Raw genomic sequence first — 72089 nt, 5'->3', positions numbered from 1 at the left:
TGTTCCTGTTTCCAGGCATTTGTTTATCAGATATCATCAGGAATTTCCTCCACTGCCTCTCTATAGGCTGCAGGGGCTGCCACAGGAATAGGGGTGGAGGCATTCAGAGCATCTTCATATTCTACAGGACTTAGTAGCACCTGTATTTCTAGAGACAGTGGGCTGGCAGACAGGGTGCTCTTCTGCTGCATATAGGCATGTCACTTAGTCAAAGTGGGAATTTGAGCCATGACAGAAGTGGGTTGATGAAACATATTCTCCATCCACCCTTTGATAGGAAGGGAAGTTCTTACCATGATATGCTGTTCTTTAGTGAGAGAATCTACCCTGAGGAGCACTGTATACACTGTCAGGAGCTGTTGCTGTATGTGTGTGTTGGGGGTCGGGTGGGTATATTGGGTTTCTGCCCCCTTCCAAGACTGGGACCAAAATCCTAGGGATACTTTCTCATTCTGTTGCCCCGGCCCCAGCACCCAACCCAAAGCTTCCAGAGTCACAGATACATCTAACTCAAATGGTAGCCCTGCATGAGAGATGCCCAGAGCTTTAATCTGCTTCACTAATATTTTTGTCTTTTCAGAGGTAGCTTGTTGCTCTCATTGCCAGTCCCACATGTGCCCTTTCTTCAGCAGGCAGGTAAAGGATGGAGGCACCGTGCTACGTAGGGAATAAAACAAAAACCCCCAAATTCCTACAAAAGCTTGGACCTCTTTCATGTTCTTAGGGCTTGGATAGGATTGCACCTTTTCAATCACAGCTACTAGGATAATGCACATCTTACCCAACCAAATAACTCCCCCGAACTCTATGGCCGTGCCTGGGCCTTGAATTTTCTATGGGTTCACCACCCATCCTCTCCCTCACAGATGTTCCAGCAAAGTCTGCAGAGTGTCCTATAGCAGAGGCAAGTCTTCACATGTTAATATCAGTGTAATGGGCCCATTTTACTGTAGTGAGGAAGGAGAACAGGGACAGATATTGGACTACCATCCCATAAGTTACTGTGGGGCTGTGCAGGTAGCCTTAAGGAGATATTTGAAAGGTCTATTGTTGTCCCTCCCACATGAAAGCAAATTGATCTTAATTATCAGAAACCTGTACTGTCAGAGTCTTTTCCTTAAAATACCTTGAAGATGAAGCACTTTTGCAGGAACATTTATATTAATAACATATATTTATACAAAATAACCTAAAGAAAGTTTAACATCACTTCTTATTTGACAGTGCTTCCCATGTAATTTAATATATCAAATAAGCCTAATTAATTTAATTCTCTTTTATAAGGAGAGATTACATATCTCTGAGATGTTCCGGGGGCCCTCTAGAAAATCCCAGTTAGTTCAAGGTCAACAGGACTTTGTTAAGAATTTGATTTGGGGTAAGTTTGTCAAAAATATCAAAAGGTTTAAAACACTTGATTGAATAGGACCATAGGTCACCGTGAAACAGTACCTAGTTATCCAGTTAACCAAAGTGATAATTAGAGACTTCAAAGGCAAATACATAAACTTACGTAGTTATAAAAACAAAAACACAACGTACCTCTTTTAATAGAGAAGACTCAGTTTTCTTAAGTAATCGAAGCCTGATAAAGACAACATGAAGCACAGAAAATTATTTTGATAAAACACAGAATCTCTGTTTTCTAGGCAGATTACTTAAAAGGTGAAGAAAAACCTTTCACAGTCCCACTAAGAACAGACCAACAGTCCAAAACAACTTTGTCCTTTTAGCAGACAAAAAAAAATCGTTTCATTTTTACATAAGTACACTATTGATATTAAAGCTTATTTTTCTTTAAGCCAATTAAATAGAGCTCATTTACAGATTAATTTTGACAACACCCTCCAGAGGTAGAAAAATGTCACATATATGTAACATATATTCATAGACATACATCAACATACAGACAGACACAGAGACCCCATAGTTTTCATTCTAAAACTTTAACCAAGAATCAAGTAGAACAATATAAAACTCACTAATTTATAAGCCAGTTGAATCCAAATGTGTTTCTGGTAGATGGAACAAGTTAAGTTTACTCACTCACATGGCTAAAGCTTTTTACTAATATTTGTGGAGAAGACTTTTAAAATTAAAATTTGTATTTGCCCTTTACTGGTAATCTTATGGAGCTGTGGATTAGATTTTGAGCAAGGGAGCTTCTGTAGTCATCTGTATTTTAAATAGTCTCTTTCCCTCCTTTTTTCTATTCAGTCTCAGGCAATCATGGGCTGTTTTAGTTATCTTCTTAGGTATTTACATTTCAGATAAAATTTACAACTTGAAGGGACAGAAGATGAATGCAAGTTTTCTCCTGGGAGTTTTGGGGTGTATTTCTCTATTATCAAAGTCTAGGGTAATTACTATTTAAAATTTTTCTTTGTATTAAAGGTCGGATGGCATGGGCCTACTCTGCCTATTTCATTGTCAATCACTACAATATCCTCCTCTTTGCTCTCCTCACTTTCCCAAAGATTCTACCTCTTACTGTCCTAATCAGGCTTTATCACAAGCATATGGACTTTAATCAATGGCAGCTTGTGATCTCCTAGCTTTCCAAAATAGCATTCTAAGGTCTCTAACTTATTATTCTGGTCTTCCAAAATTGTCTGCCGCTCCTGAAACTAGCAGAGTAGTGGATAACTGCATGTCCTTTTCTAACTTCAGCTCTTTTTCCAACTTTCTAACTCGAGTTAGTCTCTAGTTGGGCATCGATGGTCAGCCAAACTGCCCACAGTACAGGCCAGCCCACTGTGGCAGCCATTTGTTTCCCTTCTTTACTTAAGTTCTCTCTTAAGTGTAGTTTCTCAAACAAGCTCATTAAAACAGCCATGTTTTGGGGGTGTCCTCATACTCATGGGGTGGTCCACATGCATCTGACATATGGGCCACCTCTCCTCACATAGAGATCAATGGCCAACTCAGGATTTCCCCCACAGATTACTCTTTCTCAAGGCCAATTTATTCCATCTCCTGGCTGGCTCACCAGTTGTTGGTTTGCAAACTGGCCCCCTGAACACAGACAGCAAGGAGAGAACAAAGAAAGAGGCAGACTACTCCAGATTGATAGCTGGCAGGTTTAATAATCAAGGGAACTTGCTTACAAGACTTGTCTTTGGTGACTGCAATTTGAGTAGGTCTCCGAACCAACCCACCAAATCTTAAAAGTTTATAATAGAGGCCTTAACTGGGTTTGGTCACATATACAGTCCAGATGGTCTCAACAACACCTCACTCTCTTAAGGCTTTATCCTTGAAGATGACCCCCACTGTTGGAATGGTAAGCAAAGTGTACATTCCACGGACAGAGGAGGGGGTGAGGAGCTTCCAGTTGCCTGGGTCCAGCTCTTGGGTCAACTGGCGGTCATGTCCTCTTGATGACCTCCTGCAACAAGTTTCATTACATAGATTAATTTGGGATAAATTGCATCTTTACAATGTTGAATGCTCCCATTCAGGTACATAGACTGGCTCTCATTTATTCAAACACTCTTTTATGTCCTTCAATAAAATTTTTTACTTTCCTCATGTAGGAAAAACAGACATGAGAATTGAAAAAGCATCATGGCTTGAGGTTATTATTATAAAGGTCTGAAGTCCTATACAACTCTGTGGATTTTGAAGGCATCATTGTATTACAGCATGGTACAATAATTAACATTTACTATTGTTTAAAATGAATGAGGAAGTTTTTCCGTTGAGTCCCCCTGAGTTGGTAGATACAGATAATTGGAACAGGAAGAGGAGCAGAAAATGAGGTTAGAGCTTGAGGAATTGTCTAGGGCAGGGTCTTGATAATTGGCCTTTCCTATCTGCCCCCTACTCCTGTGAAAGCACCCAGACTGAAGCCTAAGAAATAGTCTTTAATGAAATTGAGTGGTTAGCCTGGGAAGGTATAGGTCTTTCAAAGTGGAGAATTTATGCTTACTCAGGGCTTAGAAATTATGCTAGTGCATTCAAAAATCAGTAAGGAGCCTGAGGGATTTAGTGATATGGTAAAGAAGACATATGGTTCTTCTCTATACAGGGGGAAAAAGTACACTTAGAAACTCTGGGGAAAACAAAATCTGTATAAGAAATCAAGGATCAAATGTGAAACAAATGAAAATATGGCCTGATTATAATCAATTGGTGGAGACTAAACAAAGAAAATTTAATTGATTTTGATGCTTGGAAATTTTTTACTTTTAGATTTTTTTTTGATGTGGACCATTTTTTTAAAATAAATTTTGTGACACTTTGGTTTTATTTTATTTTTTAATATTTAGTTATTTATTATTTATTTGGTTGCACTGGGTCTTAGCTGCGGCAGGCAGGCTCCTTAGTTGTGACATGTGAACCCTTAGCTGTGGCACACGAACTCTTAGTTGTGGCATGCATGTGGGATCTAGTTCCCTGACCAGGAGTTGAACCCACACCCCCTGCAATGGAAGGTGAAGTCTTAACCACTGGACCACCAGGGAAGTCCCAATGCTTGGAAATTTGTTGCAAGTAAATTTCAAATGGCATGTGTAGTGACACGAAATTTCATCATCTCTACTTTTCTGCTTTCTTTAAAAAGACCTTAAGGCTGCAGGCAATATAAACCCAACTCAGGCTATCTTGAATAAAAAGAGAATCTCTTGACTTACAGAACTGACTAGCTGACTCTTCTATATCTTGCTTATGCGTTCATCTGTGTTGTCTTCATTATAGGGCAGATTTTTCCATGTGGTGAGAAAGATAGTTATCACCTGCTCCATCTTTACAAGGTTTTTGGAGTTCACCAGCTCAGAGAGACAATTTTCTTCTGTTATTCTACATGTACCAGTTAAGGAAAGACTGGCCTCAGAGGTGGAGTGCTGTGATTGGCCAGGCCATTCCCTACCTAGTCACATGTCCATTTCTGAGATCAGAGCCCTGTGGGAGCTAGACAGTAGTGTTACTGATTACTGTTATGAAAGAGGAGTTATGTTGTCTGAGAAGGGAGTCTTGGATGTTCTGAGACTTTAGCTCTTTATAACTGATCGAATCTTTCTTGCGAGCTTCTACCCTGCTGGATACCAGGGGCAGTCAGGGCGACAACTTTAAACTTCTGATAGATACTGCCAGTTTAAAAGTCTCTTTTAGATAACAGTCTGCTTCAGAGGTATGCTAAATCTTTTAGATTTCCTTTGCCTTCCTCTCTAAAATGGCATTTTAATGTATGGGGAGTGGAGTAAAAGTGACTTCATTGTGGGGTAGATGGGGCTTCAGATACATTTGGTTTTCTTTGGATCCTTTCTGGTCTCTGCTTTGGAATGGATGGTTTTACAGTATGGATTGGCCCCATATGGCTTTTTGGAGTGTTGGACAGCCACCTGTTGCTAGAATCTGGGTTTCTAGACATTTACCTTTATGAGTGAAACACCATACACCTTGTCCTCTGCCTGTACATTTATAAGCAGTCTCTTCAGTAAAGTCTTATCACTTGAATCATCTGGGGCGATTTTTGTTTCCTGCTGGAACCCTGACTGGTACAGAGTTGCTGACTGACTTTGAATTAAAGGTCACTGAAGTCACTGATTTAATATCCCCAAACTATCATCCCATCACATATGTGTATCTCTATGATAGTAGTCATAACTATCAATATCTGTCTTCACTGTCAAATAGTGAGGTTTTTGAGAGCAAAGACTTTGTTCATCTTTATAAAACCAGTGTTTGTTAAGTAGTACACCCAGTGCCATATACTTCAGAGAAAAGGAATATCTATAATAGTCAGGGAAGGCTTTCTTGGGAATTGAACTCTGAAGAATGGGTAGATTTTGATTGGATCAAGGAAAGAAACTTTCCAGTTGGGAGGAACATTGAGCACAAAGCCATGGAGGCTTAAATAAACATAATAATGTCTTCATGGATCAGTGAGGGAACAGCTTAAAATAGAGAGATTTTGTTGAGAAATAAAGTTGAGGTCAAATTATAGAAGATCTTAAAATAGTGCAGAGGCATTCCAATTTGAAGCAGAGGAAAATATAATCATTAATTTCTTTGAATTATATGAGAATCATGATGAAATGCATGTAAGAAAAACCAGTATTTTTATAGGATGGAATAGGAAGAATATAGAATAGATCAAAGGGGAAGGGTTGTCCCCAGCCTGTTACAGTAACCCAGATGTGAAATGATGTAACCACTTTTTGAGCATTTACCATTCATTCATTTATTCCTTAAGGTATCTGTTGAGTTTCTATCATGTATTAGGCACTCTGCTAGGTGCTGGGGATAAATGGTGAGCAAAAAAAGAATAAAATTAAAGAATTATGTGACATAAAGGATAGTATAATGAAGAGTAAATTAAAATTTAAAATCCCACTTAATAGGATTTTAGAAGTAAGTAGACATATTTGAGGGAAATAGCCTTGCACCAAGAATAAAATCAAAGGTACATGAACAGTAAAGCAATGAATGAGTCAGATTAATGTTTAATGGCATCTACAAGAACAAAAACGGCTGTTTTTTTTTTTATTTGCCTAATATGGTTTGCACACACTTGGAAACCTACTAGTGTTAGAATTACTGTCAAGAAAGGTCAGCAGAGTTGTCAGACAACTACCTATATTTTATTGACTTGGTAATTCAAGGAGGTGATGAAGGTATAGACCTAATTTGACCGGGAAAGTCAACTAATTTCAACACAGGGGATCAACTGAGAAAACAAAGGAGAGGTTTTTGTTTTAATATTAAAATGTAAATTTAACCATACATATTTGGAAATCCTGGCACACTTTAATCCTGTTGTTTTTCCCACCGACCTGATTTATATTCATGTAAATAAATTTGTGTTAGCAGATTCACATTTCTTCACTTCCTATTTTATGACTATTTTCCCTATAAGGACTGTTCTTAGAATGAAGTGGCATTTATTCCCTTGGAATTGCTTGTGAATTGAATTAGGACTATAGCCATTATAACAAAACACTGCTGTAACCTATTCTTGTGGCTGCCAAGATATTTGTATGTGTTGGGGGAGGGGAAAAAGGGGGGCCTGTTTTCATGGAGCCTACAGTATGGTAGATGATATAGATATTTATACAATACCTGCACAAATAATTTAAATTATAACCATGTGAAAGGCTATGAAGGATAAGTACAAGAACTTTGAGAGTTGATAATGGGCATTGCTGAGGCTGTGATACTTTAGTTGAGATTTGAAAAATGAGTAGGAGGTTATTAAATGAGGAAGGATAGAGCATTCCAGCCTGAGGAGCCAGCAAGTGCATTGTCCCTGTGATGGAAAGAAGCATGTTAATGCTGGATTTCAGGAGGGAGATAAAGTTGGTATAATATGAAGAAGCAGAGATAGATGGGGACAGGATCATAAACGGCCTTGTAAGCCATGATAAGAATTTTGTCCCCTATTCTTAGAAGAATAGGAAGCCATTGATGTGTCTTAAGTTGTGTGTGTATGTGTGTGTGTATGTGAGAGAGAGAGAGAGAGAGAGAAAGAAAGAAGGAGAGAGACAGAGACAGAGAGAGAGTCAGAGAGAGTACAAAATTTGCAATTAAGAATTGCTCTGTTGAAGGATGGATGATTAATGGACAAGAGGGCCAGAGTAGATATGCATTAAAACCATTTTGGAAGCTATTACAATAATCTAAATGAGAGACTGGTAGTAACTTGGCCTAAGATGGTGGCAATTGAGATGGAGAGAAATGGGTGGATTTGAAAGATATTTAAAAGGTAAATTTGGTAGGATTTGTGATGGATTAGATATGGGGGATGATAGGAGAGGAAGGCTGTCAAGGATGATGCCTAGGTTTCTGGTATGTACAGCTGGATACTGATCCCATTCATGAAAAGAGAGATGATAAAAAATGTCCAGGATTAGTGGGGGGAACACACGAGTTGTGTTTTGACTTATCATGTAGGCAGTTAGATATGTGGGTTTAGAATTCAGAGGTTAAATATCATGGAAAGTCCCTGTTATTTTTGACTTCCCAGCATTTAAATCCACTTCTTGTGTTTGGAGTTCATACCTTAACAGTCTGAAAGGACAAAGAAGTGGAGTATGGGCCTAGGCTTCTCTAATCAAATGTATCCATCCAAAATTTTGGATTGGGAATAAATGACACAAAGAAGTATGCCCTAGGAAGAACCCCCTCTGGCAGTGGAGGCAGTTGAAATAAGATCAAGTTTTTAGGGTGGTTGTGGTACTGAAGCATCTTGTGCCGGTAGTAGTGGTGTGAGCTGCAGCCTGTAGCTCTTGGTTGTGACTGGGTATCTTGACCACCAGTTCTGTAGTATGAGTTTGGGCACTGATCCTTGCTCTGCTGCTTCCTTGCTAGAGCTTGGGTCTCAAGCTATTCTGGGGATTGTGCGTTACACAATATCCTCTTTAACAAATTTGATATTAGCTTAAATCAGCCAGAATCAACTTCTGTTATTTGCCACTAAGGACTTGAATCGATACTAGAGGTCTGTGCTAGAGATACACATTTGTGAGTCATATGTATAGCGGTAAGCTATAGACAGTGATGAGATTACTTAAACATAGAGAACAGAATGAAAGAAAAGGGCTAGGACTGAGCCTATGAAATTTATGACAGTTAATGATTGAGTAGAAGAGGATGAATCTGAAAGAGGAGATAGAAAAATTATTAGAGATAGAAGAAAAATCAAGTAAATACTGTGTCTTAGAAGCCAAGATGTAGAATTATTAATTCTCACTTTACATTTGAGGAAACTGAAGTTTAGGTTAGAAACTTGCCCAAAGTTTTGACTTAACAAATAACAGAACCAGAAGTTGAATCCATATCTAACTACAAAGACTATTTACAGAGTTGATTGGATGTATACAAGGGATATATCAAAGAAAAAATCAACAAGATTTTGTGAATAATTATTTATAAGAGAGAGTAATGAGTCATGTAAGATACCAACTCTTCATGTATTGATTTTTTGGAGAATTACTCTGCCACTGAGACAGGTATGTCAGAGGGAGAGGAAGAGATGACTTTGGATTTGGATCAGATTGAACCCAGACTGATGGAAAGGCATGTAAATGTAAATATTGGGTAACTCTCAGATAATAGGATACAACTGGGAATATAGATTTGGGAGTTTTAAGCACATTTTGAATGAATAATCCAAACAATGTATAGAAGGGGGTATAGTTAAAGAAAAAGCTTAGATAAGAGTCTATAGTTGTGTAGTGATGGTGAGAGGGAAAGAAGTAGAAGCCAAAATCAGAAGGGCAGGTAAGAGAAGTGGGAGAACTTTAAGAAAGTAGTGTCTTGGAAGCCAGGGTTAGGGTTGCAGAGAATTTTAATGGGACCAAGTATGGAAGAGAGTTAGGAAAAAAAGAGGGAAGGATAAGACTGAGAAAAGACCATTATATTTGGAATAAAAGTATTTTATTGATTATCTGAGAAAGCAGTTAAATGTGATGGGGTACAGTGGTTGAGTTGAAAAAGTCAATGAAGAAAGGAGTGGAAAGGAATTGTAGGTAGGAGACGTGCTTTCTATTGATAAATTTAGCGGTAAATGTAACAGTGATACAGTGCAATTAGAATGGGCAGCAGTTTTAAACTAAGAATTTCTTTAGATTCTGATTTACATGTGTGGAGCAAGAGGGGAAGTTGCTAAAAATAGGTAGGGAGAGATTTTAATGAGTTGTTAGGATAAATGCTTACCTGAGTCAACATTCTACAATTTTTCAAGCAGAACATTATATTTCATTGAGGGGATTTAGACGAGAGAATAAAATTTATTATTTAAAACTCTCCAGTAGATGGAACATCTTCATCTTTATTGCTTTTCCAGAAGGAATTTTCACAATGGAATAAGGGGTAGTGGAGTTGGTAGAACTCAGGTATATTTTTATGAGAGTAATTAAGATATGCATAAATGTGAATGTAAATGCAAATAAATTGATTTTCAGGTCTCAGTAAGGTGGTGTTTCTAGGTTTCCACAATTTTACCTAAGAGAATCTACTATTAAGTTGAAGTGGATCAGCTCTTTTGACCTGTCACATTTTCTTGACAGTCATAGCAAAGCAGTGCTAGCAAGACTAATGATAATTGAGCCTTCATATCCATTCTCTCATACCTTCCTAAAAAGGGATAGCTAATAAATATAAACAAGAATAAAGCTTCTAAATCTCTTATGTCATCAAATTTACGTTAAATTAGCCTTGATGACTATCATTAATACTAATGAGCAGCATTACATCACATTATAATAAAATTGGTTATGCATATATGATCTGAAGTACTTAAGCAAATCTCTGAAAGTATCTTTTTCATTTTAATAATCTGTGAAACCGGGTGTTGGGAATTGAGGCAACTATTTACATCATTTAGTATTAAAAATATTTTCACCAGAAATACACCAATAATGAAGGCAGTTTGGGGGACTATTTGTTTAATTATTGTGAACAAGTTATAAACCATAAATAATTTATAAATTATAAATAAAGTGAACTCTTTATTTCACCTTGTATATGCAAAGTCTAAGAGCATAAATTACTCAAAGACAGCATTTTGGACAGAAAATATTAATGTGCATTTTATTTGAAACTAAATAAATGAGTCACTCTCAAAACATTTTGTTGAAAGAAAACGTATTTGAATTCTTATACTTGCTTTTCAAGAAGTTTTGAATGCTGAATGCGAAATTGAATTTTGACGATTGGAGTGGTTTTTGTTGTCACGTTAAAAGTTAATATCAATTTTAGTGCTGTTCTCCACAATATATTTTAAACTGTTATTTCACAAGCGGAATGGATAGCCTTAAAAAAAAAAACAACCAGCCCCTAACACGTTCCCTAGCCTGGTTTTAGGGCTTCTGACCCCAGCACACCTTTCTGGTTCTCGCTTCGCCGCGGGAGGGAGGAGGGGGCGCCGCCGCACAGATCTCGCGTGGAGTTGCGTCTTTCTCTTCAGCGTGATCTGCAGCTCCCGCCGTGGGCTTTGTTGGACTGGTTGGGACTGAGCGGGGCCGAGCGGGGTAAAGGTTGGGCTCGGGTCGTTCTGTGTCGCGACCTGCTGTAGTGTCCTCGGCGCTCGCGACCCTGACTAGAGTCTGGGATCCGGGAAGGAAGGGTGGGCGTTCGGGTCCCAGAGGGGCCGCTGAGGTGGGTGGGAAAGAACTGCGTGTGGCGGTTATTCCTTAGGCAGGCGGCCCTGAGGGGTTTGTGGGGTTGGCGGGCCCTGTCCCCGATGTACGACCGGAGGTCGCGTTCTGGGGGCTTCCCAGCGCGTGGCCTCGCCCTTGGCCACACTGCCGCCCGAGGCTTCGGCGGCCGCCGTGTGGCCGGAGTTTCGGGGGCGGACTCCGGTGAGGAGAAGCGAATAGGCTGTGAAGGAAGAGCGAACTCCCCACTTCAAAACGCGCGGGAAGAGTAGCTCCTCGACTCTGCGGGTAGCGAGTGATCCAAACCCCGCCATACGCGTATTTTTTTTTTTTTTTAATGCGGCTTGGTAGTCCAGTGAATACCTCCGCTTTTGGATTCTCGGTGGTAAATTCGCAAGTGTCAAATTGCACGGTTCCTGTAGGTTTTACTTCGCTGTTGGTGACTGACTTTCTCTAAGAGTTTTTCAGCGTGTAGTAGTACACACGCCGAGAAACGACATATTCAGAGATATTATTTATTTTAAAGGCATATCCTTTTAAGAAATCTGGATGTCCGTGGACTCCAGAATATCCAATAACTTATGGCACGACCATGTATAAACAATTATGAAGTTTCAGTCATGCAACGACATTCAATTTATTTTATTATAGATAACTGTATACATTTATTTTAATATATATAACGACACTCATTTATTAAATACCTGCTAGAGCTCTGCCCAGTACCAGGATGAAGGTGTCTCTTCCCTCCCCACTTCTTGCTCCACCCACATTTTTATGTAATAATGCTATGTCAAAAGGTTGTTTTTAGAAAACCCTTCCTTATTATTATTTTTTTTTAGCAAAGTATCCAAGATGAATGACAGCCTATTTGTCAGTTTGGACAGACTTTTGCTAGAATTTGGTAGGTATAAAATGGAAATAAAAAGTAGATAACTATTTGTATTATCATTGGACATTTTAACAATGAAATGAAGTCACAAAAGAGTAATTTATTTTAGTTTTCCAGTATGAGCAAGATATAAGTACTAAAGAAGATATGATTCAACGAATTAATAGTAAGTAGTTTTGCATGACAAAGATTTATTTTTTATGGAATATAAGGTATTATGCTGTTGCCTTGTTTAGGGTAATTTATAGTTGGCATTAGAACTTTTCCCCTGGTTCTATCTAGTGACTAATAATGAGCTATTTACCCTATTTTTTCAATAATTTTCTGTATTCAGTGTTTAATTATTTTGTGTTTAAAAATTTTGTTTTGGGCTTCCCTGGTGGCGCAGTGGTTGAGAGTCCGCCTGCCGATGCAGTGGACACGGGTTCGTGCCCCAGTCCGGGAAGATCCCACGTGCCGCAGAGCGGCTGGGCCCGTGAGCCATGGCTGCTGGGCCTGCGCGTCCGGAGCCTGTGCTCCTCAACGGGAGAGGCCACAGCAGTGAGAGGCCCGCCTACCGCAAAAAAAAAAAAAAAAAAAAATTTTGTTTTAAGTAGATATCACCCTTAATGAAATACAATTGAAAATGTTATTTTTCTCAAGTAACACAGGTTATTTTAAACATTTGAGTGAAAATTTTAAAATATTTTTAGAAATCATCAAAAGTCAGTGGCCAGGATTAATGGAAGCCACATTTTCAGGAATGCTAATTATGAAAATTAATATTATGAGTGGAATGACAAAGCAGATTACATAAATATAGTATTTTAAGATCCTACATAAAAACTATCAAAAGAAACTACACTCAATAATTTCTTAATAGTTCTGAAAGGTATTATAGAATTTGGTTGTCTTTTCTGCAGCAAAAAAGGATATTGGATATTAAGAATTTATTTTAATCTTTTTAAGAAATTACATTTTATTTTTAGCTTGTGTTTACTCACTATAACAAAGAAATAAGTGAGTTGAAGGTGCATTAAATAATGACATGGAATTGATGAATAGAAATTACACATTTGTCAAAAACAAAACTCTTATGTTAGTATCATATGAGTAAATGTTTACATGAACTCATAGCATCATAGGATGCCATTGATCTTAGATATTACTTAATCTAGCCCTCTTACATTAAAGATGTGGGACAGGGGACGTTTATTTCTCTTCAATCTAAAACACAAATTCTTAGCTTCTGGGTCTAGGAGCAAGCCTGACTCTGGTCCTGTGCTTTTTAGTATAGGGCCCTTCCCATCTCAAGCTTCACTTCCTCTCCATTCTCTGGTTCTCCATTTCTAGGTCAGTTGCCATACCTTTTTTTCTACTGTATTTATTTTGAATTTATGATTTCCAGAATGCTTTGAAGATATTAAAGAAAACAAAGCGACCATTTGTAAGATACATGAAACTATAAATACAACTGATGAGGAAATCGGTCATTACTGTAAACATAGTAAGGAGATCAAAGACAACTGTAGTAAGTGAGTATTTTAAAGAAATTTTCAATAGTTGTCATTAGATTCTCTTATTCGAGGTTTTTGAGTTTATAGTTGAAGACACTGTTGCTTTAAAGTAGTATTTTATATTAGGAAAATGATGAAGCAAGTCTTAAATTTCCTTGTTACATGCCACTGTAAAAGGGATCACAGAAGTTTCAAAAGAAAAATAGAAGAGCTGTAAGATCTAATTCAGATCCAGTTAGTCTAAATACAGTATGTTGAATAATCTAGGCTCAGTATAGAAAATTCCGATTAGATAAATAAATTTGAAGTAATTTCCATCTTTGAATTTTCAAGATCTTATTTTTGTCTAAGGGAACCTAGCCTAAAATTAGTAGCTTTTCAAAATAAAACTATTTAGTAAGTTAAGAATTCTTTCAATATAGCTTCAGGTTCTGGATTCTAGTAGTTACATCTATTATAAGATAAACATTTTGAAACAAAGACTTGTTAATGGAACTTAATTGTGTGGACAGGTACTTACAAAAATAAAATGTTTAGTTTTCTGTATTTAATTTTATGTGGATCACTGTCTTTGTAATAAGTACTATATTAAGAATCATATTTGTTTAAAAATATTTTGTTATTTAAAAATTTCATAAACTTTTTGGTTTTCCCTCATTACTTTTTTTATATTGGTTTTAAAATTTTATAAAAGTAACACATGCCTAGTATAAAAATTCAAAGACTATACAAATGTATGGAGTAAAAAGGTTTTCCCTGCCTGTAGTCCCCATCCCCACCCTGTCCTCTTCCTTACAGGTGATCACTCTTAACAGTGAGTACCCTTCCAGACCTTTTAAAATATATATTCAACATCACTATTACATATGCTTATATATACATCCACCTGTATATCTGCCTTTCCTTTTTTAAAAAATGCGATCATACCATACTTATTTTTCAACTTTTTTTAAAATTTAACAATATGTAATGTAAATGGTACTACACATGTAATGATTATGTATGGATTTCATTCTTTTTTTTTTAACAGCTCCATAGTATTTTATAGTATTGATGTATCCTAAGTTATTTAACCATTCTTCTATTAATAGACATTTAGGTTATTTCCAGTTATTTCCTATTATAAACAACATGTACAGGTATCCTTCCATATTTCTAGACCAGTTGCTATAGAATGACCTCCTGGAAGTGAAATTGCCAGGTTGAAGAGTATGCATGTTTAAATATTTGATAAGTAATGCCAAACTGCTCTCCCAAAAAAATTATACTAATTTATACTTTCACCAACAATATATGAGAGTTTCTATTCCTCACACCCTTGCTAACACTGAAATTATCAATGTTTAAATTTTTTGGCAATCTGATCGACGAAAAAACTACATATTGTTGAACTTTTTCTTTTAGTTTGATTTAGGTTTATGGTAGTTAAGTTTTACCAGTGGTTTCCCTCAAGTAGCTGCAAAGGGTGCTGGGAAAGTACTGGTAGTTTCCCCGCAGAACCTACTGTGTCCAAGATGTACTTTACTTTAAACAAGATTATTCTCTGCTGGGTTCTGAGGGCAGTTAGTAGGATCTGTTGATTTTAGGATCTGTTGATTTTAATGCATGAATACCTCTAGTTCATGATTTCAGCATGCTGGTTAAGAGGTTTAAATGTGAAATATGAATTTATGAAAGTATTAGAAGAAAATATAGGTGACTATAATCTTTGAGAGAGGAAGGCCTTTCTAAGTATGTCATCAAAGGTAGAAACCACATAGGAAACAATGGATAAATATGACATATGCAAATTAAAAAGAAAAACGCCTCAAAATGATACAAAAAGCAAAAGGATAAGGTAAAAAAATGTTAAAGAAGGGTTAATTTTTAAAATATAAAGTGCTTGTAGAAATTAATAAGAAAGAGCCAAAGTCCCATTAGAAAAATAAGCAAAGAAGGTAAACAGGTAAATACCAAAATGAAGAAATGTGTGTCTAATAAATGTGAACAAATGCTCAATCTTACTAATAATCAAAGACATCCAAATTAAAGCAATAATAAAATACTATATATTCTTTTGCCTTTAAGTTTTGCAGAAATTTAAAGAAGGATAATACCCAATGTTGACCAGGAAATAAGAAAATCACCCCTCTCATACACTGTAGGAATGTACACTGGTATATACTTTTTGAATGACATATAAGTATACTTCAAAGGCTTTAAAAATAAGCATGACTTTTGATTAAACAGTTCCATTTCTGATAATTTTTCATAAGGAAATAATTAGGCATTTTCTCAAAGATGTAATGTACAAGGTATTCAACTTTTTTACGATAGGAAAACATTGCAAGCAACTCAAATGTTCAACATTAGGTGATTGTTTAGATGAATTTTGGTATATCCATATGAATGAACAGTAGGCAGCCCATTAGTTTATGATATAAGTGAATATTGACATGGAAAGGTGTTAACAGTATATTACAAATTGAACAAAACATTAAAACAACATTCATAGAATAAACTCAATTTAGTAATTGTGTATTTATGTATAATTTAAAAAGTCTAGAAATATGTACATCAAAATGGTTACAGTGAATATCTTTTTAGTGAACATGTATTTCTTATGGAATTTAAAAAATATTCAGAATGTATGTATATATAACCTTTGACCTTATAATTCTATTTTGGGGAATATTGCCTAAGGAAATGGTTGCAAACTCAGACAAGTGTTTAAGTACAAGTTCTTAAGAGAAACTTTGACTAACCAAAATGGCCAACAATATTGGAATGGTTAGATAAATTGTGTAATATGTTGTATTTATTAAAACTTTTACAATGAATTCTTAGTGACAAAGAAAATGTATATATTGATAGTTTAAAAGTAAGTGATAAAGGATGATATGTTGTATATGTGAATATGATCTCAAAGATGTTAAACTATATACTTATAGTAAAATCTGGAAATAATTTATTAAAATAATATCAATATTAGTAGTTATTATTCAGTGTTGAGAATATAGATGATAATTATTTTCTTATGTATACTTTTCTGTTCTTCCAAAATGGGTATGCATACTTTTTGAATCTGAAAAAATAAAAAAGATTAGAAAAAAGAGCTAGAGGAAATATTTGAACAATACTTAGAATGTAAGCTGCCATGGTGTATACTTAATTTTAGATTCTTCACACTGGCAACATTTTTTGAGTCATGTAATAAAACAAATGTATAAGTTGAATATTCATTTTATTCTAACTATCTGATTTCATAATTCATTATGGTCTAGTTTCTTTCTTTCAAGTTCAGGAGGGTATAAAACCTGACTTTCTAAATTTCAAAGGAGAAAAAAGCCTCTCTTTATCCCTTATCCTAGCTCTTTAAATGTTTACTCCAAAAGAATTTCTTAGCTAAGATCTTAGAAGTATGATGAGAAACAAAGCCTGATGTTGGAGTGTTGCAGAGTATATTCCAGAAATGCCATAGTAATACACAGTCCATCCATGTCACATTTGTTCCTTCCCTAGTCATGGTTCCAAAACAGGCTTTATGTAAAAATTAATCGATATTGATATTTGAGCATATGTATGATTGCATGAATGGTAATAGTGGTGGTGATCGGAGATGGGAATGTTTTTCTTGATGTAAGCTTGTTTTTTCCAGGAAAGGAAAGATTTGTTTATCTTTAAATGGTTACATTCATTTTTATTATTTCTTAAATTAGTTTATCATTCTGAGATGCTAATTACAGTATTTTTTTTCCATAGCTGGAGGCCAACATGTGATATATTTCATAAACATGAAGACTATATGAAGGAACAGTTTACTATTTATCAAGAAACTGTTGAAAAAGACAGGTACAGTACATATATTAATTTAAGCTTATCAATTCTATAACTTAGTATTAATAAAATATTCTTTGCAAAAATATTAATTGAAACATTTTTTTAGTTTATTTATTTTTAAAGCAAATTCAGTGTTTTGGACTCTGGTTGTCACTGTTGGCCTACCTATTTGTTATAAAGCTCTATCCAACCTTTGATATGTTTAAATATGTCCTTAGAAACTATTTATCAGTAGCAGTTACAAGGCAGAGTGCTTCAATTAATATTTTTTATGACTGAATTGCTATAGTCAAACATCTGGGGGAGTAGTTAGCTGTATAATTAGCTTATGAAAAATTTGGAGTGTTGACTTTTGAAGGGTATATTTATATTGAACTTGTTCTTCAGAGTGCTGATTTAGTGGGGTGTTATATTCTGACAGAGAAATACTATTGGGTTGGCCAGAAATTAAGATGTTACGGAGAAATCCGAATGAACTTTTTGGCCAACCCAATAATATTTGTGTGGGCTTATTTTATTATGTGTTAAATCACCTGGTTTGGGGGAGTAAATGTAATTAATGAATATAATGAAACAAGGCGAGGAACTTTGAACACGTTATATAGCATTATAATTTTGCTTAATTTAAAAAATTGCAATGTTTTTATTTTTAACATAATTGGACAAGAGTAGTGTTGATTTAATTTTTATTTATTTATCTTACTACTTTCCCCCTAGCTTTATTGAGGTATAATTGACACATAGCAGTAAGTCTGAGGTGTAAAACATGATTTAATACATGTGTGTATTGTGAAATGATTACCACAATAAGGTTAGGTAACACATCTATCACTCTATTATATTTTTTGTGGTGAGAATATTTAAGATTTACTCTTTTAACAACTTTCAAGTATATAATACAGTATTATTATATTCACCATGCTTTATATTAGATCCCCAGAACTTATTCAGCTTTTAACTGGAAGCTTGTACTCTCTGACCAACATCTTTTCATTTCCTCTACCCGTCAGCCCCTGGAAACCACCATTATACTCTCTGCTTCTATGAATTCAGCTTTTTAAAAAGATTTTACATATAAGTGAGATCATAACAGTATTTGTCTTTGTCTGACTTATTCAGTTAGCATAACACTTTCAAGGTCCATCTGTGTTGTCACAAATGGCAGGATTTCCTTCTTTTTTAGTGGCTAAATAACATTCCATTTTTACATATATCACATTCAAAAAATCTATTCATCTGTCAGTGGACACTTAGGTTGTTTCCATGTCTTGGCCATTGTGAATAATGCTTCAATGAACATGGTGCAGATATCTCTTTGGGATAGTGATTTTATTTCCTTTGAATATGTAACTAGAAGTGGGATTACTGGATCATATGGCTTTTCTATTTTTAATTTTTTTTTTTTTTTTTTTTTTTTTTTTTTTTTTTGCGGTATGCGGGCCTCTCACAGTTGTGGCCTCTCCCGTTGCGGAGCACTGGCTCCGGACACGCAGGCTCAGCGGCCATGGCTCACGGGCCCAGCCGCTCCACGGCATGTGGGATCTTCCCAGACTGGGGCATGAACCTGTGTCCCCTGCATCGGCAGGCGGACTCTCAACCACAGCGCCACCAGGGAAGCCCTATTTTTAATTTTTTGAGGTGCCTCCATACTGTTTTCCATGGTGGCTGTATCAATTTACATTCCCACCACCAGTATACAAGGGTTCCCTTTTCTCTACATCCTTGCCAACACCTATCTTTTGTCTTTCGGTAATAGCCATTCTACACAAATGAGGTACTATCTCATTGTGGTTTTGATTTGCATTTCTCTGATAATTGGTGGTGTTGAGCATCTTTTCATGTACCTGTTGACTATTTGTCTTCTTTGGAAAAATGTGTCTCAGCCCTTTGCCCATATTTAACTTGGATTATTAGTCTTTTTGCTATTCAGTTGTATGAGTTCCTTATGTATTTTGGATATTAACCCCTTATTGGATATATGGTTTGCAAACATTTTCTCCCATTCTATAGTCTGCCTCTTCATTTTGTTGATTGATTCTTTTGCTGTGCAGAAGCTTTTATAGTTTGATGTAGTCCCACTTGTTTATTTTTGCTTTTGTTGCTTGTGCTTTTGGTATCATATCCCCAAAAATCATTGCCAAAACCAACATCAAGGAGATTTTTTCCCTAGGAGTTTTATGATTTCAGGTCTTACATTTAATTTAAGTCTTTAATCCATTTTGAGTTCATCTTTATGAGTGGTATAAGATAGGGGTCCAATTCCATTCTTTTGCATATGGCTATCCAGTTTTCCCAGCATTGTTTATTGCAGACTATCCTTTCCCCATTGAGTATTCTTGGCTTCCTTTCCAAATATTGATTGACTGTATATGCATGGATTTATTTCTGGACTCTTGATTCTGTTCCATTGGTTTATCTGTCTGTTTTTATGCCAATACTATGCTGTTCTTTTTGTTTGTTTGTTTGTTTTGGCGGTACACGGGCCTCTCACTGCTGTGGCCTCTCCCGTTGCGGAGCACAGGCTCCGGACGAGCAGGCTCAGTGGCCATGGCTCACGGGCCCAGCTGCTCCGTGGCATGTGGGATCTTTGCAGACCGGGGCACGAACCCATGTCCCCTGCATCAGCAGGCGGACTCTCAACCACTGCGCCACCAGGGAAGCCCGATGCTAATTTGATTACTATATCTTTGTAGCATAGTTTGAAATGAGGAAGTGTGATGCTTCCACCTTTGTTTTTTTTTTGAGATTTCCAGAAATTGACTATTTGGGGTCTTTTGTGGTTCCATACAAATTTTGGGATTTTGTTTTCTATTTCTGTGAGAAATGCCATTGTAATTCTGATGGGATTGCATTGAATTTTTAGATAGCTTTGGGTAGTATGGATATTATAACAGTATTAATTCTTATGATCTGTGAGCACAGAATATCTTTCCATATTTATGTCTTCTTCAGTTTCTTTCATAGTGTCTTATAGTTTTCAGTGTACAAATCTTTCACCTTCTTGGTTAAATTTATTCCTAAGTTTTTAAATGTGTTTGATGCTACTGTAAATGGGATTGTTTTCTTTATTTTTTTTTCAGGTAGTTCATTGTTTGTGTATAGAAGTGCAACTGATTTTTGTATGTTGATTTTGTATCCTGAAACTTTATTGAATTTGTTGATTAGTTCTAATAGGTTTTTGGTGGAGTCTTAGAATTTTCTATATATTGATATAAGGATATACTGTTTACAAACAGACCATTTCACTTTTTCCTTTCCTATTTGGATGCCTTTTATTTCTTTTTCTTGTCTAATTACTTTAGCTAGCTCTTCCAGTATTATATTGAATAAGAGTGGTGAGAATGGCACCTTTGTCTTGTTTCTGATTTTGGAGGAAAAGCTTTTAGCTATTTACCATTGATTATGATATTAGTTATGGACTTGTCATATATAGCCTTTATTATGTTGAGGTATACCCAATTTATTGAAAGTTTTTATCATGAAAGGGTGTCAGATTTTGCCAAATACTTTTCTGCATCTACTGAGATCATATAATTTTTATCCTTCACTCTATTAATGTGGTATTTCATGTTTAATTATTTGTGTATATTGAACCATCCTTGCATCCAAGGATAAATCCCATTTCGTATTCGTGTATGATTCTTTTAAAGTGCTGTTGAATTTGTTTGCTAGTATTTTTTTTTTTTGAGAATTTTTTTATCCATATTCATCAGGAATATTGGCTTCTAGTTTTCTTTTCTTGTAGTGTCCTTATTTGGCTTTTTATCAGGGTAATGCTGGCCTCATAAAATGAATTGGAGAGTGTCTTCTCCTCTTCCATTTTTTGGGAAGAGTTTGAGAAGGATTGATGTTAATTCTTCTTTAAATGTTTGGTACAGTTTACCAGTGAAACCATCTGGTCCTGGGCTTTTCTTTGTTGGGAGGGTTTTGATTATTGCTTCTATCTCCTTACTAGGAGTTGACCTGTTCAGATTTTTAATTTTTTTTCATAATTCAATCTTGGTAGGTTGTATGTTTCTAGAAATTTATCCATTTCTTTTAGGTTATCTAATTTGTTGTCCTATAATTGTTAATAGTAGCCTCTTAAGAGCTTTTGTATTTCTTTGGTGTCAGGTATAGTAACTCCTCTTTCATTTATAACTTTGTTTGAGTCCTCTCTCTTTCCCTTGGTTAGTCTAGCTAAAGGTTTGTAAATTTTGTTTATCTTTTCAAAAAAGCAACTTTTTGTTTCATTGATGTTTTCCTGTTGTCTTTCATGTCTCTAGTCCATTTATTTCTGCTCTAACCTTTGTTATTTCCTTCTTTCTGCTATCTTTATGGTTAGATTGTTCTTTTTCTAATTCCTTGGGAAGTGACCTTCTTTGTCTCTTGTGACTGATTTTGACTGAAAGTCTATCTTATCTAAGTATAAGCACTTCTGATTTCCTTTGGTTACATTTGTATGGAATATCTTTTTCTATCCCTTCACTTTCAGCTCATGTGTTTCATTAAAGCTAAAGTAAAGCTAAAGTATGCAGGCAGCATATTGTTGGGTCTTGTTTTTTTTAATCCACTCAGCCACTCTTTGTCTTTTGAATTTAGTCTATTTACATTTAAAGTAATTATTGATAGGTATGGACTTACTATTGCCATTTAATTAATCGTTTTCTGAGTGTATTTTTAGTCCCTTTGTTCCTTTCTTCCTCTCTTGCTGTCTTCCTTTGTGATTTTTTTTTGTAGTGGTATGATTTAATTCCTTTCTCTTTCTTTTTTGTGTATCTACTATAAATTTTTTCTCTGTGGTTACCATGACGCTTACATAAAACATCTTATAGATATAACAGACTTATTGATAACAAGTAACCTTCAATTGCATACAAAAACTGCACTTTTACTTCTCCTCCCCCCACATTTAATGCTATCGATGTCATACTTTATATTGTGCATCCATTAACAAATTATTGTAGCTATAATTTTAATAATATTTTAAACTTTCATACTAGAGATTAAAGTGATTTGCATACTATCATTACAGTATTATGGTATTCTGAATTTGAGTATATATTCACCTTTACCATTAAGTTTTATTCTTTTATATGTTTTCATGTTGTTACTTAGCATCCTTTTATTTCAGCTTGAAAAACTCCCCTTAATATTTTCTAAAAGGCAGTAGTAATGAACTCCTTTAGTGGTAATGAACTCCCTTAGCTTTTGTCTGTCTGGGAATGTCCTTATTTTTCCTTCATTTCTAAAGGACAGTTTTGCTGGGTGTAGTATTTTTGGTTGGCAGTTTTTTCTTTCAGTACTTTGAATATGTGATCCCATTCTCTTCTGGCCTGGAAGGTTTGTGCAGAGAAATCTCCTGATGACATTACAGGGGTTCCCTAGTGATGAGTTATTTTTCTCTTGATGCTTTCAAAATTCTTTTTGTCTTTGCATTTTAACATTTTGATTATAATGTGTCTTGGAGTAATCTTCTTTGGGTTGATCTTGCTTGGGGTCTTTTGGGCTTCCTGTACCCAGATGTCTATCTCTTTCCTAATATTTGGGAAGTTTTCAGCTATTATTTCTTTTCTTTTTTAAAACTTTTTGTTGGGGTATAATCAATTTACAATGTTGTGTTAGTTTCAGGTATACAGCAAAGTGAATCTGTTATACAAATACAGATATCCACTCTTTTTTAGATTCTTTTCCCATATAGGCCATTACAGAGTATTGAGTAGAGTTCCTTGTGCTATACAGTAGGTCCTTATTAGTTATCTGTTTTTTTTTTAAAGAAATTTATTTATTTATATGTTTATCTTTGGCTGCGTTGGGTCTTCGTTGCTGCGCACAGGCTTTCTCTAGTTGCAGCAGGCAGGGGCTACTCTTGGTTGTGGTGTGCGGGCTTCTTATTGTGGTGGCTTCTCTTGTTGTGGAGCATAAACTCTAGGCGTGTGGGCTTCAGTAATTGTGGCACATGGGCTCAGCAGTTGTGGCTTGCGGGCTCTAGAGTGCGCTCTCAGTAGTTGTGGTGCATGGGCTTAGTTGCTCTGTGGCATGTGAGATCTTCCTGGACCAGGGCTCGAACCCATGTCCCCATGCAGGTGGATTCTTAACCACCGTGCCCCCAGGGAAGCCCTAGTTATCTGTTTTATATATAGTAGTGTGTATGTGTCAATTCCAATCTTCCACTTTATCTCTCCTCCCCCAACCTCTGGTAACATAAGTTTATTTTCTACATCTGTAGCTCTATTTCTGTTTTGTAGATAAGTTCATTTGTAGCCTTTTTTAAGATTCCACATATAAGTGATATCATATGATATTTGTCTTTCTCTGTATGACTTACTTGACTCAGTATGAGAATCTCTAGGTCCATCCATGTTGCTGCAAATGGCATTAGTTTGTTCTTTTTTATAGCTGAGTAATCAGCTATTATTTCTTTAAATAAGCTTTCTGCCTTTTTCTGTCTCTCTTTTCTCCTTCTGGGACTTCCGTGATGCAAATATTTGTTTGCCTTGCAGTGTTCCATAATTTATGTAGATTTTCTTCACTGTTTTTCATTCTTTTTCTTTTTGTTCCTCTAAGTAGCTAATTTCAAATGAATAGTCTTTGAGTTTGCCGATTCTTTCTTTTATATGATCAAGTCTATTACTGATGCTCTCTATTGAATATTTCAGTCCTGCTGTTGTGTTCTTTAGCTCCACAGTTTCTGTTTGGTTCTATTTTATGGTTTCTATTTCTTTATTAAACTTCTCATTTTGTACATGCATTGTTTTCCTGATTTCGTTTAGTTGTCTGTGTTCTCTTGTATTTTATTGAGTTTCTTTAAGATGATTACTTTGAATTCTTTTCAAGGCAAACTGTAGATCTCCATTTCTTTGGGGTCAGTTACTGAAGATTTATTACTTTTCTTTTGATGGTGTCATGTTTGCCTAATTCTTTGTGATATGCTTAGCCTTGCATTGGTGTCTGTGCACTTGAACGAACAAACACTTCTTCCAGTCTTTACAGTCTGGTTTTGAGAGGTAAAGACCTTCTCTTGTTGGTTTCCTGGGCTGATGGGGTTACCTATAGAACTGCAGTTGTGCTGAGTTGGAGCTAATTTTGAAGCTGTCATTGAGTTTGTAGTGGGATCCATGGTTGGTGTGCTTGTTACCAGGGGCTCAGGCAGGTATGGATCCTGTCTGGTCCCTGGGTGGGTGAGACTTCCTCCAGTACTTTGTTCAGTAGAATAGTACTGGGACAAAGGTCTGATTCAGGTTCCACAGTTGGGTCCTTAGTCAGCAGGCATATTACCAAGTGTGTAGACAAGTTTGTCTCCCAGCAAGTCCCTGGGAGAGTTCATGCCTAGTCACTGAATGGATTCATGGGTGGTCAGGACTGGCCCTGGACTGGCTGAGAGGGGCTAGAACTGAGTCTCAGGGCTGTTTCAGATTCTGCAAACAAAATTGAGGTCTACAGTCCTGGTTCTCAAGGCACAGATAGGCATGTCTCCAACCAGCTCCCTCCGTGGGCTGGACTGCTCCCTGATTGTGGCTGGAGGGGCTGGAGCCAAGTATAGGGCCCTTTCAAGATCTCCAGGGGAGCATATAGCAGTATCTCTTTGGGTCCCTGGGCCAGAAGTTCTGTTAGTGCTAGACTGCTTGAGATCTAGAATCAAGTATGGGTCCTTTCATGATCTAGGGGGTGCAGACAGGAGTATCTCTTGCTTGAACCCTGGACCCTCAGTACTGTGGACAAACTGTGCTGTGAGAGGGCTGGAACCAACTATAGGGTGCTTTAGGATCTTTAGGGGCATAGACAGAAGTGTCTCCTGCTGGGTCTGTGTGCCAGCAGGATTCTTCAGTGACTGTGGCTGGGACAGGTTGGAATCCAGTTACAGGGCCCTTTCAGAATCTACAGTCTCACTGAGCTTGGCAGGTTTATCTCCTGGTATTCCCAGACTGTGGCCATGAAGGGCTGGAACTGGTTCACCTGCCACTTCTGAGACCACAGCCAGGACCAGGGTCTGTATGCCTATTGCCTGACACACAGGTAGGTGTGACTTCTCCCAGGTCCCTTGGTTTATGGGGCTGGTTACAGACCCAAAGCTAGATAGGCCTGTAGCTGAGTTCTCAGGGGTACAGAGATGTTTTCTGGGTCTGTAGCCAGGACCACAGTCAGCAAGTTAAACCACCAAGATGTGAGTCCGTTTTCTCAAAATGGCTCTCCTCAGTCTTGGACTGCACCAGGATTTCACAGTCTCCTACCTGGATTCCAAAGCTTCCACAAAGGCACTTTTGTCCATGGTTGGATGGCAAACTTTTATTGCTGAGGGGGGTGATATGCGCAAGGGGCATTTTATTCTGCCATCTTGCCGATGTCACTCCTATTCTAATATTCTAATTAAAAACACCCACATAAAATCTAGAATGCAGTATATTTCATATTAAAAACTGGGTCTTAAGGTAGGGACTGAGGTATAGATTTGGACTTCATTGGCATTTGAAATCATAAAAATAGATGAGATTGCCCAGGGAAAGTATAAAGCAAAAAGAAGAGAAAGCTGAAGTACATAATCATCCAAGAAATAGGCAGAGGGTAGAATTAACAAAGGAGACTTACTTTGTTATTTATAGGCCCCACTTCAATTCAAAAAGAATTTGAAATGATTTATATAAATAATACCATAGTGTTAAAATAAAGTTAGACATACAAATTGAGGCTATAGGGAAGTAAGGGTAATATAGGAAGATGAAGCCTTTGATCTGGATAGAAATTCATACTATATGGTCTTACAGATTTGTTAGATATAGGCAAAATTAGGCTTTGAAATTCCTAATAGTAGTCAAAGCATTGTGGAAGTGTGATCAATTTGGAATTCAGAATATTCGTTTAAAAAACAGTTCAGGGCTTCCCTGGTGGCGCAGTGGTTGAGAGTCCGCCTGCTGATGCAGGGGACGCGGGTTCGTGCCCCGGTCCGGGAAGATCCCACATGCCACGGAGCGGCTGGGCCTGTGAGCCATGGCCGCTGAGCCTGCGCGTCTGGAGCCTGTGCTCCGCAGCGGGAGAGGCCACAACAGTGAGAGGCCTGCGTACCGCAAAAACAAACAAACAGACAAACAAAAAAACAGTTCAGTTGCTTAGGATAAGCAGAGATTTTTTCCCTAGTACTCAGACTTGAGAGAAATTTGTTCCCTGGATTCTCATAAAGGGGAAATTGTGCGATATGGTAGTCAGTATCTTCAGTGGCCTCTCCCAAATAAACACAATATGTATTACTGCTTTTTATAACATCTCTCAGTGCAAGCTATAGCTATAAAATATTATTTAAAATGATTCTATGAGGGGCTAAAGCAAACCAGTCCAATAAGTACCTCTCTGATAGTGTTTGTTGTGGATGACTTCTCTTAGCTAGCCAGAGGTATGGAAGTGAAAACATCTATCTCTTTCTTTCTTAAACAGCCACATAGGTTGATTGACTTGATGACTCAATACTATGTATTTATAAGAGGAAAAGAGTCCATTTGTTGGTATCATGGGTAATGAAGGAAGTAGAGGCACCAGCTACTTATTTCTCCTAATCTCCCATCCCTCTCCCAGGCATTCACGAAGACTAGCATTGCTGGCAAGAGATGAGATAGTAATGGCTCTTCTTGAATCATGGCTTGGGCTAGCAAGGTTCTTGTATGGAGTATATTAGAAGAGTTGCCGTGAATATGCAGTCTGAACAGGGTAGATGGGGTGTGCTAATCTCATCTGAAACTGGTGTCCCAGACTCAGTTTTCTTATAGGTATTTCCCTCCTTTTGGACTATTTTCCCAAAAAGTGAAGGCTTAATTAGCAAATATGCATTTAGAAGAATAGGAAGAAACTTGTTTTAGGCTAAACTACTTTATCTTGCATAAGGGGACAGAGTTTAGTAATATTAAGAAATTAAAACATTCTTAAGATTCAGACCTGCTGACCAGTAGAAGGCTGTTATCCTTTTCTTCTTACTATACAAGCAGTTTATGAATACTTCTTTTCTCATCTGCTAAGGCAAGATAATCATTGAAGTATCTTTTAAGAAATTCCCCCATATAGTATGGCTTGATTTAGAAAATTTATAAACTTTTGAGGAATATAAGGACTATATATTTTTAGAAAATTTTCTATGAATGTTATTTTTTGAAAGTATGTATTTGTTAATAACTGGGTAAAAAAAGGATCCAAAAATATATTTCCTGTTTTTAAATTGAAGTATGGTTTATTTACAATATTTACAATATTGTGTTAGTTTCAGTGTACAGCAAAGTGATCAGTTTTATATATATATTTATATATACATATACACATTTTCCGATTGTTTTCCATTATAGGTTATTATAAGATATTGAATACAGTTCTCTGTGCTATACAGTAAAGCCTTGTTGTTTATCTGTTTTATATATGGTAGTGCATATCTGTTAATCCCATACTTCTTATTTATTCCTCCCCCTCTTTGGTAACCATAAGTTTGCTTTCTATGTCTATGAGTTTGTTTCTGTTTTGTAAATAAATTCATTTGTACTATTTTTTTTTTTAGATTCCACATATAAGTGATATCATATGGTATTTGTCTTTCTCTGTCTGACTTACTTCATTTAGCATGATAATCTCTAGGTCCGTCCCTATTGCTGCAAAAGGCATTATTTCATTTTTTTTATGTCGGAATAATATTCTATTATATATATATATGCCACGTCTTCTTTATCCATTCATCTGTTGATGGACACTTAGATTGCTTCTATATCTTGCCTATTGTAAACAGTGCTGCTGTGATCATTGGGGTGCATGTATCTTTTCAAATTAGAGTTTTCATCTTTTACAGATATACGCCCAGTAGTGGTAACTCCATTTTTAGTTTTTTAAGGAACCTCCATATTGTTTTCCATAGTGGCTGCACTAATTTACATTCCCACCAACAGTGTAGGAGGGTACCCTTTTCTCCATACCCTATCCAGCATTTATTATTTGTAGACTGTGAGGTGATACCTCATTGTAGTTTTGCTTTGCATTTCTCTAATAATTAGCAGTGTTGAGCATCTTTTCATGTGTCTGTTGGCCATCTGTATGTCTTCTTTCGAGAAATGTCTATTTAGTCTTCTGTCCGTTTTTTGATTGGGTTGTTTGTTTCTCTGATATTGAGTTGTATGAACTCTTTGTATGTTTTGGAAATTAAGCGCCTGTCAGCTGCATTCTTTGCAAATATCTTCTCCCAGTCCGTGGGTTGTCTTTTTGTTTTGTTTATGATTTCCTTTACTGTGTGAAAGCTGTTAAATTTGATTAGGTCCCATTTGTTTATTTTTGCTTTTATTTATTTTGCCTTGAGAGACTGACCCAAGAAAACATTGGTACGATTTATGTCAGAGAATGTTTTACCTATGTTCTCTTCTAGGAGTTTTATGGTGTCATGTTTTATATTTAAGTCTTTAAGCCATTTTGAATTTATTTTTGTGTGTGGTATGAGGGAGTGTTCTGACTTCATTGATTTACATGAGTCTATCCAGCTTTCCCAACACCACTTGCTGAAGAAGAGACTATCTTTTCTCTATTGTATATTCTTGCCTCCTTGGTCGAAGATTAATTGGCCATAGGTGTGGGGGTTTATTTCTGGGTCCTCTATTCTGTTCCATCTCTATATGTCTGTTTTTGTGCCAGTACCACCCTGTTTTGATTACTGTAGCTTTGTAATATTGCCTGAAGTCTAGAAGGGTTATGCCCCAGCTTTGTTCTTTTCCCTCAGGATTGCTTTGGCAATTCTGGGTCTTTTGTGGTTCCATATAAATTTTAGAATTATTTGTTCTAGTTCTGTGAAAAATGTCATGGGTAATTTGATAGGGATTGCATTAAATCTGTAGATTTATTTGGGTAGTATGGCAATTTTCACTATATTAATTCTTCCAACCCAAGACCATGGGATATCTTTTCATTTCTTTGAATCATCTTCAGTTTCCTTCATCAGTGTTTTATAGTTCTCAGCATATAAATCTTTCACCTCTGGTTAGGTTTATTCCTAGTTTTTTTTTTTTTTTTTGGATGCAATGTGATTTTAAATAGGATTGCTTTTTTACTTTCTCTTTCTGATACTTCATTGTTAGTGTAAATAAGTGCAACAGATTTCTGTATATTAATCTTGTATCCTGATACCTTGCTGAATTCGTTTATCAGTTCTGGTAGTTTCTGTTTGGAGTCTTAAGGGTTTTCTGTAGAGTATCATGTTATCTGCATATAATGACAATTTTACCTCTTCCCTTCTCATTTGGATGCCTTTTATTTCTTTTTCTTGCCTGATTGCTGTGCCTAAGACTTCCAATAGTATGTTGAATAGAAGTGGTGAGAGTGGGCATCCTTGTCTTATTCCAGCACTTAGCAGGAAGACGTTCAGCTTTCCACCATTTAGTATCATGTAAGCTGTGGATTTGTCATAAATGGCTTTTATTATGTTATGTTCCCTTTATACCCACTTTGGTGGGAGTTTTTATCATGAATAAATGTTGAATTTTATCAAATGCTTTTTCTGCCTCTATTGAGATGATCATGTGGTTTTTGTATTTTCTTTTGTTGTTGTGGTGTATCACATTGATTGATTTGTGTTTGTTGAACCATCCTTGTGACTCTGGGATGAATCCAATTTGATTATGGTGTATGGCCCTTTTTATGTGTTGTTGGACTTGGTTTGCTAATATTTTGTTGAGGATTTTTGCATCTACATTCATCAAAGATATTGGCCTGTAATTTTCTTTTTTGGTAGTGTCTTTTTCTGGTTTTGGTATCAGGGTGATGGTGACTTCATAGAATGACTTTGGGAGTGTTCTCTCCTCTTCAGTCTTTTGGAAGAGTTTGAGAAGGATAGATATAAGTTCTTCTTTGTATGTTTGGTAGAATAACCCAGTGAAGCCATCCAGTCCTGGATTTTTGTTTGCAGGGAGCCTTTTTTATTACAGATTTTATTTCACTTCTAGTGATCAGTCTGTTCAACTTATCTGTTTCTTCTTGATTCAGTTTTGGCAGGCTGTATGTTTCTAGCAACTTGTCCATTTCTTCTAGGTTGTCAAATTTGTTGGCATATAACTGTTCACAATATTAGTAATTTTTTGTATTTCTATGGTATTGTTACTGAGTCCAAGCTCACTCTGCTTGCCACATGGCAGGCCAGTAAATCGGGAGAAGAGGTGTTGAGGCAAGGAATAGTGACTTTATTCGGAAAGCCAGCAGACCAAGAAGATGGCAGACTAGTGTCTTAGAAGAACCATCTCATTGGGGTCTGGATGCCAGTTTCTTCTATAGAACAGAGAGGGGGCAGAGGTGAGGAAGTAAAGTAAAAAGGCCATAAGTCTTGCAGATATCTCCTGGAATAGCCAGCCTTGGGAAGGGGATGTGTTAATTTCTTCTTTCTTGCAGCCATTCATAGGTGGACAGGGTCAGGATGTTTCCCCAAACAAAGGCACTTTGGTTTAACATTCAGGCAGAGGGGCAGGTTCCCTGAAGCAGACCATTATGTATAGACAGTAACCTTTTAGTGAACAAAAGCAGCAGGAAGCAAAGGTTAAAGTAAGAGAAACAGATCCAACATGTAGTCAGATTTGTTCTTCCCTGTAACAATATTGTTTGTTATTTCTCCTCTTCCATTTCTTATTTATTTGTATCCTGTCTCTTTTCTTCTTGGTGAGCTTGGCTAGAGGCTTGTCAATTTCATTTATCCTTTCAACTATCTCTTGGTTTTATTAATTTTTTTCTATTTTTAAAATCTCCATTTATTCATTTCCTCTCTGGTCTTTATTATTTCCTTCCTTCTGCTGAATTTAGGTTTTATTTGTTTTTTTTTTCTAATTCTTTTAGGTGGTAGATTAGGTTGTTTATTTAAGATTTTTCTTGTTTTTGGAAGAAGGCCTGTATTGCTATGAACTTCTCTCTTAGAACTGCTTTTTCTGCATCCCATAGATTTTGTATGGTTGTGTTTTCATTGTCGTTTGTTTTGAGGTATTTTTAAATTTCCTCTTTGATTTCATCACTGACCCATTGGTTTTTTAGTGGCATGTTGTTTAGTCTCCATGTAATCATTTTTTTCTCATTTCTCTTTCTGTGGTTGATATCTAGTTTCATACCGTTGCACTCAGAAAAGTTGCTTGAAATAATTTCTGTCCTCTTAAATTTGTTGAGGCTTGTTTTGTGTTCTGGTATGTGGTCTATCCTAGGGAATGTTCCATGTGCTCTTGAAAAGAATGTGTATTTTTTTTTTTTTTGGATGTAATGTCCTGTAGATATCAATTAAGTCTGTTCTATTGTGTCACTTAGGATCTCTGTTGCCTTATTGATTTTCTGTCTGGAAGATCTGCCAATTGATGTCAGTAGGGTGTTAAACTCTCCTACTATTGTTGTATTCCCATCAGTTTCTCCCTTTTTGTCTCTTGATATTTGCTTTATGTATTTTGGTCCTCCTATATTGGGTGCATATGTGTTAATGAGTGTGATATCCTCTTCTTGTATTGATCATCTTATTATATGTTGACCTTCATTGTCTTTCTTTGTGGCCTTCATTTTAAAGTCTATTTTGTCTGATGTGAGTATTGCTACCCCCACTTTCTTGTCATTTCCTTTTGCATGAAATATCTTTTTCCATCCCCTCACTTTCAATCTATATGTGTCTTTCACCCAGAAGTGGGTCTCTTGTAGGCAGCATATTGTAGATTCTTGTTTTATTATCTAACCTGCCACTCTATGTATTTGATTGGTGCATATAGTCCATTTACATATAAAGTAATTATTGATAGTATGTATTTATTGCCATTTTAAACCTTGTTTTCTGGTTCATTTTGCACATCTTTGTTCCTTTCTCCCCTTTTTGTTTTTCCGTTTGTGGTTTGTATTATGCTTGAGTTCCTTTATTTTTGGTTTTTGTGAATTTATTTTATGTTTTTGATTTGTGATTACCCTGGTTTTCAAGTATGTTATCTCATAACTGTATCTACTTCCTTTAGATTCATAGTCATATAAGCTCAAACACATTCTAAAAGATTTGCATTTTCTTACTCCCCTCCCCCACATTTTGTGATTTTAATGTCCTGTTTTACATCTTCATGTTTATCTTTTTGCTGTTCATTGTATTTATAATTGCTTTCACAGAATTTTTTTGATTGTTTTTTAATCCATGTACTTGGTTTATTTAAGTGATATTCAATCCTTTTATATATTTGTCTTTCCTATTGTGAGTTTACCTTTTTTATTGATTCCTGCTTCTTTTCTATTTAGAGAAGATCTCTCAATATTTCTTTTAGGATAGATTTAATATTGCTGTCTTCTTTTAGTTTTTGCTTGTCTGAGAAATTGTTTATCTCTCCTTCTATTCTAAATGACAGTCTGGCTGGGTAGAGTATCCTAGGTTGCAGGTTGTTGTTCTTCAGGACTTTGGATATATCTTGCCCCTACTTTATGGCCTGCAAAGTTTCTTTAGAGAAATTAGCTGGTAGCCTTATGGGGGTTCCCTTGTAACTGACTCTTTCTTTTTTCTTTTTCTGCCTTTAGAATCCTCTCTTTATCTTTCACTTTTGCTATTTTAATTATAATATGTCTTGGATTTGGACTGTTTGGGTTCATCTTGTTTGGGAACCTCTGTGCTTCCTGTACCTGTATTGCTGTTTCCTTCTTTAGGTTTGGGAAGTTTTCAGCTATAATTTCTTTGAAAACATTTTTGATCCCCCTTTCTCTTCTTTTTTTCCTGGGATTCCTATTATGTGTAGATTGGCTTACTCTTATTATTCCATAGATCTCATATGTTGCTTTGTTTCATTTTTTCATTTGTCTTTCTGTCTGCTGTTTTGCTTGGGTGATTTCAGTTATTCTGTCTTCCAGATCACTTCTTATTCTGCATTATTTAGTTTACTATTTATGCCTTTTGCTCAGTTTTCATTTTGGAAATTGAGTTGTCTAATTTCGATTGGCTTCTTTTTATAGTTTCTAATTCCTTGTTACAGTGATCTGCATTTCTATTGATAGTCTTTTGTAGTTCCTTCAGCATTTTTATTACCTCTGTTTTGAACTCAGCGTCTGGTAGATTGGAGAGGTCTGTTTCATTGTTCTTTCAGGGAATTTCTCTGGTTCTTTTAATTCAGAGTAGTTCCTCTGCTTTTTTCATTTTACTTATATTTCTCCAACTCTATGAATTTTGGAGAAACAATTATCTACTGTGGTCTGGAAGGTCTGTTTTTATGTGGGAGTGACCCTTGTGTAGACTGTGTGAGTGCAGTATTTTCGGTGCGAGGGCTGTTTGTGGTATGGATGCTTGCCAAGACTTTCCTCAGGTTGTGCTGGCCCTTGTCCCCTTGATAGGGGATGTGTTTGGTGTTGTGGTGACCAGAGCCTGCACTGGATGTTGGGTGGGGCCTCCTCTTTGCTCTGGTGGTTGTCACAACCCTGTCAGGGTCAGGGTCTGCTCCCCAGTTGTTGGAGTAGAAGCCCCCAGATCCGGTTCTAAGCTGTGATGTGAGGTAGGTGGGACTGGGAGCTCTCCCTCTGAGAAAGGAGCCACTGCGTGTTCTTCCGTAGGAGCTGTCCACTGGGACATGCAACTCTGTGATGCCACCTGCTACTTGGTGTGCACGCCCACAAAGAAATCTGTTGTTAGCGCTGCCCTCGAGGGGCCACATCCACTGCCGCAGTGCTCATAATGAGCTCAGAGGTCCTTTAGGCATGCACGTGTGCTCACAAATCTGCCTGCACAAGAACCTGCCCAAGCCTCACCCCCGTGCCAAAGGGGAAGTGCAGGTAATTGGCTCAGATTTCAGCCCTTCTGCAGGAGCAGTGGTTACATGGGAATTTTTCTTGTAGCTTTGGTTGTATGAGATCTTCTGCAAGTTTTCAGTAGGTATTCTGTGAGAATTGTTCCACTTGTAGATGTAGTTTTGATGTGTTTGTGGAGGAGGTAAGCTCCATGTCCCTCTACTCTGCCATCTTTTTCTCCTCCCAAGAATATGTTTTTTGCAATGAACCTGGATTGAACATGTTCAGTGTTGTAGATGAGGACTGACAAACTTTTTTTTGTAAAGGGCCATATAGTAAACATTCCAGGCTTTGTGGGAATATACAGTCTTTGTCACAGCTACTCAAGTCTGATACTGTGGTACAAGAGCAACTTTAGGCAGTACATAAGTGATTGACTGGGTTCTAATAAAACTTTATTTATGGACATTACAGTTTGATTTTCATATAATTTTAATATGCCATGAAACATTATTATTCTTTTGTTTTTTTAATCATTTAAAAATGTAAAAATTGTTCTTAGCTCATAGGCTGTACAAAAACAGGTGGCAGATTAGATTTGGCCCATTGATCATAGTAACTGACCCCTATTGTAGATCAAGCAAAATTCAAATGAGAAGGAAGAGTTAATATCCTTTTGCAAGAATTGACCATCTCATTCAAGACTGGTTCCGAAATAGATGACCAGGCACCTCTACCTTAGTTGTACTTGAAGGAGTTCCTCCAAACAGTGCTGAAATTTTCTTATAAAATAGTTCTGGAGTATACAAGAATGTTTGTGAACCCAGAGTTCTATCACCTAGAACATGATAACTTTAGCTTAGAAAACTGAAGAGATTTAATAGCATAGTTATAGAGGTAGCTGAACTGGGAAGAATAGAGATTCAGAACTCAGGGAGGATAGAGATTCAAGAAGTCATCAAAAGAACCAGGTTCTGCAGTGTTATTTAGGATGAAAAGTGAAAAGAGATCACTAAGGTGGACAAATTAGATCATTGGTAACCTTGGGAAGGGTAGTTTCATTAAACTGGTGGAAGTGGAAGTTTAATTGAAAATGATTAAGGAGTGAGTAACTCAGGTAGTGGAGAAAAAGAGTAGAGAATTGAAAAGTGTAATAGAGTTAAGAAAAAAGTTTGAAGGACAGACAGTATTGAGGGAAGCAGAATAAGTAGATTTTTAACTTGTCTGTTATGCTTAATTTAGTAGACGTTAACAAGTGATTTTGGATATACTTTTGTTATATTGACGTCATTTCTTTTAATTTTAACAGAAAAATGTACCACAGTTATATATGTCAGTATAAAGATGTTTTAAAGCAATACCAACAAAAATACTCAGAAACACCTCTTTCACATGAATATTATGAGAAGAAAAGAGAACATGAAGAAATTCAAAACAGAGTGTTGGCATGTACTGAACAACTAAAAATGAATGAAACTATTTTTATGGAATTTTTAGGTATTAATGGTTTTGTTACATACTGTTTTAATAACATTATTTTTGTAATAAAAATATAATAAATCAGTCTAAAATATGACTTTGTTTTTCAGTGCCTGCTCCCTTTCCATCACTTACCAGTTGGACATTACATATGTATCCACAGTAGTATTTCTACTTAGAATTTTTATTGGATAAGTATTATTTCTGTATTTTAATTGTTATTGCATTTCCTTATGAGAATCACATTGATTTGGTATTTTGTTTAATTAAAAAATTTAGAGATTACTTTAAAGATCATTTGGGATTAGTTTTCATACATGTGCATGTCATCAGAAGCAAGAAATTTAAATGCCAATAAGCGGTATATGTATCTGTCTTTAAGTGGCATATCTTATCACCCAAACCAATGAAAAAGTCATCTTGCTCTGTCTTACCAAAGAGTTCCAATTAAATCAATTGATTATTACTTGTTAAGATGGAAGATGGTAAGGAGGTGAGTCACAATTCATTGGGTACCTACTTTGTGCCAGGCAATACTCAAGAAGATACAGAACTTTCTTATAAGGAGCTCACAGTTTAGTAGAGGAAACAGACATGTAAACAAGTAATACAGTGGCATTGTATTAGATGCTTAAGTAATTCTTAATTGGTCTAAGTCTCATCTGTTTGTCAAGGAGACCTTCCCTGATGATGAACTTGGAACTTTAATCCTCTTCCAACCTCCACAATCCTTCATATGCTTTCCTATCAGATTATAACTCCACTGTTTGTACTAAGTCTTCTTTATCCCTGCATTCTACCTTGCTTCATTCTACTTCATCCCAAATCATCCTTTTAACTCCTTTGCTGCTTGCTCTCTCCATGTTTGGGTTTTAGCTTATTCTGTACTTAGTTGTTCATTTGCTGCCCATCTGTGTTTAGGAAGAGGCAGAGGTTGGTAGATGCATAAGGCACAGCAGGGGTTTAGGGAGTTGGATGTAGAAACGGATGAGACATAAGATTACATGACATGACGAGGTGATGGAGGTAGGGAGAATTGAAGATTAGGATTTAAATGCCTGTATCTGAAATTTTAAATTGATACTTTTGATAACAGCATAGCATTATAAATAATGTTCATCTGAAATTTCATGTGCTAGCATATAAATCATAAGTTTTAGCGAAATAGGAAAGGTCTGATAAAGATTTTCTCTGGAATTCTTGTTCATTGACACTGTTTTATTCATTTTTAAATTCTCCTAAATGGATTGTAGAGTAACTTAGGAAATGGTAGTAGCTAATAACCATGCAGGGTGTCTATTAACAGCTGAGAAATTCTCTACTTGAAATTGGGTATAAATCCAGTTCAAGCAGAAAGTTCAGATAGAAGATGCAGCTCTCTTTTGAGTTCTGCAGGGTGCACTGATGGACCTTAAACAGCAAGAAAAGGAAAATTGAGTGGATTTTTAATGTTAACTTTGGAACAAATAAATTATAGAAACACAAGATGTTAAGTTTGGACCTGAATTGATTATGTTCATCATGCCAAATGACATGATAAAGTTGGGTAAAAACCAAAAGTAAAAAAACCACCCTGTGAAAATATTTAACTGAAAGAAAAAATCCTGACACATATTTTTGAAGAAATGTTATTTTTAAGCTAAATATATAACATAGGTGAACAATAAATTGTCAGTTTGCCAAATGTTTGTTCTAGTCTTACAGCTATTTTCAGATATTGTTATTAATATTGCTTATATGGTACATATACAAATAATGTTACATAATACTAATTATTTTTATATAGTGTATGTAAGTGTGAAAGTTACTTGTATAACATAGTTCCTTAACATAAAAGGGTTAATTTGAGATGTAAAACACAAGATACTCTTAAACATGCCAACAAATTTTCCAAAAGATCATATGAATTGAAGAAAGAAGTAGATGATGTGGAAATAGAAATTAATTATTTAAACCAGGTATTAATTTTGTTATATGTTTCTAATATATGTGTTAATGTATAAGTGTAATGGTGTGTTAGATGAATGTCTAAGAAGAGCTGTTTCTAAAGAGCCTCGATATGGAGAAAAGCTTATAATAATTTATTTGCCTCAGATTACCATTGAAGCCAAAATGTGTTTTAGGTATTGAGTGTATTCAGCTCTGAGTTTTGGGGAATAGTTTAACTTTCTTTGGGTGCTAAGGAAAGAAGATAGGAAGGAACAAGATGGAGCTTAATAATAGGTATTTAAAGGCATTAGCAGAGCTTACAACAGTGTTGTCAAAAAAGAGAACAAGGCAGTAAATAATTTAAAAGACTTAATCTAGAAAATTTATGACTATAATCTTTATAAAGCTAGTTTAGCCTTTAAGATTGATGGTGCATGATATCTTCATGAATACATTTTTAGTATTGTATTGAAATGTGGCTTTCATTGATGGATATGAGAACCCATCAAAGTCACTTCCAAATCTTGAAAAAAAGTTGAATAGCTGATTTTCTAAATTTTCTGAAAACTGTGTAAAGATGGTATATTTATCATTCATAGGCATGAGATTCCAAGTAGTATTAATATCATTTTAGTAATGAGAAGAAAGTGGATGCTACTTTCTTTAAAATATATGGTAACTACATCTCTATGTAGGTAATCAGTGTCTACTTTGCTTCTGACTGTCCTTTTTAAAAAAGAAGATGAAAGTTCATTGAAATCTAATAGGTTTGCTAATGGAGTTGTAAGAAAAAAGGAGTATGATTTATTGTTAATTTTGACTCTTTTCACTAAAAGATTGCTAATACTACCAAAAATATGTCTTGTGATTATGTAGAAAAAATCATATTCATTAGTTAAGATAAACCATATGTTTATCCTTAATGCTTTGCAGGTAATTATTTTGTTTTGCTTTATCATTTTTCCTTTTAGCAGATTGCAAGACTTTATGAAATGAAGAATCTTTCAGAAACTCGGGAAGAAAAAAATAAAAATATAGAAAAGAGAAAGGAATCGAAAGAAAGGTATAAGTAAACTTTAAAATGGGATTTTATATGAACAGTTATTCTGCATTTAGAATTTGATTACATATTCTAGCCCAAGCCACTAATATTTACATAGTATCTATAAACATTTATTGTACAGGCTGTTTTCTATTCATTTCTTACAAAAAATATTAATTTATACCTTTAAATATTATGGACTAATATTCAAAATTGCTTATTATTTAGTAAGGTAAAGGATAATGTGTAGAGAGAAATAGGGTAGCAGCAGCCCATTTGCTGTTCTGTAACCTGTCAGTTGTACATTTCACCCAGTTTTCCATTATGGGTCACCAAAAGGAGTAAAACGAGGAAAAATGATGGGAACAGCAATGTATTTGCCTTTTTATCATCCTGTCACCAGCTTGACCAGCTCTCCTTTGCCACAGAGAGTGAAGATGAATCAAAATGTTACTGAATCTGTGGCATCATATGTTTCCTTGTCTTTCATCCTAATGGTGATAAAATAGACATCAGTGGTGGAGGCACTTAAAAAGAAAAGATTGATTTTGTCTGTTATTGTGTGACAGAAAAATAGATGTATTACTGTTGCTGTTTTTGATAAACTTTCTACTTTTTCTCTTTCTGCCTATACCCTTTTAAAATCTTAAATTCCTCTTCTCAGGCTATATTGCTCTTAATCTGATTTTTCAACACACTCTTCTCCCAAGTTAATTTCCCTTATCTTATTTCCTTGGATCTGTTATTTTTATTGATTTCCCCACTCCCACGTCTCACATCCATGGTAATGTGTCTTTAATTTTATAATGAAATTGATTAGAAAAATACAGAAATGTACAGAATTTCACTTTATTGATAACTTTTTAATATAAAAATTCTCTGTTGAGAGAAACTTATATAACTTTAGTTATTTTTACTTATATTTTGATAGTTATTATCAAATAATACCAGTATTTAAATTATTATTTAACTATCAATAATATAAATTATTTCTCTAATTTAGGAAAAATTCAATGAAATTATTCTTCCAGTAAAATACTTAAGAGGTCCATTTATGATTGTAATATTGCTTTAATGATGTCTGTGTTCATGCTAGTTTATTTTTTTCTGAATAAATCTTTTTAAAATTTGAAGTAGTACTTCAAAATCTAAAGCATGCTATTTGCAAATACAGTTTTGGTTTAAAATGTTTTACACAGGTTTAGAAAGTCTTTTAAAATGATTATGTTTTAAAAATGAGGGTGTGGTACATTGAGAAGAGCACTGGACTTAATCAGGAAAAGTGTATTTTAGTTGTGACACTAGTAAGTAATTTAATAATATTGGGCAGGTTTGTTAAATTCTCTGGAACTTCTTTTCATTATCTGCAAATTGAGGAGTTTTAACTATATAATATCTAAGTATCTTTTCTAGCTTTAAAATATGTTAATTTTTTACTTAGCTAATATTTATAATTCACTCTTTAGAATTTTTGAAAATGATGAACAGCATGTACTTATGTTGAATAAAACTCCTCAAAGCAGTCAATTATTTCTTCCATATGAATCTCAGAAATTAGTCAAACAAATGAAGATGCATCCTTCAGAACCAAGAGTTAAAGGTACAGTATCTGTTTATTATTCAAAAACTTAGTTTTCTTTGAAAACACATAAAAGAAGAAATAGAAAGGAGCAACTTTAGTTATCATTTGGTGTAAGCAAGAGCAAACAATACTGGAGACCTATAGACTCAGTAAAGTGCCACTTTGATTTTTTCTGAGAGCAAACAAGATGTGCCTTCTATACATAACATTTTTCTCTTTGAGAAAGAAATCACTCATACCATATTTTTTTAAAAAGTGTTTCAGCCTGGTTTCCAGCTGTCAGGGGAGGATGAATAATTATATATTTTTCATTTGAGAGGTTGTATTATCAGTATGTATGATTAAAGTGGGTGGCAGACTTGTGATAATGATATTTATGACTTAGTCACTGAGATATTTGAATGTTTCATTCAATGGATAGATTAACTACATTGTGTTAGGTTAACTGTATTGGCTGTTTTAGTCCCCCAGTCATTAATATCACCACTCTTTGTTCTTTGGTTCCCCATTATAAAGATGTAGTCCCATTATAAAGATGTAGTTTTGTCAGCTGTTTTTTTATTTTATTCCCCCCCCCCTTTTTTTTTTTTTTTTTTCGGTACGCGGGCCTCTCACTGTTGTGGCCTCTCCCGTTGAGGAGCACAGGCTCCGGACGCGCAGTCTCAGCGGCCAGGGCTCACGGGCCCAGCCGCTCCGCGGCATGTGGGATCCTCCCGGACCAGGGCACGAACCCGTGTCCCCTGCATCAGCAGGCGGACTCTCAACCACTGTGCCACCAGGGAAGCCCTGTCAGCTGTTTTTTTAAATTTAATTTAATTAATTTATTTTTGTCAGCTGTTTTTCATTTTACATTCATGGTTATTGTAATAGCTATTATATATTGAGGAATTAAGAATATGTAGTGATTCATAATTCTTTATTTTAATTTAAATTAAATATTAATGTAACTTGATTTTTTAAAATTACAAGATTAGGTTAAATATTGGGCATGCTATTTGATTCTATTTCTGGAATTGATTTGAAGTAGTACCATTTAATAACCTAGATAAAAAAGAAGAAAGTTCTGTGAAGCAGTCAAAACTTGCCAGTATTGACTTCAGACAAAAAGAAAGTGATACTCAGGTAGGTATTTCTTTTTTAATAGTACAAATTAAGTGCTTGCATTAAATGAGATAGTGAATATATTGCATTTAGGACGTGTGTGTGTGTGTGTGTGTGTGTGTGTGTGTGTGTGTGTTATAAATATATTAAAGTAGCCATTAGTTCAATCTCAGGATCTAAAAGACTTAAAAGAGTTTCAATATGGCAGCCTGAGCACATACTGTAGCCTTCTCCCTTACTTCTAAAAATAAAACATATTTGAAAATACCAATCTCTGTACCCAGTAGACCAAAAACGGTAAGACATTTCTAAAGGAATTGTATTGAAGAGGGAAATTGTGGCACCATCTCCACAATGTCATCATTTCTCAAGCTCCATTGGTGTTTCCTTTCCCTGCTATCCTTAACGCTAAGCTTTCACCTCAAGGTTATTTCATGGTCAGAAGCTAACCATTACAACTTGTCATCATATCTTCCTTCTAGGCAGGAAAGAAGAAGGGGAGAAAGGCTAGTTGAGTCAGCCTCATTTTAGGGATCTTATATGGAAGCTTCTTAAACAATTTATGTTAATGTTTCATTGGCCAGAACTTTGTAACATGGCTACCTCTATCTGCAGAAAGGTTAAGAAATATGATGGGTTTTTTGTTTGTTTGCTTTTAAAATCACAACACAAAGGAAATGTAGATTTTGGATAGGATAGAAAACTGGCAGTTTCTGTCATAAGAACAAATCAAATAGATGAAAAATAAATAAGGATGTAGAGGATCTGAGTAGCACAATTAGCAAACTTTTTACCCAACATACACAGAATTCAGTTAAATTTTGTTTGCAGTATTCACCAAAATTGACTATTTACTAGAACAAAAAGGATATCTCAACCAATTCTAAAAACCTGCTATCTTCACTAACCACAGCATAAAAAAATACAAGTTAAACGAAAACATACCCCTCTCCTCAAAAAACTATTTGGCTGAGAAAAAAGAAATTCACATACTTTGAAATTACTTCTGGGTTATAGAAGAAATCAAAATAGAATTTAAAAACTACTTAAAAGAATACTATAAACCCAAACCTGTGAAAAGTAGCCAAATTGGTCCTCAGAGAGACATTTATATTTGAAAACAAATATACTAGAAAATAAGAAAGATTAAAATTAGCTGAACTTTAAGTATGAAAAGTTGCACCCAAAGTATGAAAAGCTTAACTCAAAATACAGAAATAAAATAATAAATGCAAAGAAAGTAGAAATTAATGAAATTTAGAAGTTGGGTTAATTAATATAGCCAAAAGCTAATAAGTTTCAGCAAGTGTAGAGAAAAAAGAGAATACCCCCCCAACAAAAGAAAATAATAAAGGGGGAAAAGTGCATATCTCTACACTTATGTAAGACATCTTTTCTAAGTCCTAAAAGGATACTATACAACTATATACCCATAAATTTGAAAATTTAGGTAAGATGGACAGGTTTTTAGCACAATATAAATTGCTAAATAGACTGAAAAAGAAAAACATGAATAGATCAATAACTTAGAAGAAACTGATGTAAGTGAAACGGAAGTGTATATAAATACCTATTTCCCTCTTTTCTCCTTTATTTCCCTCCCTTTTCCCTCCACCACACATGCCCTTCAGAACACGCCAGACTCAATTTTTCATCTGAATTCTACCAAACTGTTAAGGATTAGATCAGAGTTTCTCAATAGTGGCACTGTTGACATTTTGGGTCAGATAATTCTTTGTTGTGGGGTCGTCTTGTGACCCACTAGAGTCCAATAGCACCTCATCCCCAAATTATGACAATCAAAAATATCTCCAGACATTGTCAAATGTCTCCTAAGAGGCAAAATTGGCCCCAGTTGAGAACCATTGGATTAAATAATCTTTTTATACAAACAATTCCAGAGTATAAAAAGAGTTGGAAACTATCCAACAAGTTATAAATGAATAATCCATTAGATAGCAAGGACAAGGATAGTGAAAGAAAAGAAAAATTATGGTACATAAGTCTCAAGAATGAACATAGATGTAAAAATCCTAAATAAGTTACTAGCAAAGCAAATTTTGCAATGTAACATTGAAAGAGTAATATATTATGATTAACCTTGGTTTTCCCAAAGAATACAATGATTGTTCAGCATTAAGAAAAATCTAACAATATGATTTCCTATATTAATAGATTAATAAATAATTTTAAATAAAGATTTTTAAAAGAATGTTAGGGAAACTCTTACTACCAGATATTAAAATGTTTATTTTTTTATTTTTTAATTAATTAATTTTTAAATAAATTATTTATTTTTGGCTGCGTTGGGTCTTCGTTGCTGCGCGAGGGCTTTCTCTAGTTGGAGCGAGCGGGGGCTACTCTTCATTGCGGTGTGCAGGCTTCTCGTTGCAGTGGCTTCTCTTGTTGTGGAGCACGGGCTGTAGGCGCACAGGCTTCAGTAGTTGTGGCACGTGGGCTCAGTAGTTGTGGCTCATGGGCTCTAGAGCACAAGCTCAGTAGTTGTGGCACACGGGCTTAGTTGCTCTGCGGCATGTGGGATCTTCCCGGACCAGGGCTTGAACCCGTGTCCCCTGCATTGGCAGGCAGATTCTTAACCACTGCGCCACCAGGGAAGTTGTAAAATGTTTATTTTTAAGCTTTCATTACTGAGATATAATTCACATATAAAATTGATTGTTTTAAAGTGTACGATTCAGTGGTTTTTAGTATGTTCACAAGATAGTGTAACCATCATCACTGTAATTTCAGAACATTTTCATCATCCCCAAACATTTTTAAACATTATCAAAATGCAGTTATTATAACAGTGTGGTACAATAAAAGACAAATTGATCCATGGAGTATATCAAAATAAAAAAGCTTTTGTATGGTGAAAGACACTAAGAGTTAAAAGAGCGACAGAATTGTCACTTAGGGGATTGGTATCTGTAATGTATAATATACAAAGAAATACATAATAATTCTTAAAAATTAATTTAAAAAACTATAAAAATGGTCAGAGGATAAGTCAGCTTACATAAAAGGAAAGACTAAGGGTCACTAAACATAACAAGATGCCTGACCTCAGGAGAACAGGGAAATGCAAATTAAACCAATGAGATACCTGGTTTCACCTGTCAGATTTGCACACATTAAAACATTTGATAATGTCTAGTGAAGTCAACTCCAGTGGGAGTATAATTTGGGACAACTGCTTTAGAGGACTGGTTCACAGTACTCATTAAAAATAAAAACGCACATACTCAGCAATTTCACTTCTTGGCACCTACTCTAAACAATTACTTGAAATACTTGTACAAATACTTGTACCAGGAAGAATATACAAACATGTATATTGTTTAAAACATACATCAAGGGCTTCCCTGGTGATGCAGTGGTTGAGAGTCTGCCTGCCGATGCAGGGGACACGGGTTTGTGCCCTGGTCCGGGAAGATCCCACATGTCGCGGAGCGGCTGGACCCGAGAGCCATGGCCGCTAAGCCTGCGTGTCCAGAGCCTTTGCTCCGCAACGGAAGAGGCCACAAGAGGCCCGCATACCGCAAAAAAAAAACTAAACAAAAAAACATACATCAAAACTGTAACAACACTTGTTCTTTAAGGGCCAAGTGTTCTTTGAGGAACAAGGTCTTTTTCTTATGATCTAAAGGCACATAAGATGACAGAATTAAGACCAGTGGCTGTTATAACAAATATAAATGGATAAACTTTCCTATTAAAGGTATTTTAATTTCAGGTCAAATAAGAAAAATCAGTGACTCTTCAAAATGAGTGACTCAGGGAAAATGAAAGACTTGAAACAGACAATACAAACATTAGTAAAGTAGTGATTTAAATATTAGTATTAGTGCTTTGTGACCACCTAGAGGGGTGGGATAGGGAGGGTGGGAGGGCAGGAGATGCAGGAGGGAAGAGATATAGGGATATATGTATATGTATTGCTGATTCACTTTGTTATAAAGCAGAAGCTAACACACCATTGTAAAGCAATTATACTCCAATAAAGATGTTAAAAAAAAAAAGATGTGGTATGTATATACAATGGAATATTACTCAGCCATAAAAAGAAACAAAATTGAGTTATTTGTAGTGAGGTGGATGGACCTCGAGTCTGTCATACAGAGTGAAGTAAGTCAGAAAGAGAAGAACAGATACCGTATGCTAACACATATATATGGAATCTAAAAAAGAAGAAAATGGTCATGAAGAACCTAGGAGCAGAATAGGAATAAAGACGTAGACCTACTAGAGAATAGACTTGAGGACACGGGGAGGGGGATGGGTAAGCTGGGACAAAGTGAGAGAGTGGCATGGACATATATACACTACCAAAAGTAAAACCCATAGCTAGTGGGAAGCAGCCACATAGCACAGGGAGATCAGCTCGGTGCTTTGTGACCACCTAGAGGGGTGGGATAGGGAGGGTGGGAGGGCAGGAGATGCAGGAGGGAAGAGATATGGGGATATATGTATATGTATTGCTGATTCACTTTGTTATAAAGCAGAAACTAACACACCATTGTAAAGCAATTATACTCCAATAAAGATGTTAAAATAAAATAATATTAGTATTAAATAAAATTAAAGTTAAAAATGAAATACCAACTTTGTCATACATATCATACATATTTTAAAAAGAAAGTTTCAGGCTTTAATCTTTTAACCTACTGTTTTCCTTTCCTATAGTCAATTTGTGAGATTATAGGGGATGGAGAGACACAGACATCAGGTTATTAGTTGAGAAAATGGTAAGATTCACTTGATTAATCATGAATAAGGAAGAAAAATTTTAAAGTTTACCTTAAATGAAGAAATACTATCAGGCATAGTTATTATACTTCTCAAAAACATCAAATTCCTTGAGAGTTAAACCTTTTTTGTTTCCCAGTGTTTGACTTAATGTTTTGTATGTAGTTGTTTCATTTAATTTAATGTTTTGTTTGTAGTTGTTGTTGATGTTGATAATAACAGTGAGGATGAGGAAGATGACAGTGTTCTTGGAGAGCCCTGAGTATCCATGGCAAGCAAAACATTTTATTGTTTTGTGTAGTCAATTCTTTTTTTTTTTTTTTTTTTTTTTTTTTCCGGTACGCGGGCCTCTCAGTGCTGTGGCCTCTCCCGCTGCGGAGCGCAGGCTCCGGACGCGCAGGCTCAGTGGCCATGGCTCACGGACCCAGCCGCTCCGCGGCATGTGGGATCTTCCCAGACCCCGGTCTGCGGGGCACGAACTCGTGTCCCCTGCATCGGCAGGCGGACTCCCAACCACTGCGCCACCAGGGAAGCCCTGTGTAGTCAATTCTAATGCTTAATTTCTTTTGTTCAGGTATTGAATGACTCTGCTGTGAATAACCATTCAAAGTGTTCACATGTTACGGCTTCTAAAAGTTCACAAAATTTTATGCAGTTCAGGTAACCTTTAAAAATAAGAAAATGCTTTAATTTCTGAAATAATTTATCAGCTCAGTAAATAATATAAAAATTTTGTTTATTGTATTTTAGATTGTTAACTCCACCAAAACAATCAGATTGCAATCAATGGTTGGAAAAGGGAGATACAGGTATTTGCTGTTTATATTTTTCCTAAGAAATGGGAGTAACAAGTTATATCAGGTTTTTATACTAGTCAAATAAATTATTTGTATTGATTGCATCTCTGGTTAACTGACCATGCATGCCTGGTTTTTAAATACATTTTTCTTAAATATAAACCAAATACATTTTATTGTAGAAAATTTGGAAAATGGAGAAAAATATAAAAGAAACAAAAATGTGACCACCCAGATAGAACTGACACTACATAATACTGTTGTATATTCTTATATTTTTTTTCTATGCATATCTGTGTTTTGTTCTTTTAGTTTATTCCTCCAAATTTGAAGCATACTATGTATATTATTTTGTATCCTTTTCTTTCCACTTGATGTACTGTTAAGGATATTTTTCCATGCCATTAAATAGATTTTATTTGTGATGACTTATAATAGGTCTTTGCATCGGTATGCTGTAATTTATTTAGCCATTCTCTCACAGTGAAAATTTTATTTCCAGGTTTTTTGCTCTTATAAATAACGCTACTATATTCTTTTATATAAATATTTTATTATCTTGGATTATTTTCTTTGAATAAAATCATAGAAAGGTCACAGAATATATATGTATGAGTTTATTATCCTAGAATCAACTAGCTATTGGAACTTTGATGCACCCTTGAGAGACAGAGACTCATTCTCTGTCTCTATGTATATATGTGTATGTATATGTATACATGTATGTATATATAAAATATATATCATAAAGACACATAGATATGTATATATATATATTTTTTGGTAGCCCAATAACGCATAGTAATTATTCATTAGGCTATATAAAAGTCTTTACCTCTTCTTGTCTATAGCATGTGGATTACTGACTTATTTTGAAATTTAAAAAATGGCTCATTCTGGCAGTGTAGTTTTCTGCAAATATATGCACATTCAGAATGATCATATAATATACTATGAGTCTATTCCTCTCACTCTCAATATAGGATTCAACCAAGACAATATGCTTATTTAATGCAGATGGATAGTCTTCCTGCTTTCTTCTGGAGAAAAGAATTATATCTTATCTGCCCAGGTGATATATTTCACCTGTTTATAATCCTCTATATATGCTAAGCTGACAGAGTGTTAGACAAGGGAGGAACAGATAATCTCTAGGAACAATATACCCCCTAATACAGATATATGGGGAAATGCATGTATCTGGCATAGTCCTAGTTGCCATTGAGCATGTATGGTGAGGCTTCACACGCAACAAGGCATATAATTATCTTCCAAGAAGAAAAGACTCTTCAACAATCTCCAACCCTATCTTTTGAAGAAGTTAATATGTTGTGAAAATAGTAGTGTGACTGAACTCAAGAGACAAAACTATAAAGCATTCAGATGACCAAATAGGGAAACATTTATTCAAGATAGGAAAGAATTTGTTAAAAAGAATTAAAAAGCCCAATCATAAAAGAAAAATTGATAAATTTGGCTATATTAAAATTAAGAATTTCTATTCATCAAAAGACACTATGAAAAGAATGGGAGGCAAGAGAATATATTTCCAATACATAAAACTGTCAAAGGACTAGTTTCCAAAAATGTATTAAAAACTTCTACAAACCAAGAATAAAAATATGGACAACCCAGTAAGAAATATGTGCAAAATAAATGAATAGGCACTTCAAATAGAGAAACTTTTGTGGCAGATAAACTTGAAAAGATGTTCAACAAATCAGGAAACAAAAATAAACCCACAATGAGATATTATACACCCATCAGATGAGCAAAATTCGGAAAGTCTGACAATACTAGATGTTGATGAGAATGTAGGACAGTTAGAACTCTCATAACTATTGGTAGGGACTGTCATTTATAAATGAAATATATTGTCATATAACTAAATTATAATTGGAACTAGTAATTTTGTCTGGTGAAATCGAATGATTTCCTAGGATAGCTCAGGATGGCTAGCTGCCACAACAAAAATTGGTGAATAGTTTCAAAACTAAAGTTTGGAAAATAGTTTAACATCTGGTAAAATGAAAGATACACTACCCTATATTTTGTAATTCCACTCCTAGGTATATACCTAGAGAAATACAAGTACATATATACAAGTATATATATAGAAGAATGTTAACAACATTGTTTGTAATAGCCTCAAAGCAGAAGCACCCCAAATGTCCATTTGCAATAGAATGGATAGATAGATATATTGTGTTTGTACAATGGAATACATCTGTAAAAGGAAGCAAACTATGTCTATATGCAACAATACATAATGAATCTCATAAGTGTATACTAAACAAAAAATCATGACAAATGTATTATTTCATCATATAACATTTTAAAACAGGAAAAAAAACTATATTGCTCAGGTGATAAAACTGTATAAAGCAAATCAGGGTATTGATTATTACAGAAGTCAGGTTAGTGTTTACCGATGAGGAGGAAGATATGTGGAATATGGGGCCTTATGGAGAACTCATAGTGTTCTATTTCTTTACCTAGGTGGTGCTTACATGGGGTGTTCTCTTTATAATTTCGTTCGTTAAACTGTTCATATAGGTTTTATTCTCTTTATGTATTGGGTTGAACTATCTAAAATCTCCATTTTTAAAAAAAATTTTATTTATTTATTTTATTTTTGGCTGTGTTGGGTCTTCGTTTCTGTGCGAGGGCTTTCTCTAGTTGTGGCGAGCGGGGGCCACTCTTCATCGCGGTGCACGGGCCTCTCACTGTCGCGGCCTCTCTTGTTGCGGAGCACAAGCTCCAGGTGCACAGGCTCAGTAGTTGTGGCTCACGGGCCTAGTTGCTCCGCAGCATGTGGGACCTTCCCAGACCAGGGCTCGAACCCGTGTCCCCTGCATTGGCAGGCAGAGCCTCAACCACTGCGCCACCAGGGAAGCCCTAAAATTTCCATTTTTATAGACCCAGAATAGTTAAATATTGGCAATTTCATATGGTTTGGCTAATATGTTTTATTTACAATTAAATTACAAACAGAAAATATATTTTGTTCTCATATAACAAACAGATGCTGAGTGTGGAGATAAAGAGACGGTAAAACAATTGAGAGAATCAAAATGTACTTCACAAGTAAGTCAAATGTTTGGTTTCTAATTTCTAAGCAAAATATTACAATTTAAAGTATTCTGTTTCCATTTTAATTTCAATTTGGTATAATGAAGATTATTTATGTGAGGTCTAGATCTTATTAGTTTGGTAATCAAGTTGCTGTGATGTTACAGATTCTATCCCTTGGAGGAGTTATAGATTTAAAAATGAAGCCACAAAAAGTTTACATGAAAATTTACACAAAAAATTGTCATTAATAATTGACTATAGGGCTTCCCTGGTGGCGCAGTGGTTGAGAGTCCGCCTGCCGATGCAGGGGACGCGGGTTCGTGCCCCGGTCTGGGAGGATCCCACGTGCCGCGGAGCGGCTGGGCCCGCGAGCCATGGCCGCTGGGCCTGCGCGTCCGGAGCCTGTCCTCCGCAACGGGAGGGGCCACGACAGTGAGAGGCCCGCGTAACGCATAAAAAAAAAAAAAAAAAAAAAAAAAAAAAAAAAAAAAAAAAAATAATTGACTATATATAATTGCTACCACAACAACTGAATCATAACTGAAGAAAACAATTTTGTTTGGTAAGATTGAATTATTTGCCCAGGCTGCCACAAAAGTATCTTCAAAATATTTTTTAATAGTGGAAAGCTTTAGTGATGATAGGTGTAGGCAATGTACCGTAGCTACTAAGGGATAAGACAGGAAAAACAAGAGTAGTATTCTGCTGTAAAGAAATACAGGTAAAAAGCACATTTTCATTTTTTTGCTGGAGGGACCCAAACTGTTTCCGTAATGGGATTTGGTAACAAAACATTTGAGAAATCATATTCCTAAGCCTACAAAATGATATAAAGGAAAATTAGTATTCAAGTTCTCAATCTTTGCAGGGAAAGTAGTATAATGAATTTATTAGGGCAAAAAACATAAGAAGTGAGAGCAAGATTGCTCTTTTCTTTCAAGGGGATATCGTATACAAATCTTGACCCAGAGCATGATGTGGAAATTTTAAAAGAAAAATCATTCCTAACCATTTTTCTTCATCAGTCTGATGAAGAAAAATCACTTTCACCAATTATTCTTATTTTACTTATTTTGTCTATGAAATGATAACATCGTATGTTAATAGGATGTTTTTAACCTCATATTTTTACATATATGAGTTTATTAATGCAATAACATTCATTTTTATAGTTTTCTGTTACTTTGAATTTGCAGGTTACATATGCTGAACATTTGGGGAAGCCAATAGAAAGTAATAGTGATGAAGTAGAAGAAAGGGCTGAGATTTTTCCACGAACTCCTGAAATTCCTTTATTTTTAAGGACTCCTGAAGCTGTGAGAACACCTGACTCTGTGGAGAAATTACCTAAAACCCTCTCATTTGAAATGTAAGATTTTAATTAGTAATTATAATGAAAGAATCTACATATTGAGTTATGTAAGTAATTGATAGGAATAGTAAAATGCCTAATACCTGTAACTTTTAAAAGTTTTTATTATGGAATATTTCAAATATACAAAGGAGAGAGAGAGAGTAAGTATAATGAACTCTCATGTAACTATCACTCTGTTGGAACAGTTATAAACATTCTGCCATCTCGTTTCATAGATCCTCTTCCCCATTTTCCCTGAAACATTTAGCTGAAGGTGGACTAGATCATGAGTACTTATCAAGTTCAATAGTATAAGATTTAAGATTTTCAGAAGAATAAAAAATGTATGGAAAAATTTTAACTGTCAAGCTAAAAAGTTACTATCACATTTGGTAGGTTGTGTACATCATTGAATAATGTTCCAGCAGTCATTTTTCCTTAATGTTATAGTGTCTAAAACAAGAGTTACCATTCTTTTAAGTGACCTTAGTAGGCATAAATATCTGTAACATCATTATTTAACTTTGGAAAATACAGATTTGTAGTTTACAGCCAAGAAAATAGTGCTGCATTCAAGCTCTCTGTTTAGTTCAATCTTTTCTTAAATCTGAACCCTGAGATTCTTCTAAAATATATGTCAAACAGATTTCACTTCATCAGGAATCTCTCACCTGTGTTCTACTCTGTTTTTTAAGTTGCTACTAAGATTTTTATATATGAATGTCATGCTGTTGACTCAAACACAGCATGTTCAAAGTGGAACTCATCATCAAATCTGAGAACTGTAAAAGTATGTGTCAGTCGTATACTAAAACCTCTCTTTATGGATGAGAAAATCAATCTGTAAAGTGACTCATTAATGGTCATGGAGAGAGTTATAGAAGTATCTTCAGACTTCTATTATTTAACACGCACTTAATAACACTATGTGTAAGCATTTAATAAATATTGCTCCTTTCATATTCACAACGGCTTTATGAGATGTAAGTACATTATTATCCTTATTTTATAGATGAGGAAATAAAATCACAGGTGATACAACTCATTGGTGACAGAGTTGAGATTTAAACCTAGGCAGTTCTGCCTCCAGAATTCATGTTTTAACCACGTGTTATATACTGTCTTGTCTAATTATTTTTCCCAAATCATTTTATAACTTAACTCCCTTATGAAGCAATCTGTCATGGCTGGCTTCTCATTAAGACTAAAATTTTGTGACTGCTTTCAAGATCTTGGGGACAATATAGCATCAGGCTTAAGAGCTTAGACTTTGAATCTTTGTTGCTACATTCAAATCCCAACTCTGGCACTTACATTCTTTTGAGCAAATCATTTAATCTTCCTAAGCTTCAAAATCCTCTTCTCTGAAATGGAGGTGACAATAATGGTAGCTATCTCATAGGGTTATTGTGAGGAATAAGTAAATTAATGATAATGAAAATACATAGAATAGAGCCTGACAGTATACTCTTAGTAGGAATTCTTTATTATCATTTCATAATTGATTATTCTACTTCAGTTAGTATTATTCTCCACCCAAAACCATAGGTTTTTTTCTCCATAGGTTTGTCACTTCAATAACTACTTCCTCCCTTTTCCTGCTATGCTAATTCTTACCTCTATGCCATTTATGGTGCTTACCAGTCTGCAATATTTAATAATATGTATTTAACATTTTGATGATTTCTTATTTCTCTGTATCAGAAATAGAAACACAGCTACTGAATGTCAAACACAAAAGGAATCCCCTGGATTTTCTTTTCTTATGAGTTATACTTCTAGATCTCCTGGATTGAATTTATTTGATTCTTCTGTATTTGATTCAGAAATCTCATCACATCAGGTAATATGAGAAGCTAAAGTTTTATTTCTAAAAAAATTGTACACTGAAACCTCAAAAAGTTTAATTCTTTAATACTAAACTTCCTTGGAGCACAGTACAAAACAGAGGCAATTTATTTTATTTAAAAAAATTTTTTATTGACGTATAGTTGATTCACAATGTTGTGTTCATTTCTGCTGTACAGCAAAGTGAGTCAGTTATATATATATTTTTATATATATATATATATATATATATATTCTTTTTCATATTCTTTTCCATTATGGTTCGCCACAGGATATTGAATGTAGTTCCCTGTGCTGGACAGTCAGAACTTGTTGTTTATCCATCCTATATACAAAGTCTGCCTTTGCTAATCCTAGACTCCCAATCCTTCCCTCCCCTCCTGCCTCCTTGGCAACCACAAGTCCGTTCTCTATATCTGTGAGTCTGTTTTTGTTTTTAGGTATGTTGACTTGTGTCATAGTTTAGATTCCACATGTAAGTGATATCATATGGTATTTATATTCCTCTTTCTGACTTACTTCGCTTAGTATGATAATTTCTAGGTTCATCCATGTTGCTGCAACATGGCATCATTTCATTCTTTTTAATGACTGAGTAGTATTCCATTATATATATATATATATATATATATATATATATATATATATGCCGCATCTTCTTTATCCATTCATCTGTCGATAGACATTTAGGTTGTTTCCACGTCTTGGCTATTATAAGTAGTGCTGCTGTGAACACAGGGGTGTATGTATTTTTTAGAATTATAATTTTGTCTGGATATATGTCCAGGACTGGGATTGCTGGATCGTATGACAACTCTATTTTTAGTTTTTTGAGGAACCTCCATACTGTTTTCCATTGTGGCTGCACCAATTTACATTCCCACCAACAGTGTAGGAGGGTTCCCTTTTCTCCACAGCCTCTCCAGCATTTGTAATTTGTCAACTTTTAAATTATGGCCACTCTGACTGGTGTGAGGTGGTATCTCATTGTACTTTTGATTTGCATTTCTCTAATGATTAGCGATATTAAGCATCTTTTCGTGTGCCTATTGGCCATCTGTATGTCTTCTTTGGAGAAATGTCTGTTTAATTCTTCTGCCCATTTTTTGATTGGCTTGTTTGTTTTGTTGTTGTTGTTGAGTTGTATGAGCTGTTTGTATGTTTTGGAAATTAAGCCCTGTTGGTCACATCATTTGCAAATATTTTCTCCCAATCTGTAGGTTGTCTTTTCGTTTTGTTTAAGGTTTCTTTTGCTGTGCAAAAGCTTGTAAGTTTGATTAGGTTCTATTTGTTTATTTTTGCTTTTATTTCTATTACATTGGGAGGCTGACCTAAGAAAACATTGGTATGATTTATGTCAGAGAATGTTTTGCCTATGTTCTCTTCTAGGAGTTTTATGGTGTTTTGTTTTATATTTAAGTCTTTAAGCCATTTTGAGTTTATTTTTGTGTATGGCATGAAGGTGTGTTCTAACTTCGTTGATTTACATGTAGCTCTCCAACTTTCCCAATACCACTTGCAGAGGCAATTTTTAAAAGATTCTGAGTATTGATAGAATAACAACGTTCCCCCATTATCTTTATGTTTTCAACCTCAGGTGGCTCAAATTGACATCAGTTCATAAAACAGAATCTCAGGATAGCAATGATTTAAATTGCAGTTAAAGGCAGTTTAAAAATTAATTTGGCTTTGTAATTCTAATCAAACTTCATATATTCTCAGTGTGAAAAAATTTTCAGGTAGGTAGTTGGTCTTTTCAACTACATGTGTATGTAGAAACAAAAATTGACAGGATTAAAGGGAGAAATAGACAAAAACACAAACTTAGTTGGAGGTTTTTAATACTCCTTTCTCAGCAATTGGTAGAATTAGGCAACACAATCAAGAAAGATCTCATATAAAATCTGAACAACCCATCGACCCCCTTGACCTAACAGACATTTATAGAATACCACATCTCACAACTGCAGCATATTTATTCTTTTCAAGCACTGATGGTACATTCACCAAGATAGACCATATTCTGGGCCATTAAATGGCTCCTAATAAATTTAAAAGGATAGAAATTATACGGAGTATGTTATCTGATCATAATGGAATTAAATTAGAAATCAATAAGATAGTAGGAAAGTCCTAAATATTTAGGCCATGGATCAAAGAAGAAATTAGAAAAGATTTTGAAATGAATGGTTATGAAAATTCAGCATATCAGAAACTGTAGGTTGCTGCCAAAACGAGAGCAAAATAACTTTAAATAATTTAATTAACCATTTAAATAATTAAATTAATAGAAAAGAAGAAAGGTCTGTAAGCGGTGACCTAAAGTTCCACCTTGAAAAGCTAAAAAAAAGAAGAAAGTAGACCCAAAGTAAGTAGAATGAAAAACTACGAAGGATAAGAAGTCAATGAAATAGAAAACAAACAATAGAGAAAATTAGCAAAGCCAGAGTTGGTTGTTTGAAAAAAATTGACAAAATTTATAAACTTACTAGATTGACAAATAAAAAGATAAGATTTACCTATATTAGGAATGAAGGAGAGGATATTATTATGGCTCCTACTGATTTTAATAATAAGAGAATAGTATGAAATAGAAGACTGATAAGGGGGAACTTCACTTTTACATATTAAAATATCCTATAAGCGTAGAGCAATCAAAATAGTGTGGTAAAGGTACAAGGATTGATTGATTGATCAATGGCATGGGAAATGTCTTGAAATAAAAGAATTTAGAATGCAATATAGATAGGACCACAAATTAGTGGGGATAAATTAAGCATTTGTCTTACACTGTACACCAATAGATATTATAGATGCATTACATTTTAAAATGTTAACCATAAAATATTTCAGAAGAAATATAGGTGAATATTTACCAGATCTTAAGAGAAGGAAGTATCCTCTAAGCATAAAAACAGTGGAAGAAGAGCCAAAAGAAAATAAAGAGGGTTTTGGTTTGGTTACATACAAAATTTTATATGTTAAAAAAATTTAAAGGCAAAATGATAATGTGTTATAAAATATTTGCAATAATATCACAAACAGTTAAGGTCTTTATTATATAAAGAGCTTATATGTACCAGCAAGAAAATTACTGCCTCAATAGAGTTATGGACAGAGTCTATTTGGTGAATAGATAATTCACCGAAAAAGAAATTCAAGTGCCTTATAAAATCTCTGGGAAAATCAGCTTTCCTTATTAATTGTCAAAGAAGTATAAATCTGTGCATAATAGTATATATTCAAGTGTGATTTATATTAGAAAAAAATAGAAACAACCTAAATGTTTTAAACAAAAGCATGATTGAAACTATATTGTATGTCCATATTAGAGGAATAATAAAATGCCATAAAATAAGGTTTTGGAAGAATAGTTATGTGGAAAAATGCTCATAATGCAATCTTAAGAGGAAAAAAAAGAGGACAGAAAACTATGTTTCTTGATCCCATTTTTTGAAAACCCTGTTTTACAGAGAAAATGGACTCTTTTGGCAGCAAAACTTTATTTGAACTGACATGAAGCTGTAATACTTTGTATTATTTTTATAGTCAGGAAAGCAGTAACAACAACCTGATTTGTAAAAGGCCTTCAGAATAAAACAAAGTTAATTAGAATTTTAGGTTATATTAATATTCCAAAGTAGGAAGTATCCTTGGTATAATATATATATATATATAGCCTATTAATATTTTATCTATTGCCAGAGTCAAATCAATAAACCTTATTTTAATATAAGTCAATGATAGTTTTGAAGATAGATCTCTTTTTAATTACAATAATGCACTATAAAGAATGTTGCAATTTTGTCTACTCTAATTATGCTTATTAGACGAACTAGGCTTTAGAGTCTAATATAAATGCTATGCCTACTGTTCTACTGATTTCATGAGTAATATTTAATGGAAATTTTTTTTCAGTTTCATGAACATTATTCTGCAGAAAATTTAAATCTTCTCTCATCACAACAAGAAATTGGTAAGTGATTTGAAGTTTGCTATATATAAAACCATGTTAACTTTCACCATTTGTGTTTAGTTTGTCTCTGATTTTCTTAGGCACTCAGTTTATTCTTTAAAAATATCCGTTACTTCTGCACCATTCACTAATTATTATTATTATTTTTTAGCAATTTAGCTTCTTCTCTCACTACTGTACCAAAACTTGCTTTTTCCAATATTACTAATGACTTACTAATTATCAAACATTATGAGTATTTTATTTTTATTATCATATTCGGTCACTTTGCAGCATTTGATATTGTTGACTATTCCCATCTCCCTTCTGGAGTTTTTGGATTTTGTCTTGTTTCGCTGGGGCTTACTTTTTATTGGACCTTCTTTCTTCATTTATCCGTTGATTAGTTCATTTATTCAACATATAAAAATAAATGTATTTATATATAGTATATTTTATATCAGGTACCGCTTCTGGCTCTGGTGATACAATAGTGGACAAGAATGCAAAATTCTCATAGGGTTTATGTTCTAGTGGGATAAACTGAAAATAGACAATGATTATATGTAAGGTAATGCACTAAAAAACAGTTGATATGGATTTGAATTGGCAGACAGACTCACTGTCACAATTTTTAGTCTTAGATTTACTTAACTTTATAGAAAGATACAGGATAGGAGATAACAGCATGTACAGCGTCTTTATCTTATTGAGAGGCCCACCAGCAACCCAAATAATAAGCTTTCTTTTGCTACCTCGTCTACATGGGATATGTAAAGCTGCTAGGACAAAAGGCATGATGCAGGTAAATCACCTTGACACACAAAAGCTGCAGCCTTGGTTTCCCACCTGAGAGCTAGGAAGGACTGTATACCAAGTCACAGGTCCTCTAATTCAGGTGTAGTCCCACCCAGTAGACTAGTCAAACACATCATTATACATTTACCTTAATTCTTATTTTCTAAGAAAACAGTGCTGTGAGGAGTCAGGCTCCAAGGTCATTCTTCCAGGTGGGCCTGGATCAGCACAGGCCTGATGTTAACTCTACTCACTTATGGGGTTAAATATTATGAAGAAAACTAAAGCAGAGTAAGGGAAATAGGGAGTATTTGGATTGGGAAGATAGTTGCTGTGTTCCAAGGGAATCAGAGAAGGCATCACTAAAAGGCAGCATTTGAGCAGAGACCTGAAGGAGGTGCAGGTACAAGCTACTGGGATAACTGTTCTAGGCAGAGGGTTCAAAGGCCTTGAGATGGGAGTGTGCTCAGCATGTTCATTGAACAGCAGCTTAATTGATATGATTGGAATCAAATAAGGAAGGAAAAACTGGTAAGAAATTAAATCAGAGGAGTTGGAGGGAGAGCAAACCATAGGGGACACTTAGACCATTTAAGGACTTTGGGGTGTTTTTTTTCTGTTTGAGATGGGAAGCTATTGGAGAGTTTTCAGCAAGGACTGAAATGATCTGACAGGTTTTAAAAGAATTGTTTGGCTCCTATACGGAGAACAGACCATATGGAAACATGGGGGAGATCAGGGAGATTGATCAGGGAGCTATTGAAATAGTACAGGTGAGAACTGATAATAGTGCAGATGATGTCAGTGGAAGTGGTGAGAAAGATCAGATTTTGGTTATTAAGTTTTCTGAAGGTAGAGTTGTAAGGATCTGCTTATGGACTGGATGTAAGAATTAAGAGAAAGAAGGATGATGCCAAGATTTTGACCTGAATAATTTTAAGAATGGAATTAACATCTGTTGAAATATAGAAGGCTGTAGAAGTTAATTTGAAATTGACAGGAGTTTAATTTTAGAAGTGTTATCACTGAAAAGCCTATATTAGATATCTGAGTGAAAGTAAGTAGGAAATTTTATATATGAACCTGGAATTCATTGGGGTGAGACATAAATTTTGGAATTGTCATAAATGGTTATTAAATGCCTCAAGACCAGAATGAATCCAGCAATTGTAGACATTCTTAAAATGCGACTATCTAAAATATTAAATCTATTTACATTCTCCCCTTTGACACTCTCATTTGACACTCATTCACTTCAGCATTTTCAAATATTATAATACATATCTTCCCTCCCTGACTTCTCCTAACTCTCTTAAACTCCTGGACCTTACTTTTCTTAGTCTCTCCCCACGTTTTACTGAGATAAAATTGTCATACACCACTGTATAAATTTAAGGTGTGTTACACAATGGTTTGAAGTACTTATATTGTGAAATGATTCCTGCAGTAAGTTTAGTTAGCATTTATCATCAAATATAGATACAATTAAAATTTTTTTTTCTTCTTTGTTATGAGAACTTTTAGGATTTAATCCCTTGACAATTTTCATATGTATAACACAGTAATGTTAACTATGGCATCATGTTTTACATTACATCCCTAGTACTTATTTGTCTTATAACTGGAAGTTTGTACCTTTTGACCACCTTCTCCCAATTTCCCCTCTCCATACCCTCACCTCTGGTAACCACAAATCTGATCTCTTTTTCTGGGAGTTTGGTTTCTTTCTTTTCTAATTTTTTAGTTTCTACTTATAAGTGAGATCATACAGGTCTGACTTATTTCACTTAGCATAATGCCCTCAAGGTCCATCCATGTGGTTGTAAATGACAGGATTTTCTCCTTTTTTATGGCTGAATAATATTTGTATATGCATGTATACATATTTAGATATCTCACAACTTCTTTATCCATTCATCCATCATTTCACACACAGGTTATTTCCATATCTTGGTTATTATAAATAATGCTGCTATGAACATAGGGGTGCAGATATCTTTTCAAGTTAGTGTTTCATTTCTTTTGGATATATTCCCAGAAGTGGAATTGCTGGATCATATAGTGGTTCTATTTTTAATTTTTTGAGGAACTTCCATACTGTTTTCCATAGTGGTTTTAGCAGTCTATAATCCCACCAGTAGTGCACAAGAGTTCCTTTTTCTTTTCTTTTTTTAAATTTTATTTATTTATTTATTTTTGGCTGTGTTGGGTCTTCGTTTCTGTGCGAGGGCTTTCTCTAGTTGCGGCAAGTGGGGGCCACTCTTTATTGCAGTGCGTGGGCCTCTCACTGTCGCGGCCTCTCTTGTTGCAGAGCACAAGCTCCAGACAAGCAGGCTCAGTAGTTGTGGCTCATGGGCGTAGTTGCTCTGCAACATGTGGGACCTTCCCAGAACAGGGCTTGAACCTGTGTCCCCCACACCTGCAGGCAGACTCTCAACCACTGCGCCACCAGGGAAGCCCAAGAGTTCCTTTTTCTGTACATCCTCTCCAACATTTTTTATTTCTTGTCTTTTTGATGATGGTCATTCTAACAGGTATGAGAAGATATCTCATTGTGTTTCTGTTGTTGTTTTTTTCTTTTTTCTTTTTGGCTGCACTAGGTCTTCGTTGATGCATGCAGGCTTTCTCTAGTTGTGGCAAGCGGGGGCTATTTGTTGTGGTGTGCGGGCTTCTCATTGCAGTGGTTTTTCTTGTTGTGGAACATGGGCTCTAGGTGCGTGGGCTTCAGTAGTTGTGGCCCATGGGTTCAGTAGTCGTGGTGCGCAGGCTCTAGAGTGCATGGGCTTCGGTAGTTGTGGTGCACAGGCTTAGTTGCCCCACAGCATGTGAGATCTTCCTGGACGAGGGATCAAACCCATGTCCCCTGCATTGACAGGCGGATTCTTAACCACTGGACCACCAGGGAAGTCCCTCATTGTGTTTTTAATTTGCATTTTCCTAGTGACTAGTGACGTTGAGCATCTTTTCATGTACCTGTTGGCCATTTGTATATCTTCTTTGGAAAAATGCCCATTCAGATTGTTTGCCTTTTTTTTTTTTTTTTTTTTTTTGCGGTATGCGAGCCTCTCACTGTTGTGGCCTCTCCTGTTGTGGAGCAACAGGCTCCGGACACGCAGCCTCAGCGGCCATGGCTCACGGGCCCAGCCGCTCCATGGCATGTGGGATCTTCCCGGACTGGGGCACGAACCCGTGTCCCCTGCATCGGCAGGCGGACTCTCAACCACTGCACCACCAGGGAAGCCCTGCCCATTTTTTAATTGAATTATTTGTTTGTTTGCTGTTGTGTTGTATAAGTTCTTTATATATTTTGGATGTTAACCCTTTATTGGATATATGGTTTACAAGTATATTTTCCCATTTTGTAAGTTGTCTTTTCACATTGTTGATTGTTTCTTTTGTTGTGCAGAAGCTTCTCAGTTTGATGCAATCCCATTTATTTTTCATTCTGTTGCTTGTGCTTTAGGTGTCATATCCAATATTGTTGCCAAGACTCATATCAAGGATCTTTTTTCCTATATTTTCTTCTAGGAGTTTCATGGTGTCAGGTCTTACATTTAAGTCTTTACTCTGTTTTGAGTTAATTTTTGTGAGCGATGTAAGGTAGTGGGTCTAGTTTCATTCTTTTACATATGAATATCCTATTTTCCCAGCACCATTTATTGAAGAGACTATCTTTTCTCCATTGAGTATTCTTGGCTCCCCTGTCAAATATCAGTTAATTGTGTGTGCTTGGGTTTATTTCTGGGCTCTCAGTTCTGGTCCATTGATCTATTTGTCTGTTTTTATATCAGTACCATTCTGTTTTGATTACTGTAGCTTGAAATCAGGAGTGTGATGCCTCCCTCCTTGTTCTTTCTCAGGATTGCTTTGGCTTTTCTTTTGTGGTTCCATATAAATTTTTGGATTTTTTTTCTACTTCTGTAAAAAATGTCATTAGAATCTTTGTAGAGATCATCCTGAATTCAATAGATGGCTTTTGGTAGTATTGGCATTTTAGCTATATTAATTCTTCCAATCTGTGAACATGGGATACCTTTCCATTTATTTCTGTCTTCAATTTTTTTCACCAGTGTCTTGTAGTTTTCAGAGTAGAGGTCTTTTACCTCTCTGGTTAAGTTTATTCCTAAGTATTTAATTGTTTTGGTGTAAATGGGATCATTTCCTTTATTCCTTTTTCAGATAATTTGTTAGTATACAGAAATGCTACTGATTTTTGGATGTTTATTATGTATCTTGCAACTTTACTGAATTTGTTGTTTAGATGTAACAAGTTTTTGGTGGAGTCTTTAGGATTTTCTACATATAAAATCATGCCATCTGCAAATAGAAATAATTTTACCTCGTACTATCCAATTTTGAGGCTTTTTATTTCTTTTTCTTGCCTGAATGCTCTGACATGGACTCTCAATACTACGTTTAATGGGAGTGGACACTCTTATCTTGCTCCTGATCTTAGAGGAAAAGCTTTCAATCTTTTATTATTGTGTATGATGTTAGCTATGGGCTTATCGTATATAGCCTTTATTATGCTTATTATGTTGAGGTAAGTTTCTTCTATACGTAATTTTTTAAGAGTTTTATCATGAACGAGTTGAATTTGTCAAATGCTGTCTCTGCAACTATTGAGATGATCATATGATTTTTTTCTTTCATTCTATTAATGTGATGTATCATGTTGATTGATTTGCATATATCAAACCATCCTTGCATCCCAGGTATAAATCCCACTTGAGCATGATGAATGATCCTTTTAACATGCTGCTTAATTCAGTTTGCAAGTATTTTAGTGAGAATTTTTGTATCTATATTCATCAGAGATATTGATCTGTAGTTTTCTTTCTGGTAGTGTCCTTTTCTGGCTTTGGTACGAAGGTAATGCTGGCCTCATAAAATGAGTTTGGAAATGTTCCCTCTTTGATTTCTTTGAAGAGCTTGAGAAAGATTGACAATTAATTCTTCTTTAAATGTTTGGTAAAATTCACCAGTGAAGTCGTCTGGTAGGACCTTATTTATAATTGTATAATTGATATCTCTTTATATCTAAGGCATCTGTTGACATTAAAAACTCAGTATATCTGAAATCAAACTTGTTCTCTTTCTGATATACCTAATGGTCTCTCCATTACTCTAGTTGCCAAGACTCAACATCAGGGTTAATTTTAACTTCTTTCTGTGCCTGTGACTACATTCAGCTAGTCATCAAGTTTTATCAGTTCTCTCTCTGAAATATTTATTTTCTTTTCTATTTTCATTATATGGAAATCATTATATTTCAAAGTCTTATTACCATTCACCTGGGCTATTGCAGTGACATTGTGATTGGTCTTTTCATCCTTTTAGCTTACTTATAGATCATACCCCAATTACTCTCCTTATGCATAATGTTGGCCATCTCATTGCCCTGGTTAAATACCTTTAGTGGCTCCCCTGGAGTAGCAAATTATGCTCCCAGTTTTCTAACCTAGCTCCTAAACCTTTTCTCCTATAAAAATAATCTGTGCTTTGGCCATACTGAACAACTCACTGCATCCCAAATCTGCCCACACTTTCTTACCCATTTTTTCTTCCTGAAATCCTCAACTTCTATCACTTTCTAACCATCTTTTCAAGACCAAGTTCTCTTCCACAGAACCTTTTATTTTTCCCCTTTGACATTCCATTCCAAAAAGGTCTCTCCCTAAAAGGGCCTAGATGAAGACTATTCCCCAAGCTGTAAAACTTGGGGCTCTGGTTGCCTAACAGAAAGTAAAGAGGATATTATCTGAAGACTAAGTAACTGAGTCTATGAAAACTTCCCAGATCAACAACAGACAGACTGCAATTGGAATTGACTTTCCATTAGTCATTTTTAAAACATGGTAAAAGTAAAGTAGCCATATTTAATTAGGTTATTTCTAGGTATATGACTTCTGTACATACTATCACAAATTATAAATTTTTAAGATATTTTTCTGAATTTTTAGTCGTTATCATAGAAATAAAATTTATTTTCTATTTTGAAAAAAAAGCTCTTTCACTTTTCTGAATGTCTTTTTTAAAATACTTTTTTGTATCTATACCATTATTATACTGTCATTATTTATGAATATATATATAATCTTTTCTAATCATAGGTTCTTTGAGGACAGGGACTCTTGTTTTGTTTACCTTTGAATTCTCCACAGCACCTAGACTACACAGTAATCTTGTACAGTAATCTATTATTTTATTTAAGGTGATCACAGGAGTTTTATGAAGACTTCATATGAACTTCTTTTCTGAAATTAAAATAATGTCAAATGCATTTTTCAAAGGGAGATTCAAGATTTTTAGTTCTTTCTGGATCTATAGCTATGTTATAGCTGTTTTCCTTTGTTTAAGTCTTATGGATATGTACTGAAGTGAGAAAGGGAGAGAGGAAGAACCCAAGGATCAGTCCATCCTGATCTGTCCATCCCTCCAGCCATCCATCTACCCACCCACCCTATTGCTGGTTGGCTCAGCTTTATTTAGGGTAAAATAACTGAGATATTTGAAAGTATATGAAATTTCAAAGTGGCACAAAGTAAATTGTTTTGCTTAACGTATTAATTGAATTGGTTCTCTGTGGAAAAAATATAGATGCTTTAAAAGACTTATTTCACTAAGTCTTTGGATTACCGTACATTTAAAATTGTTTAATAGTAATTAAAAATTCTAATTAAGATGTTGAAAATATATTTTTATAATTATAGTCTTAAATAATATAATGAATGAAAAACAATATTTTCCCTTAAAGGCAATTCTGGGAATCATTAACCAAGTAATTCTTTATGTAAAGTTGATTTCAAAAATTCCTTTTAAAACTATAAAATCCTTTTCACTGTTCTGTCAATTTCCTTGAACAATGCCATAAACAGTATATTGTAGTTATGCAATAAGTAATACTTGAATAAATTTGACTTATACAGTATGTCTCAAATCTAGCATTTCTTTCTCCATTCCCTTTTCTATGATTGTAGGTAATGCCAAGCTTTCATCATCTCTTTCCTGTTAGCCCCATTTCTAAACATTTTCCTGTTCCAGGCTTTCTACAAATTCTCTCCTGAGTAATCCTTATAAAGCAGTTCAAATCTTGTCATATCTCTGCTTGTAAACTTTTTTTTTTTTTTTGCGGTACGCGGGCCTCTCACTGTTGTGGCCTCTTCTGTCGCGGAGCACAGGCTCCGGACGCGCAGGCTCAGCGGCCATGGCTCACGGGCCCAGCCGCTCCATGGCATGTGGGATCTTCCCGGGCCAGGGCACGAACCCGTGTCCCCTGCATCGGCAGGTGGACTCTCAACCACTGCGCCGCCAGGGAAGCCCTTCTGCTTGTAAACTTTTAATGAGTTCATCTTATCTATCAAATAAAGTCCAGATCCTATAGCTGGAAATTCAGCAGTCTTTACAAGCTCATCTTTATTAATTCCATTTTAATAACTCTTTGTTATTTCTCAATGGTTCTGATAAGCTAAATTGACTTCTGTTACCCTTATATTTCCTATGTACACCTATTTCTGTTCCTTTGTGTTATTCTCTCCATTTGACATTTATTACTCCTCTTTCTACCTTATATACTAGTTCTTTATATACTTGAATTCAAATTACATGTAAGTGGGGTTTAAGTTTGGACCTGTTTAACCTTCCACAGTACAAAGGACAATGCTTTACACATAAGAGAAAAACAGTTAAATATGTGATTCAATGTTACCCTATTTACTGTGTGCAGTAAACTGTAATTTGGTAGATTATAACCAAATTAATCATATTATGTAACATGAATAGCATGATATTGTAATATTTATCTTCCTCAGGAAACTTATTTGGGAAACCAGAAGGAGAAGATACCTTTACTTTTTCTTTTCCATTGGACTCTTCAACTCATACATTGGGAGCTGGAAGAGATGATTTTAGTTTTGCGTTTCCATTTGAACAGGATCAAAACCCAACACCTTCTTCTGAAAAAGAGTTTTCATCCTCCTCACAAAATACCACACAATTTACTTTATTTTGAACTAGTTACTAATTTATTGAATTATTTTACTACTCTGTAATCATCTAGGGCAGAAATTTGCCTTATTACTTAAACTATAAAGACCACTTTCTTTTGTTGATTAAAAAAATGGTTACCATAGTAACATTATTTGATTATATTTATTTAAATATTGAAGGAAATTAAGACTGTGTCATCTACTTTTGTTTTTATTTGCAGCATTAACTATCATTTATTTTGGTTTTGATTTTGCAAGTTATATTCATACAGAACCTATGCTTCACTGCTGCAGTAAAAGAGTGGTACTTTAATAATCTCAAAGAATTTGTTATTGATAGTGAATAAAATGTGTTATTTTCTTCTAATACAACAAAAATTAAAATATTATCATTCTAATAGCTTTAGTAGAAGGAAATTAAATGTGAAAGGCTAGAGTAATTTCTGAAAATTGGTTGGTTGCAGTAATTGTGATACCATTAATATTTTTGCTTAAATTTTTTTGAAGAACATTTAAAATTTTGTTTCCTGTCTTCAACAAAAAATTCACCTTTATGTTTTATATGTAGTATTTGCTTGTCAATCAATTATATAGCTTACATGAAGATAATTAAAATTTGATGAAATTATATAAACATAATTGCTCAATATCTTTGTATTTGTGCTTTTTAAAATTAGTTGTATTGAGTTATCAAGAAATAAAGAGTCTGATCCATATCTTGATGTGTGACTGCTGAAAGATTTTGAGCCTCACCCTGTATTCTTCCCCTTCTGCCCCACATCTGGTCAAGCTGGTAAGAAAGCACAGGTGTTTCCTTCTTTGGCATCAGTGGGAAGTTCAAACCATGTACAGGAACTTTTGCCATGGCTCACCCCTAACCACCATAAAAACCCAAAGCCAGTCTCCCTTCTCTGCTCTATCAAGCCATTTTCAGACCAGCTTGTGAGGCCTGGTCTGCCCTCCCCAGAAAATGTTATTATATGAGTAATAACTTTTTCATACCCTATTGGAATGTGTGGTGTCATCAGTCTCAATATCCAAACCAAATTTTGGGTGAGAATCAATCTTGCTTCTTCAGGGTATCCATAACATATCACAATTGTATTAAAGTAAACCTTCATAAACTTTTTGGAAGTCAAAAGGATGGTGTAACTAATGTTAGAAAGAATTTAAGGAAACTTTGGATTGTGTTTTAAAAAACCTTCAACAGCTGGTTGAAAGATGAAAATTTCAGTTAAAAACCTGGAATTTTTCTTTTTATACCAACTATTAATTTTATTGTTCCTATGATTTAATTAATTGGTAGTTTTGATGTAATAAAGACATTTACTATATATGAGAAAGGATAAAAATGTTGTAACTGGCTTATTATTTAGTAAGAGGTTCAAAACTGGTTTTAGCCTTGGAAAACCCACTGATTCCATGGTTTATTTTTACCTTAAATAGAGAAATGTCTAGCAAACCAGTATGGTTAGATTTATCATGTATCAATGAAAGAAGTAAAATAAAATAAGTGCTTTTAAAGTATCTATAGTGTGTGTGACATTTTGAGGGCATATAAAAGAGCCAAAAGATATAGTCTTATACCCAAGGAACTTATAATTTAGTTGAGGAGACAAAACTTAGGAAACAAAAGCACATGCAAATAAAATAGTTGATAATCAAATTCAACAGCTTATAACTTGGTTTCTGCTAGAGAAGAGGTTGAGTGCTTTAAGAATTAGAAAAGAAAGTCCATCATGGACTGGAAAGCCTAGGAAGGATTCATTGAAGAGGTAGGACTTGAATTAGGACTTTAAAAGTATGTAGATGATAAAATTCTTGAGTATAAGGTTGATGCCTTTTTCTAGTTTACATTTTTTATTGCTTAACTTCACTGGCTAGTGTTTAGTAGGATTTCATTAAATTCTTGTTGAATTTATAGAGTTGAACTGAATTGGTAAAGGAGGCAGGGAGGACTTTCTACATAACGGAGACAATATGATGAGCAAAAGAAAAATGCAATCACAAATTTAATGTATGTGGAAGAAATTCAAGAATAGGCCTAATTGGAGTGGAGAATAATACGTAGTAGGAAATTGAGTTTAATAGATATGGTACTGATTTGTAGAGGATCTTCAAGTGTTTTGACTTGATTTCTGAGGGCAATAAGGAACTTAATCTTAAATGCCAGAGTTGCAAGAAAAAAGAAATGGCTAAGATTAAACAGACAATACAGTTAGAGTTGGGAGAAATTAGAGTTAAGCCAATTAGGAGGCATTATGCAGTGTTAAGTTCCAGGTGATAATAACATTGTCTTGTTTGATACTCCTAACACCTAAAATTGGAAAAGTATACCTTAAGTACATTTGATTGAATACCATCTAGGTATAAGGTAAGAGGAGGAAGGAATCAGTTATTTGCTTGTGTTTGAATGTCACAGGTCCTCCAACTGGTGAAGGCAAGTGTAGTGTTTCTAATACAGATCACAAAAATAACTTTGTATGATCAAATAGCCTTCTAAAGGTAATTTTTTTTTTTTTTGCGGTACGCGGGCCTCTCGCTGTTGTGGCCTCTCCCGTTGCGGAGCACAGGCTCCGGATGCACAGGCTCAGCGGCCATGGCTCACGGGCCCAGCCGCTCCGTGGCATGTGGGATCTTCCCGGACCAGGGCACGAACCCGTGTCCCCTGCAACAGCAGGCGGACTCTCAACCACTGCGCCACCAGGGAAGCCCTAAAGGTAATTTTTTAAAGAGCGGTATTCTCCTAAAGATAGATGAAATCTGCTGTAATCTTCAGAACAGCAATTTGTCTCTACTTCTACTCAACAAGATTTCAGAAATATGAGGTCCAGTTCCAGAAGCCTCTCTCATTTAGTTAACAACTAACACTGCATATCTTATCATGTTTAATAAAAAAGCTATTTTAATATGTTTAGAATAATTTTTTCTCTACAATTATGAAAGGTATTCTCAGTAGATGAGAGGAATATTCCAAAATCAGTCAAGACTCTGATTTATCCTCAAAGGAGCACACAATAATTACTGGGGTATCACTACTCCTCAGTGGACAAAGCCAGGATCTCTCAGTAGACAGAGCTAGGAAACAGATGAATGTTTACTAATCTATCTGTATATACATCTGTCTATCTAACTGACTAAATGCTCAGAACAAAACAAAACAAACATGAGCTTATACAGATAACTTCAGCAACATGAGGCTCATTTTAGTATTACCCTTTTGCTTATTTGTATAACTCCTTTCTCTGGCAGTGAGAAATCTGGCTTTTATTATCTACAACTTATTTCCTGTTCAACCCTAGGATACATGTAGTTTCAGGATTGTGTACTCAGACCTTGTGAGAAATTTATTATAGGTCATATTAGTTTTCTATGGCTGCTGTAGCAAATTACCACAAACTTGGTGGATATGAAACAACAGGAATTTATTCTCTTACAGTTGGAAGTCCAAAATCGGTTTTACTGGGCCACAATCAAGGCAAGACCATGCTTTCTCCTGAGGCTATGGGAGAATCCATTCCTTGCATGTTTCAGCTTCTGGTGGCTACTGATATTCCTTGGCTTGTGTCCACATCACTCCAATTTTCCAAGGTCATTATGTTAGGTTTTCAGAGAAACAGAACCAATAGCACCATCCTTTTTCCTCCTTCCCCCTCTTCCTTCCTCCCTTCCTCCCTTTTCTGTCTCTCATATATCATCTTGATTTATTTTAAGGAACTGGTTTTCATGATTATTCAGGTTGCACTTCTGAAATCTGTAGGACAAGTTGGCAGGCTGGAAATTTAGGTAAGGGTTGATTTTGCAATTTGGGTCTGAAATCTGCAGGGAGACCTGGCTGGCTAGAAACTCAGGCAGGGTTTCAATGTTACAGTCTTGAGGCCAAAACTTCTTTGGGAAACCTGTCATTGCTCCTAAGGCCTTCAGCTGATTGGATAAAGCCATAGCCAGAGTAATCTGCTTTGCTGAAAAGTCTACTGATTTAAATGTTAATCACATTAAAAAATACCTTCACAACAATATCTAGAATGGTGTTTGACCTAACAACTGGATACTAAATCCTAGCCAAGTTGACACATGCAATTAACCATCACAGCCAGCATCTTCAAATCTCTCTCTGCTCTGCCTTCGCAAGGCTTTCTCTCTGTGTGTGAACTCTCCCTCTGCCTTTCTTTTATAAGAACACGTCGTTGCATTAGAGTCCACCTGGATAATTCAGATAATCTACTCATTTCAAAATCTTAATAACATCTGAAAGACCCTCCCCCTTTTTCTTGTCATATAAAGTAACATTCACAGGTTCCAGGGGATAGGACCTGGGTATCTTTGGGGAGATATTTTCTAGCCTATTATATAGTATATAGTATTAGAGTATCCAGTCAAAACACTGTTTTCCAAAGTTACTTAGGATAGCTCCTGTCTTCCCTACCCCCTTGATTATAATTATGTCACTCATTTATAAAGCAGTTAGATTCATTTGTGGTCATCTGCATTTCATCTTGAGTTTATCTGAATTCCTGATTGATTTTTAAGAAGTAAAACTTCTTTGTGCTGTGCAGTGATGTGCAGGTTTTAACAAATAGAGTTTCATATATCCAGCATTACAGAACCATACAGAACAGTTCCATCACCCCTAAAGTTCCCTAGTGTTCACCCTTTGTAGTCAACCCCTCTCTCTACTTCCAAAGCCTGGAAACAGTGGACCTGTTTTCTGCTTCTATAGTTTTGTCTTTTCCAAAATGTCATATAAGTGGAAATATATTCTTTGTAGCCTTTGGGGTCTGGCTTCTTTCACTTAGCAAAATGTATTTAAGCTTCATCCATGTAGTTGCATAAGTCAATAGATTGTTCCTTTTTATTGCTAAGTATTACATTATATGGATGTAGTACAGTTTGTTTATTCATTTACCTGTTGAGAGGCATTTTGGTACGTTTTAGTGATTATGAATAAAGCTGCTATAAACATTTATGTATGGGATTTTATGTGAATATAAATTTTATTTCACCTGAGTCAATACCTGGGAGTGGCATTCTTGGGTTGCACAATAAGTATATGTTTAACTTTATAAGAAACTGCCAAACTTTTTCCAAAGCGACTGTACTATTTTGCATTCCCACCAGCAGTGCATGAGGGTTCCAGTTGCTTCACATTTTTTTCAGTACTTGGTATTATCAGTTTTTAAGATTTTAGCCATTATAATAGGTATAAAGTGGTATATTGCTGTAGTTTTAATTTGTATTTCCCTAAAGTCTAATGATGTCGAACATCTTTTCATATGCTTATTTTCCATCTGAATATCTGTTTTCATTAAAACTTTGGGTTGTTTTCTTATTGTTGAATTATGCAAATTCTTTATGTATTCTGGACACAGGTCCTTTATTTGCAAATATTTTCTCCCAATCTGTGGCTTATCTTTTTATTCTCTTAACAGTGTCTTTCACAGAATAAAAATTTTTAATTTTGATAAAGTCCAATCTATAATTGGAACGTGCTTTTGGTGTCATATTTAAAAGCTCTTTGCCAAACCCAAGGTCATAAATTTTTCTCCTATGTTTTCTTTTAAAAGTTTTAGAGTTTTGTATTTATATTTATGTCTGTGGTACATTTTAAGTTTTTATATAAGATGTGAGGTATGTATCAAGATACATTTTTTTTTTTTGCATCATTTGCTGAAAAGACTACCCTTTCTCCATTGAACTGCATTTGTACCTTTGGCAATAATCAATTTTTTTTCCTTTGGCTGCGCCGTGCAGCTTGCAGGGTCTCAGTTCCCCAACCAGAGATTGAACCTGGGCCATGACAGTGAAAACCCGGAATCCGTAACCACTAGGCAACCAGGGAGCTCCCTGGCAATAATCAGTCGACCATGTTTGTATGGGTCTATTCCTGGACTCTCTATTCTTTTCTATTGATTTGTATGTCTGTCCTTTTACCAATACCACATTGTTTTGATTACTGTAGATTTATAATGAATCTTGAGATTGGGTGGTGCAAGTCCTCTAACCTTGTTCTTTTTACTTTTTTTTCTTTTCTAAAATGCTCTTTTTCTTCTTTTTTTTTTAAGTTGAGGTATAGTTGATTTACAATATTATATAAGTTTCAGATGTATAACATAGTGATTCACCGTTTTTAAAGGTTATACTCCATTTATAGCTATTCTAAAATACTAGCTGTATTCCATATGCTGTACAATATATCCTTGCAGATTTTTTATTTTATTTATTTATTTATTTTTTTTAACATCTTTATTGGGGTATAATTGCTTTACAATGGTGTGTTAGTTTCTGATTTATAACAAAGTGAATCAGCTATACATATACATGTGCTCCCATATGTCTTCCCTCTTGCGTCTCCCTCCCTCCCACTCTCCCCCTCCCACCCCTCCAGGCTGTCCCAAAGCCCCGAGCT

General features: G+C 35.2%; 1 protein-coding gene across 1 annotated transcript; it reads left to right on the top strand.

The window, feature by feature from the left end:
• Positions 1–11954: 11954 nt before the first annotated feature.
• C2H14orf39 (chromosome 2 C14orf39 homolog) lies at positions 11955–65706 on the top strand. Its single transcript, XM_032624242.1, has 18 exons — positions 11955–12003; positions 12101–12157; positions 13379–13505; positions 17229–17318; positions 35296–35483; positions 35576–35618; positions 37303–37423; positions 38366–38457; positions 39903–40036; positions 41064–41140; positions 46443–46528; positions 46619–46677; positions 49691–49752; positions 50937–51109; positions 52509–52514; positions 52799–52937; positions 56861–56918; positions 65507–65706. Exons 1-18 carry the CDS (start codon positions 11955–11957, stop codon positions 65704–65706), a joined length of 1761 nt encoding a protein of 586 aa, XP_032480133.1.
• The last annotated feature ends 6383 nt before the right edge of the window (positions 65707–72089 follow it).

Source organism: Phocoena sinus, chromosome 2, assembly GCF_008692025.1.
Source record: "Phocoena sinus isolate mPhoSin1 chromosome 2, mPhoSin1.pri, whole genome shotgun sequence".
NCBI lineage: Eukaryota > Metazoa > Chordata > Mammalia > Artiodactyla > Phocoenidae > Phocoena > Phocoena sinus.
This window is presented reverse-complemented; position numbering and strand designations above follow the sequence as displayed.

Bases quoted from the DNA above. Each gene is read 5' to 3' on its own strand.
- C2H14orf39 (XM_032624242.1), top strand. From the start codon at position 11,955: ATGAATGACAGCCTATTTGTCAGTTTGGACAGACTTTTGCTAGAATTT. The intron at 38,458-39,902 runs GTATAAGTAAAC...TTCACTCTTTAG, and splicing joins AGAAAGGAATCGAAAGAAAG to AATTTTTGAAAATGATGAAC. The intron at 49,753-50,936 runs GTAAGTCAAATG...TTGAATTTGCAG, and splicing joins AATCAAAATGTACTTCACAA to GTTACATATGCTGAACATTT.